At 35.1% G+C, this 72089-nt stretch overlaps 1 protein-coding gene across 1 annotated transcript; it reads right to left on the bottom strand.

Moving 5' to 3' along the window:
• Positions 1 to 40036: 40036 nt before the first annotated feature.
• CYLC2 (cylicin 2) lies at positions 40037 to 51604 on the bottom strand. The gene is made up of 4 exons (XM_059656213.1): positions 51588 to 51604; positions 44357 to 44397; positions 42768 to 42889; positions 40037 to 41161 (listed from the first exon to the last, which is right to left on the bottom strand). The coding sequence occupies exons 1-4, from the start codon at positions 51602 to 51604 to the stop codon at positions 40037 to 40039; spliced, it is 1305 nt and encodes a 434-aa protein (XP_059512196.1).
• Positions 51605 to 72089: the final 20485 nt, after the last annotated feature.

Below are 72089 nucleotides of genomic sequence, written 5' to 3'. Positions count from 1 at the left end.
CGCTTTGCCACCTGCTGCTGATGCTTTTCATGTTCCACACACACACTCCCTGGTGATCAGTGCACGTCATAGCCACCGGTTCTTCGATTGTTCTGCCGTTCAGTCTGTTTGCATATTAGGGTTTTATATATAGAGATATATAGATATTTCATATATATATGTATATATATGAGTTTCATAACAAAATAATAAATCAAATACATAAAATTAATACACACACACACACACAGATATGTTCTACTTTTCCTGTGTAATTTTTAAGCTGGTTAGTTTTTTACATATATATTTTAATTATAGTTGACATACAATATTATATTAGTTTCAGGTGTACAATAATATGATTAAACATGCATATAATTTACAAAGTGATCACCCCAATAAGTCTAGTACCTATCTGGCACTATAAATAGTCACTAGACATGACTGACTATATTCCCAATGCTGTACTTTCTATTTCCATGACCATATGACTAGTAGTTTGTACTTCTTAATCTCTTTCACATTTTTTGCCCATCCCCAACCTCCCTAAGCTCATAAATTGTTTCCATTATTAAAGTTTAAACTATTTATATTTCCATTTTCATATTTGATACACTCTATATAAAGCCATTTTTACTGTTTAATTAACCTTGAGTATATTTTAATGAAAGTTGAGGTGTGAGAGTCTAAGTTTTATTTGCAAGCTATTAACTACTTATCCCTACACTTTCTATGGAATAACCCTTTTTCCCTCCATTTAGTTTACAGTGCTTTCTTTATTAGGCTTAAAAATCTTTGTGTAAGTTTTAGTTCTGTGTCTGTATTATCTCTGTCTAGCACACTGTAAACACGTTTTAATGTTTCAGTTTTATAATTTTTAATAAATAGTAATCTTACTCTTACTATAATTTTATATTTTTAAAAAATCATTTTAATTGAATTTATTGGGGTGATATTGGTTAATAAAATTATACAGGTTTCAGGTATACAATTCTACAATACATCATCTGTGTATTTTATTGTGTGTTTACCACCCCAAGTCAATTTTCCTTCCACTCCCATTCATACTCCCTTTCCTTTCTTCTACTTTCTCCCATCCCCTTTCCCTCTGGGAATAACTATATTGTTGTCTGTGTCTATGAATCTTTCCTTATTTTACTTAGCATGATACTCTTACTATTCTTGACCAATAATTGTTTCCCTTTTGAATATTTTATAAATCTTTACTATATTTGTATATCCTATCATAATTAAGATATAGTTATAATGCAATTGTCTATGTTATGTAAAACCAAGAAAAATATCGCAACTAAACTCTAACATCCATCAGTTATAATAGACAGCCCAATTGTAGAGCTGTTAATGTGTGAGAAGTTGTGCTTCTTAAAATCAATAAAGTATAATATTTTCTATGTGGACTTCTGAATAAATTTATAAGTTTTAAAATATATTCTATTAAATATTGCTTAGATGTACATTAAGCTTATAATTTCATTTTAGAAAAAAGTAAGGTTTTAGGTTCCCTACCTTGAAAATATGTTGTTCTACTCTACTCTATATATCTAGTCTCTTCTAGCTCTTATTAAAATGTCTTAGGAATTCATCTAGCCCTAGCCAGTTTGGCTCAGTAGATAGAGTGTCAGCATGTGGACTGAAGGTTCCCGGCTTCAAAGGTCCCAGATTCGATTACTGCTAAGGGTATGTATCTCGGTTGCAGGCTCCTCCCGCCCTGGGCCCTGGTCAGGGCTCCTGCAGGAGGCAACCAATGGATGTGTTTCTTTCACGTCGATATTTCTCTCTGCCTTTTCCTTTCTCTTCCACTCTCTCTAAAAATCAATGGAAAAATATCCTCAGGTGATGATTATAAATAAATAAATAAATAAATAAATAAATAAATAAATAAATAAATAAATAAATAAATAAAAATAAATAAATAAATAAAAAATAAATAAAATGTAGCACATTTTAAATATTATTATTGTATTTTAACATAACTTTTACCCAGTACTTTCAAGGTTTAGTGTATTTTCATTATACTTTCCAATCTTTCTAAATTCTGGTATTTATGGATGCTGTTGATTTTCTAATTTTGTCTTATTATACTCCAATTATTTGGGTTGGTTTTGAAATTTTATTATGTTTCTCTTGATTCTTTTCATTTTTATAAACATATGCTCCTATTATCTAAGTATAATTATAATCTCATATATTTCTATGTTTATGATCTTCTATTTTGTAGCTTAGTCCATTTATTACCATATAAATTAATTTATTTTGATCACAGAGAATCATTAGTTATTCTGTTATTCTCTGGTGTTTATAAAATTAAGTGTGTGTACTTCTCAACATTTAGTAGTACTCAGAGTTATGAATTGGGAACGGAGGTATATTTTTCACTGATATGTTTGCATTCTCTTGTCCAATTCTGTAATGATAAAAGATGCACTTTTGTAAGATATGGCCTGTCATCTGCAAAAATTTATTACCAAAAAATTGTTAGAGACTTATAAGAATTCCAAAAACAAAAACAAACAAAAAAAGCCCTTGGGATTATCTTTTAGCCACTTTTACTAATTCACCCTAAACTTTGATTTTTTATAATCACTAAAGAAATAATGAGTACCTGTAAAAACTGGATAAAAAAAACAATAGCATGGCACTACCTGGTTTGGCTCAGTGGATAGAGCATTACCTGCAGACTGAAGGGTCCTAGGTTCCATTCCATAGTCAAGAGCACATGCCTGGTTTGCGGGCTTGATCTCCAGGGCGCTTGCAGGAGGTAGCCCATCAATGATTCTCTCTCATCATTGATGTTTCTCTCTCTCTCTCCCTCTCCCTTCCTCTCTGAAATCAACAAAATATGTTTTAAAAATGAAAATAAATAAAAAACAATGCATGGAATCATGAAGTTTTGGTACTAACTTTATAGACTCTAATCTTTTTCCTTGGTGACACTTTTACTAGGTAGAAAGAATTTCTATATAACCATGCTTATTGACACAACTAGAAATTTTTCATTGAAATGAAGTTTTAGGTAAGAAAAGGCTCAGCTAAGTGAGTGGACCACAATTATGAATGAACCCCATAACTTGATCTTTAAATATATATACACCCACACATCTGTCTAAAATGTTGGATCAAAATCATTATGAAAACATTTTAAAATTTCTACTAGGAGAGTTTTTTTTCCTTTAAAATTTGAAATTAAGAAACAATTCTAGACTCAGATCCAATAAGATATAAATAAGAAAAGGAATTGTAGTAAGATTCACCATTATGTTTTTAGTTTCTGTGATAATAGGGAATAAAGTTAGAAGTTGAAATACAAAAATTATTCTTCATACCATACTGAAAAATTCTTTTTTTAAATCAGAGAATCAAAACTTGGTGTTGTTTATGAAATTCTTTGCTTATTTGCACTTCTTTAATTCTAAAAAACTTCATTTAAATTTTTAATTAAGTAATAAATATCTTTTGAAAATTTGACATCCCACAGACCTTCCATTATATCTTGAATATTGTATTTTTAGTGCCATATTTCAGGTTTTTATTTAAATTTTAAAACATGTTTACCAGATGGAAAAAAGTTCTATTTAAATCTAGTTTATTTAAATCCAATTTTTCTAAAAGTACAGGATCCTGACTTCTTGATTCTTTTTTTCTGCCAGTAATCTACCACTTCTTAATGTTCCACAAGGCAGCATATGCATATAAATCAAATTTAGACAAGGGACACTTTGCAGAGTTAAGGGATTTGATTCCAAACTCTAATGCAATCCCTTATGAACTCTTGAACTACCATGAACTACTGATGCTCACCCTAGAGACAACCTCAGAGCTCGGAACCAACTGTAATAAATGACTCTGTCTGTAGTCCCTTTTCCCAACTCGACATTGATGCTCAATCTTCTTTGTCTCACTACTCTAGTGGCAAGACTAGAATTACCTCAACATACAAATATGTTAGCAAGAAGTAAAAATGTCAAGAGCAAAATTGAGAAAACTAGTACTTTTCCCAATTCTTGGATCTTTCTTGGCTTAATGTTATAGAACAGAACAAGTTCATTCACTCTGTGCTAGCTGAGCTGAAACACTAGACTAGACAACTAGAATTTCAGTGGAGAAATATTGGCTATTTTATTATGCATGGCACCATCCAGAGGAGAATGGGAAGCTAATGCTCAAAAGCCTGAACTCCCAGTGGTATGTAGGTTACCGATTATATAGGGCAAAATCATAAGACTCCATGTATCCAGTCTCATGGGAAGGTAGCCAGGGAGTCTTGCCACTTAGGGCTCAGGAACTGAAACATAACTTAGGCCAAGATGTTATCATTAGCCTGCCAGAGTCCAGACTGTGTGGCCATTAGTCAGGTCCAGCTACTGTCTTCTGCTGCCTTGGGGGTTGTTGATTATCTGGGAAGGGGGGCTATGTCTCTGAAGGATATTTAAGAGGGGATACACACACACACACACACACACACACACACACACACACATTTCTAGAGCCAGGATTTACAACAAAATTTAATCATGTCGTAAGGATCCTCCTTTTCACTAAGCCTCTCAGGCAAGATAAAAGCTTATGAGACCTATGAGACCATCTAATCAATTTGGAATAATGGGAGAAATGTCTCCAGAGAACAAAAGAGCAGAAAATGAAAAGATGACCAAGAGACAGTGGCCTGGATATTTTACAAGATTAGTCATATTTCTACTTATTTCACCAGAATTCATGAAGAAAAGATTCAATGAGCCATATGATCCACACACACAGAAATAATTTGTGTATTCCTTCGGATAAGTATACATAATAATGTATTTAAAAACTCCTTTTGTTGGACTCCAGTTAATGATATGCTATAGAGAAAAGGCCAACTATGAGATTCTCCATTTGTCTGCCTTCTGAAAGTAGTTGGTTCTTATTTGTACCCAAAGCATTTAACAGCCCATTCAAAGTAAATCTTGGATCCTTCCTGTACCAGGGGAAGGGACATGCAAAGAATTAGAGAGTTGCTGCCCACACATTTCCAGGCCATTACTCCCATCCTTAATCATGCTCCTGCTCCTCCACCTGGGACTACTGGAGTAAATTGTTTAACCTCTGAAAGTTTTTATGGGAGGACTTTGTAATATACAAAGGGACCCACACCTACAACAAAATCTTCAAAATAGGATATGGTAAAATGGTTTACTACTCAGTAATAAGTAGTACAAAAACATCTTTCTATTTTCCACATAGAGAAATTAAAAGATCTCAAAGTAAGTTCCATCTACTTCATATATGTAACATCATAGCCCTAACAGGTATACATAATGTCTTCTCTTTATTGTATGCTCTTCTGTTTAGTTACAACACAGAAATCAATTTCCAGTGTGTAGTTTAAGTTTCCTCTCCAGCAGTTGTGGTTGTGTCCAGGACAGATTTTCTGGCTTATTATTTTTCTGATTGGACTATCCTAGAAGAACAACTTAAGAAATCCAAACATATATTTAGAATTAAATATGACCATTATAGCTGCCTATAAATAGGACCAGATTTCTCATAAAATGCTAATTCCCAAGCAAAGGTATTCCCCTAGACAAAACAATATGAATTATAACCTGGATTCATATTTCTATTATCAACTAGGATTGATAGTAAGGGCTTTGTAACATTTGGGGTGGGAGTAGAAATAAAGAAATTGGAAGCTAGAGGATAAGATTTTCTTGTTTTGTAATTTGGACAGAATGCCTGCCGGTTGTGACTAGTTGTCTGCAGTTTATAACCTGTGAAATTAAAAGTAAATTGAGTTTGGGAGTTGGGGACCTGTACTGTTTAAAGTTTAAGAATACATGTGCACTTTTTTAAAAAATTTAAAACTATCCTACCTTTTAGAAGCAGTTATATTAGTAGAAATTGGACTTTGTCATCATGTCTCAACCAGACTAACACTAACCACAACTTCATTAGTTAAGAGAAATTCTTAGAATTTGGGGGTCTTCATTCCTCATGATAATATCTTACTAGCCTAAAGACAGGACATCACCCCAGATGTTTACTCGAGGACACTTGAAACTCTAAATCTAACTAGTACATGTTAATTATAGTGTTGTTTATTTAACATAAATGGTGTAACCCAGATGTTTTCAAATAGGCATTGATTCAATAACTCATGTCAATGTAGTTATCAAAATGAATGAACTTACTGTATATGTTACTGGAAATGGGACCTGGCCCTGAGCGTGTCTGTCTAGGACCAGCTAGTAGTGTGTGGGTTCTTGACTTTGTGTGGGAAAAATTTTACAACATGAGTCCAGAAAACTATGGGGGAACGTTTATTAATGCTGGAGACAGTAAAACAAGAAAGGGCTTAATATAGAGGAAGCAACAGGAGAGCCTACATTGGGCTGCATTAGCTCTCTGGGAAGTCAGAGAAAAGGGGGCCTTGGGAACAGGTTCAGGGACAAGCCTGAAAGGAGCTGCTGCTGCCCATTGCTCCCCAAGCTGCAAGTCTTGTGGGGTCCCATAGAGTTTAGGAGGTGTATGCCTGTGGGGAAACAGTGGGGGAAGAAAAGGGGAATGGCATGCACACACTGGCTCCTTTGTCTTGAGGCTCTCTCTCTTTCTAGAAGGCCAGAATCTTAGAGGATGTCTCAGGAGAGGGTTTTGGTGGAATATTAATCAGTTTTCCAGAGCACAGTGTTGTCAGTCTTTGCAGCTGGTCCTGGTGTTGCCTACCTGGTTTTGTTGCTTTTCTGGGTCTGGAGCTGAAATGCAACTGAGGCCTAAATATTATTTTTAGGGAGTGACCTTCTGTATCTGCTGTAAATTGCTCTGTCAGTTTGTTCAGCTGTCTCAGTTTCCTTATTCCAATTACGGGACGTCTCATATACTATGTTTTAAATATCAGAAAGAGAACACATCATATTGTACTAGTTACCATTTAGGAGAGAGATTAGAGAGGAGGACACGTGTGATTTTTTCTTTATAAATCTGGGAGTGCACATATACCAGAGGAACCTTACATCATCTTTGTTGTGATTCTATGGACTTCTCTCCTGAGAACTTTATCATGAACCACAGAATGCATCCATTAGCCTTTCCCATCGTTTTGCCCCCAAAGAAGAACAAACAAACAGTAAAAACGTATTTCCATTCATACCTTGCTTTTCCTTAGCTTTTGCATCTCATGGAATTTAATTATCCTTTATAATTATAGAATAAAATACCTTTGTTTGACTTTTCTTCCTGCACCTGAAATTTACTGAGAAATATTAATCAAATGTAGTTGAGAAACGTAATACAGGGTAAAATGGAATCTGGGTAGCATATATTTTCTCAACCACCACAACTGATATCATTAATGGAAAGCTTTGTTTGGAGTAACTTCTACCCCAATGCCCTGGGGCGGTGGGGCGGGGGGGGGGAGGGGGAGGGGGAGGGGCACGGGTTGGAGGCACTGATCTTTTCCCGTCTACATATGAGCTTTTTCCCATCAAACATGCAGCTAGCTCTGTAGTCTGAAATTTTTCATGGTAGCCTCTATTGAGAAATTCTAAAACAATATGATCAGTTTTGCCTGCAGATCACTTGACCACATTATAGTAGCCTTCCTTTGTCATAAGACTTTTCACATCTAAATGTAACCATTCGAGTAGTTTGACAGGCCTTCTGTGGTCACCAAAATTTATTATTAATCTCACTAAAAGCAGCTACACAAGCAGTTGTAGGTATAAGCACTACGTTATTAAGTTTGTTTCTTCTTCCTAGTTCCTAATGTGCTGCAGAAGTTAGGAATCTTCTTAAGCAAGAAAGAGTCACTGAGAGGGAGAAAAGAGATAGAAAATGCCAAATAAAGAGATGGACTGGCCTTCGTGGCTCTGGCCTATTTTACCCTACCAATTTACGAGAAAGAAGAGAAATTTGCTTTAGTACTCTTTATGAATTCTCCCATTCTGTTCTATTCTCTCCAAAAATACATGTTGTGCTTATGGACCCAGAACAGCTCTGCTCTTGTTAGAAAGCACAAGTCTTGTTATTTAATTTGTGTTTCTTTGTTAATATTTGTTAAGGACCAAAAGAAAGTGCCACAGGTTGCTTCAGGTCAGTGGTTCTCAACCTTAGCTGCACATTAGAATCACCTGGGAATCTTTTTAAAATCCTGATTTCTGGGCCTCATCCTCTGGAAATTCTGTTTCTTTGTTACTAATGTTGTGGCCCCACCCCATAACAAAGAAACAGAATTTCCGGAGGATGAGGCCCAGAAATCAGGATTTTAAAAAGATTCCCAGGTGATTCTGATGTGCAGCCAAGGCTGAGAACCACTGCTTTAGGTGATGGGGAAGAAGGGGGGAACTGACCCTCTGCTCACAAATAACTTAATTTTTAAGAACAACTCATGATATTAAGAGCATTTCTTGATTGTATTTCCACTGATTTTTTGGACATAATTTTATTTTTCAAGTAATTGTGACAACTCTCAAATCATCAGTAATTATAATGTTCATAATTTCCTATAATTTAGTTTCTAGTGAAGAGTTTAAAAATATTATTTCTAAATGTGAAAGAGGAAACTTAGTATAAGATTTCTGAAGATTTAAAACCCCTTTAAGATAATGCTTCTCCAAACATTAGTTTTATAATAAATTGAAAGCTTTCCTTAAATGACATCAAATTAGTAGAAATGACAAAATCAGAAGAATATTGAATAAGAACATATACCATTTTATGGTAATTTTAAATCACTGGCACTAAGAAGGGTTGTTTAAAAATTCCAGTGTGGCGATAATTTGACACCTGATTAATTTACCTTTGAAATGTAAGGTCCAGTTTTAACAGGAATGAGTGATGATGACTTAGCAGGAGAGATTATCAATCTTTTACTGTAATGAATTTTGCCTTATAATTTTAGGAACAGCTCTGGCTTATTTATTTTGTCTGAAGAGATAGATGCAGTTTGAAATTAATGAGTTGTCTGATATCTGACCTATTTGTGGGCACCAGGGGAGATGTATTTTTTTTGTCCCTTAAAAAAAAAGCTGATTTTAAAGGGCTGTATTTTAAAATTTGGCCTTGGCTGGGGTTAGTTGACACAGGCAAGAAACTAATTTTAGGCAAAAAAATTTTGTATGTACAATTGCTTAAGTAATGACAGGATGGAAATTTATACTTTAGAAGGTACTTTGTTTTTCTAAAATATATTTTATTGATTTTTTACAGAGAGGAAAGGAGGGAGACAGAGAGTTAGAAACATCGATGAGAGAGAAACATCGATCAGCTGCCTCCTGCACATCTCCCACTGGGGATGTGCCTGCAACCCAAATACATGCCCTTGACCGGAATCGAACCTGGGACCCTTCAGTCCGCGGGCCGACGCTCTATCCACCGAGCCAAACCGGTTTCGGCTAGAAGGTACTTTCTTACCCATTATATTTTATCTTCATTATAACCTTGTGAGATAAGTGTCATTACAACTATGCAAATTAATAGAGTAGAAAAATGAATCTCACAAAGGTTAAATGTCTTATCAAAGCATAGATAAATTGGTCTTAAATATATGGTTCAAACTCAGCTATTCTGACTTTAAATTCCATCTATCTTTCTATGAGCATATATATATGTGTATATATATATATATATATATATATATATATATATATATACACACAAACACATATGTATGTACATATATGTATATGAGTTTTATAGAATAAATCACACTAGTTGCTCCTGTTTACCTACTCAGCAGCAATAAAGACACATTTTTAGAAATATAAAATACAGTGCTATTCAGATATTATATATCAATTAGAATATTAATGACATCTTTAATAATCTGATGAGAAAACTTATAAAGTTTAAACAGTGCATAGAATAAAAATGAAAAAGACTCCATTCATACAGAAGTATCTCAAGTATATTGCATTTGTTTATTAATAAGAAATTCAATAATTTTCCCAAGCAATACCCATTAGTATGGATGGCTGAGATTCTAATAAAATAAGAAAGAAAACTGACCAAATATGTCCACCTTTAAAAATAGATTTGCTGGTATCCTGCAAAAAGTAATGATTATCTCTTATCTTATCTGCTTTAGAGGTAAAGCAGTGCCATGTTTAATCTTTTTATTCACATATATACTTGTATTTGTGGATTTTTAGATCCCTATATTCAGCAAGTAGGGCAAATATATGTCAGTGTATAATTTTCTTCCCTTCCTGACTTTGAAACAATTTTTCCCTCAGGCAAGTGCAAGAAAAGGTTCAAACTAATATGTTTGCAGCATTTCCTTAAATTATTATTAATATTGATAGCACACTTCTGATGTTTTATTTATTTGGCCATATTTTAATGACTAAGATACTGTGTAGTTCCTATGACTAAATATTCTATAATTCTGGCCCAGCTGGCATGGCTCAGTGGTTGAGCATCAACCTATGATTTTCTCTCATCATTGATGTTTCTCTCTCTCTCTCCCTTCCTCTCTAAATCAATAATATATATATATGTATATATATATATACACATATATATACACTATAGTATACATGTTATTATTATCCAAAACCTGTTTTAAAATAGACATTTTTCCAAAAAAGACATTCAAATGGCCAACAAGTATATGAAAAAATGTTCACCAGCACTAATCATCTTGAAATTGTAAATGAAAACCACAATGAGATATCACTTCACACCTGTTAGACTGGCTATTATAAAAAAGACAAGAGATAATAAATGTTGGTAAAAATGTGGAGATGGGGAAACCCTTACAACTTTGTTGGAAATGTAAATTAGTATAGCCAGTATGGAGGTTCCTCAAAATATTAAAACTATAACTATCATATGACCCAGCAATCTCTTTTCTGGGTATATATGTAAAGGAGATGAAAACAGGATCTCAAAGAGATATCTGCATCCCCATGTTTATTGAAACATTATTCATATAACCAAGATATGGAAACAACCAAAGTGTCTATTGACAGCCAGCCAGATAGTACAATGGAATATTATTGAATCATGAGAAAGAAGGAAATCCTGACATATTAGGGTGTTATGCTTAGTGAAATAAGTCAGACAAAGACTAATACTGTATCTCAGTTATATGTGGAATCTTAAAAGCCAAAATCATAGAAACAGAGAGTAGAATGGTGGATATCTGGTGTTGGAGATGGAAGAAATGGGGGAGATATTGGGCAAAGGATAGAAACTTCCAATTATAAGATGAATTAGTACTGTAGATCTAATGTACAACATGGTGGTTATCCTATATAATAAAACCCTAATATGCAAATCGACCAAACAGCAGACCGACCAGCAGAATGACTGGTCTCTATGACACACACTAACCCCTAGGGAGTAGATGCTCAATGCAGGAGCTGCCCCCTGGTGGTCAGTGCACTTCCATAGGGGGAGCGCTGCTCAGCCAGAAGCCAGGCTCACAGCTGGCAAGTGCAGTGGTGGTGGCGGGAGCCTCTCTCACCTCCACTGCAGGCGGGCAGTAAGGAGCGAGGGGTCCCGGACTCTGAGAGCCCTGGACTGCGAAAGGGATCCCCCAGGGGGATCGGGCCTAAGCCGGCAGATGGACATCCACTGAGGGGTCCCAGACTGTGAGAGGGCGCAGGTCAGGCTGAGTGACCCCCCGCCAGTAACTAATAGCTCTATCTATAATAATAAAAGTATAATATCCTAATTAGACTGGACAGCCAAACGACCTTCCAGACGACCTTCCGGATGAAGCTGGGGCTTCGAGGGCCAAGGCAAGCTACTGTGGCTGCGAGGGCCGAGCCCCTTGCACAAATTTTGTGCATCGGGCCTCTAGTATTACATAATTAAAATGTAAAAGAGAATAGATCTTAAACTTCACAACAAAAAATGAATGTTAATTATGTGACAGGACAGAGGTGTTAGCTCATGCATTGGGCATAATAATTTTGCAATATGTAAGTGTATCAAATCACCACTTTTGACATCTTAAACTTGCTTATTCTGTGTCAGTTATATCATTAAAAAGTTGGAAAAATATATGAAAATAAACAGAAATGTGGTTTAAGCTTAAAAAATTACGGAAATAGAATGTGGTAGCTTGATTTGTTAAAAATATAATATCACAGGATTTTTTTGTATTTAAGCAGAAGTAAGTTCAGTTTCTCTTGATATGCATCATATGAAACTTGTAAAACTAAAAAAATAAAAAATGGCCCATAAGAAGCAATAAGCCAGCTGAAGCTCTCAACCTGTAAAGACATTCTCTTTACTTTATATTTCTCATCTTGTGTATGGTATTAAGTAGGGATCTAATATTCTTTTGTCTGTGAATATCTAATTGTTTCAGCACAATTTGTTAAAAATTACACATTAAATTATCTTGGTACCATTGTCAAAAATCAAGCAAGCATAAATTCAAGGGTGTATTTTTTTTCTGGCTCTTTATTCTATTGGTCTGTAGGTTAAGCATTATGTCAATAACTCATTGATTACTATCTTGATTACTGTACTTTGTAGTAAATTTTGAAATTATGAAGTGTAAACCCTCTAATTTTGTTTCAATATGATTTTGCTTATTCTGGGTCCCTTGACTTTCATATAATTTTTAGTATCATCTTGTCAGATTCTTCAAAACAAGGTGGAGTTTTAATAAATTCTGCAGTAAATCTGGAGTTCAATTTAAGGAGTATTGGTATTCTTAAAATAAACCTTCCATTCTATGAATATAGGATGTCTTTCCATTTACCCCAATATTTCATTTTAGCAATGTTTTGTAATTTCAGTGTACAAGTCTTATATATTTTTTATGTTCAATTTATTTGTAAGCATTTAGGAATGTTCTTGTTTATTGTTTGTTTTTTTTAATTTCATTTTGAATTTAGCTGGGCACTCTCCTTTTCTGATCTTCCATTAGGCATCCAGCTTTTCTGCCTCTATTAGTATCAAACCCAGCTGCTAGCCTCCATTAATTGCCTCCATTAATTTCTACCTGATTGCTCTGTTGTTGCGGACCATGTCCTGGGGTGTAAAATGTTCCACAACTTGATCCAATGAAAGCCGGGCCACGTGGAAAAGTCAGTAGACTTGGTAGTTTTTGAGGCTTACCCAGACTCCCCCTGGGAAGAACCTCTCAGCTGTACAGCAGAAGCTGCCTGTTTGGGGACCTAGAAGACGGAGCTTGATTTTCCCCAGCTGCTTTATATGTATTTTCCCTATGGAGAGGCACTATTTCTGGAGGGAAGTGGGAACTGCCCAGTATGGAGAGGTAATAGGAAGATGGGATCTGCTGTGTTCACTGGCTGTTGAATTTATTAGAAATAATTGTTCTGCACAAGGAAGCTAGAGGATGTTTGAGGTGACATTTGACTGCTGAGCCCACAAGAGCAACTCAGAGCTCTGCAGGAAAGGGGGACTGTCCTCTTCACCAGCTGCCATACTGGATCATTATTAGGTATTCAAAGTTGGAGATAAGAGATTAATAGCACCATTACCCCACTACCACCAGCAGCTTGATACAGACCTTCTGGAGTAAGGAGCTGTGGAAAATGAGATCTGCTGGTGTTCACCAGCCTAATCCACCCAGAGTAGCTCCTCTATCTAGGGAGCTTAGGGAGATGAGATGACACCTGCCCTTTGGCTTCTGCAATGCAGAACTAGCTCTGTAGGATTTTGTTCAATTTTGTTAACTTGGTCAAATTATTCATAAGTTCTTGATAATTATTCAGATACTTTTGATAATTGTCAATGCATATTTGAACAGCTTAATAGATATCTTACCAGAGGGAGAGGTTTCTCCAGATTCCTCACACGGTCATTCTGGAAGTCTCACCTCTCCATAGGATTTTTAGTCAATCATTTGAAAAACAGCAAGTAAGTAGGAAATTAACACAGAGATATATAATAGTGAAAGGACTATTTTTGGAAGAAATATTTGTGAAATGTTAAGAGCCCTATTTTATACCTGATGTCAGTTTACCCTGAAAGAGAGAATGGCAAATTTCTAAAACTTTGGAGCAGAATATAGCATGAACTGGGGACATTGAAAGAGCCTAAAGATCAGAACATGGCTTTTAAAATGTAAGATCTCCAGCATGTCAACAGTTCCCATAGTGATGGATGTATCTAATTCCCATGGACTTAGAGATGTAAGTGGCAAATAATGCCTCAGGTTCTGGTACTATTCCAACTTTAATATGCATAACAATAACAAATGCCTACTGCTACTCTCTGTATAATAAAGTAAATATATCATAAGAAAAACTGATTCTAAGGACAAGAAAATAGCTAAAGTACATCTCATAAAAAATTAATGGATAAGCCAACAAAGGTGATGATAATAAACAATAACATCATGATGTTTACTACTTCCCTCAGGCAAAAGAGTTGACACAGGTATTTGTAACCTGATATTATTAAACATATAAACAGTTTGCATTTTGGCAAGAAATCATTTTATTTAGAATGGTTAGACCCCAGAAATTAATTTTGGCCTAGATTATTGTAAAAACTGGTGTAAGTAATAAGAAAAAAATGCAATAAAACTAATACAAGAATGTCCATTAAACTCTATAAGTATGAGTGTCTGTGCATGTTTCTGTATATGAGAATAATATTTACAAAAGTCTTTTTGTGAAGTGTAACACAACGGTAACTGAAGTAAGTGTGAAATTAAGTCAAATGCTTAAAACTGTAGTGGAATGAAATCCAATTAATGCCAAATATTAAAAAGCCAAGTAAAGTACACAAAATATTATAAAGATACAGGAGACTAGGTAAGCATAAAGTATCTGGGGGGTACCCTGATAAAATATTTTAACTTTGAAGGAAAATATGCTGCCCTCAGGTCTATTATAAGATCTATTGTAGCTAAATTATAGTGAATTGTTGAAGAATAGATTGAAAAAAGAGAGAGAAAAGTAAATGCAAGACCTTAAGAAATCTTAAAAGCCATATTTTTTAGCCTACAAAAATTAAAAGCCACCAAGCACTTTAATCATGAAGATTATAATTATATTTGTACTGAAAAGACTGCATTTCTGCCTACCACTTGGAGAATAGTGTAGATAAGAACTTGAGTATAAATAGGAAGATAAAGGCTAGTTTGCTAGTCCATGTGTGACTTGCATTAGTGGTTGGTGGCAATAAGTCTATAAAGAATAAGTAAATATGAGATATATTTGGGAGCAGATTTGGGAAATGAGTTTATAGAAGATATAAATGATGACATTTAGATTGCTGGCTTAAAAATAAAGGAACAAAATAGAAGCAGACTCATAAATACAGAGAATTAACTGATGGTTGCCAGATAGGAGATGGGGTGGGGTGGGGCTGAATGAAAAACGTAAAGGGATTAAGAAGTATAAGTTGGTAGTTAGAAAATAGTCACAGGATTTAAAGTTCAACATAGAGAATATAGTCAATAATATTGTAATAACTATAGTGCTCAGTGAGTACTAGACTAATCCAAAGGCTAACTTCATAAATTATATAAATGTCTAATCACTATGCTGTACACCTAAAACTATTTGTAAAGTAATGTTGAATGTCAACTATAACTGAAATATAAAAAAAGAAAGGAAAAATAGTTGGAGAGTAGTTGTATTTTCTAATAGAGGGTGCTGTTAAAAAAAAAAAAAAAGGACCAGATTGGAAAGAAATATAAAAAGTTTACCTTGGGACATTTTTAGTTTGGAGTACTTATAAGGCCGCATATTAAGACAGTTGAAGAACCAGTAGAAAATCAGATCTGAATTTAAAAGGAGAGCTCAAAAACCCAAGGTGGATATTTAAGAAATGGCAATTCAAATCACAGGAGTGGAGAAAGAGAATGTGGGAGTGAAAAAAGGACTAAAAACATTCCAATGTTTAAAGAAGGAGAAGCACATGGCAAAGGAAAAGTAAAGGAGCAACCAGCATGGTATAAATTGTAGTTACTATTGTTTTACAGTGTTTAAGGACGGGAGTGCTTTTAGAATGGTAGGTATTGGTACTGTCTGACCAGGTGAAAAGCTTTGAGTGGATTAGTGACTTAAAAGCTATTAATATATTAGAATAAGCTATTTCATTCAGTACCCAACTTATATTCCATTTAAATTTTTAGAAATACTCTATTAAAATATAAGTAAAAAATATAGGAACCCAACAGCATAAAAGTCAGTGCTATATTTCTCATGGCTTATTTTGCTTCTAAAATAACTTAGAATAAAATCGAAACCAAACCTTGTATCTCGTCACAATTGCAGACTCTGCTTTGTCAGGCTGAAATTATTATTAGATCAGAACCAAATGGAAAAGAAGAAGGAGTCAGAAACATAGTTGGACTTCTTTTATAATGGAGATACTGTATAACATTCCATGTATTTCTTTTTCCCAGTCATAGCATCTTAATAGGGAAAAAGATAATGAGGCAAAGCTGAAACTGAAAAATCTATAGAAGTTGGGCTTATTTCTGCAATTTACAGAAATTAATCATACATAGTATAAGCGAAACAAAACAAAGCAAGTAAGCATGTAATGCCTTGAAACTATGGACTTTAAAGATAATTCTTTTAAAGTTTTATAGCAGAACTATTCACAAGTGTGATCTTTATAATTCTTATTTATATGTATTTTGAGTAATGAGCAAAGCAATTACAGGAAAATACTTTAATTATTAGAAGAGTATTGTTGTTTTTTTCATGCTGCATGCAATAGAATTATATACATTTTAAAAAATCACATGGTAATAACACAGCAATTCCACTTCCAGGCATTTATCTGAAGAAATCCAAAACACTTAATTATTCAAAAATATAAATGCATCCCTATGTTCATTGCAGCATTATTTACATTAGCCAAGATATGAAAGCAACCTAATTGTCCATCAATAAAGGATTGGATAAAGACTGGGTGGAATCTACATATATTAAAGCCTAAGTATCTGTCTGTCCGACTGGTAGCTATGACAATCACTGACCACCAGGGGGCAGACACTCAATGCAGGAGCTGCCATGACACACACTGGCCATCTACACTAATAAAAGAGAAAACTGGTAATTGGCGTACGACGATACCCTTTTCATTGGCTAATCAGGGCTATATGCAAATTAACTGCCAACTAAGATTGGCAGTTAACTGCCAACTAAGATTGGCAGTTAACTGCCAACAAGATGGCGGTTAATTTGCATATGTAGGCATAGTGCAGGTAGGCGAAAGGGAAAGCAGGAAGAAGCCCCCTGCCACTGACAGTGATCGGAAACCCAGGGGGGAGCTAAGAGCTGGGGGGCAGGGCAAAGGCGGCCCAAGGGCCGCCTTTGCCCTGACCCCCAGCCATGATCGGAGAATGAGGCGCCTTTTCCACCCTGGCCAGTGATAGCAGGAAGTAGGGGTGGAGCCAGCGATGGGAGCTGGGCACGGTCGAAGCTGGCAGTCCCAGGAGCTAGGGGCCCCTTGCCTGGGCCTAAAGTGGAGCCCACGATCGTGGGGCCGCTGCAGCTGTGGGTCCCCGCTGCCCGGGCCGAACGCCTCAGCCAGAGGCATCCTGCAGGGGCAGGGGCGGAGCCCGCGTGATCGCGGCGCCCCCCGCTGCCACTGCAGGTCCCCGCTGCCCGGGCCAGACGCCTAGGCCAGAGGCATCAGGCCTGGGCTGGGGGCAGAACCAGTGATGGGGGGAAATGAGGGCATCAGGCCTGGGCAAGGGGCCGATCCTGCGATTGGAGGGTGATGGGGGTCAACGCCTGAGGGCTCCCAGTATGTGAGAGGGGGCAGGCTGGGCTGAGGGACACTCCCCCCCCCCCACACACACACCCAGTGCACGAATTTCGTGCACCGGGCCCCTAGTAAGTTATATAAATGTCTAAGTACTGTGCTGCACACCTGAAACTGATATAGTATTAAATGTCAAGTATAACTGAAAAAAAATTAAAAGTCACATAATAGTCAGCTAAATCTATATATATATAACCCTAATAGGCAAGTAGACTGAACGGTGGGACAACTGAACAACTGGTCACTGTGATGTGCGCTGAATACCAGGGGACATATGGAACATGGTGGGTGATGGCAGCAGGTTGCAGAACGTGAAACATGGTGGGCATCGACTATGGTGGGATGGTGGAACTAGGCGGGGCGCTGGTCACTGTCATCAGGGTGAGCCTTTCTGGTGATTACTGAAAATTCTTTATTCCCACATGCTGCGGTCCCGCCCTGCGCTCGCCCCAGCTGCCTGTGCCAGCCCCGCTTACACCTGTTGCTGGTCCCAATTGCTTAGTGCCATCAGGGGTCTGAGCAGTGACTGCTGGCTCCAATCACCCTTAGGGCTTTTCCACCTCCCCCTGCTCCTGAGGGGCGATCGGGATAGCAGCCACCACTCACACCTGCTGCTGGCACCGGCCCCAATTGCTCTGTGCCATCAGTGGGTGTGAGCAAGCAGGGCAGGTACCATCAGCGCTTGGGAAAGGTGGCAGGAGCAGGGCTGCAGACAGACTGGGGGCCAGGGGCCACAGCAGGAGGGGCTGGGCGGAGCTGCGGAGGAAGGCCGAGACCTGCCCCAGTGCCCACCGCAACCTCGTAGCCCACAGTTCCTTTCAGAATGCACAAATTTGTGCACTGTGACCCTAGCAAATATATAAAATAGTAAGTTTCAATTAAAAGTTTTGTTGTGTAACAAATGCACAAAAATCATAGATTGCTTTTGCACCAGATAGATAATAAGGAGAATGATGTGGAATAAAATATCTCATTCACAGCAATGAGGAAATGTAAAAAACACTTAGGACCAGTTTATTCCAGTATCTTGCTTCTTCTCATCCAAGACCTATATGAGGGGTTAGAATCACAGCAGGCCTTTGGACTATATTGTTTTACAACCGAGGACCCCCAATAATGGGTAAAAGAATTCACAACATGACCCAGGCTAGCTCAACTAAGCAGAACATTGGGATTACAAGCCAAAGCTTTTCATATAAACCCTTTGCTCTATACATCACTTACTATTGCTGAGTAACAAATTATACCAAATCTTAATGGGTTCAGAATAATAGTAATTTATCATTTCACAATTTCTGTGCAAGAATTTTGTGTCAGCTTAATTGAGCAGTTTTAGCATTGGCATCAGATGCTGACAGCCTCATTAAAGGTATACATTGCTTGAACTTCAGCAAATGGCTGATGGAATGCAATGATGGTTTTAGCCTAATAGACAAAGTTCTAGCTTTTATCTCCTTATATGGATTAATTTGGAGAGGAACCTAGGCACAGTTGGGGTATAAATGGCAGTTTGCATCTCAGATGTTTCTCTGTGGAGTGGTGCTAATTTGTTTAGGACATCAGAAATTGCTTCAATCTAATGCCAGTTCTCTTATGAATATCACTTTGAAAGTGTTAAGCTAATATGAAATAAAGTTATAGCACCAACTCCATACTCCCAAATATTAAAAAATACATATCAAGCCAAATCCTAGCCTTCAACATATTTCCCAGGAAAATTTAAGTTCTAGAACATAAATTCATCGGTACTGAGAATCCTATAGGGGATTTAATGGCATCTGAGTGATGGGTTGTGAATGGATGGGGGAGAGGGAGTCTAGTACTAGTATGTATCATCATCAAAACAATAGTCTATTTCAGAATCCATGACCTTTGGACTTAAATTAAATTGACTTAAACATTTTATATTTACTATGGTACTGTATTCAAAATATCCAGAAGGAGAAATTTTACCTGTGCAAATGATCTCCTGAAAAATGAAAAAAATTCTGATGTAATCACACCAATTAATTTTCCTTTTCCTTTTCAATCCCACGTTTGTGCCAAATGAGAGCTGTCCTGAGAATGTGTTGAATTCTTAATCCTGAAGCACATGAAAAATTTAGACCCATTCACTGATGTCTTCCTTAAAAATAGCTATAAGTGACTAAACCTTCATTTTCCTTTTATATTGGCCTATTTTGGTCATCAATATCTCATGATTCATTTCATATGTATACAGTTTGTTTCTTAATATTTACTCATTTCTCTTTAAGGAAATCTCTCTCCACTTTTGGCTTAATTAACTTCTCTCTTCCTTTATTTTGTTTTCATTCTGACAGTAAGACACAATCCATTCTAGTTCTCTGTTGATTTATTTGCAAACTTGATTTCCAGAGGCAATGTTCCAATCTCAGGCCTTTTTAAAATTGCTTTCTTATCCTTTGGGTTTGCAATTTCATGAGTATTTTAAATAACTTGACAAGAGATTGGCATATTTTCACAATAAGAGTCACCATTTCTTTTTATTTGTACTTTAATAAAATACACCATTTCATGGAAGAATCCATGTTTGGGTCTAAGACATAATTTTTTAAAACTGGATTTAACTTGAGACAACATAGGATCTCCAATTGTTGGGTCTGAGGACAACTACCTTCATGTAAGGTGATTATTTCCTGTCCCCTTCCTGACTTCTAATACCAAGTAGGATTTGGGGTAGCCTGTCTAGTGCTACCTTTCCAAGGACAAGGGGCACTAACAGGTTAAAGCTAGAAGTCACATATAGGTGCTTTGTGCACTCATTCAAATCAGCAGCTTTAAAAAAGGTAAAACACATTTTCTTGTCCAACAGTGCAGAAGGAAGACTACATTTAGCTTTAGCATCTTCTATAATATGAGATAAAGCTACATATATATGATTAAATGTCACTATTGCATACTGACATTGCAAAGGCCACTGCTGTTTAAATCTCTGGTGCAGTCCTCAGGCCACCTGAACAAGGTACAGCAGAGCAGACCTCAACTGATACTTTAGGCTCCTTATACCCCTCTCAAAAATGAGGCAGAACCTATCCTTATTGAATTTATAGTCTAAAAGAGGAAGCTTGGCCCTGGGAGGGGCTTCAGTTGGTTGGAGAGTGGTCCCGTACACCAAAAGGTTGTGAGTTCGATCCCTAGTTGGAGCGCATATGAGAGGCAATCAAATGATGTTTCCCTAATACATGCAAGTTTCTCTCTCTCTCTCTCTCTCTCTCTCTCTCTCTCTCTCTCTCTCTCTCTCTCTCTCTCTCTCTCTCTCTCCCGCCCCTTTACTCTCTCTCTAAACATATCCTCAGGTGAGGATTTAACTAATTAATTAATTAATTAAAAGAGGAAACTTGGTTGGGTACTCTTCAAGGCAGGCTGGCTACTGAGAGGTCGGGTGATTAATTAGCAATCATTTCATTATGAGAACATAAAGTTGCATAAAAGGAGAATATGATTATGTTAATGAAGTCAGAGCAGGGAGAATGAAGAGCAGAATGATGGAGTGTGTTTTTAGGGTAGATCAGGAAAATATATTATCACAGTTTAAGCAGAGAAATAGAGCACTGTGATAGGGATCATATTTCCTGACACAGAACAGGTGTTTAATACATTTTAGATGTTTTTTTAGTATACAGTAATATGAAAATCTATGTTTTTATCTTTAGTCAAATATACAAATAAAATTTATACACATTCTATGCAGTTTCTTACATTTTTTGTGACCCAGCTCTCTATCCTAGATAGAAACACTGACTTATTTAGCGACAAGATGAATAAAATTAATTTCTGAACAAACTGGAAAAACAAAGAATTTCAGCAGTGATAATAATCTTGCATTATGTTAACTGCTGAGGTCTCTAAACAGAAAATTCACAAGTGCAACACAAGTCAGGCCTGTTTGCCATGTGTGCCTCTACCTCTTTTTTTCCTGGTTTGTGTGCCGTCTGTCAAATAAACACCACTTTCAAGCCGTACGTCGTGGAGCCCTCAGAAACTGTTCCAGAAAGTGGTACTTGCAAAGTCTAATCTAGACATTTTCACCCCTTTTTTAGACAATATAATGTGAAAAATAATATAGTAAAATAATCAATTAGAAAATGTTATATTGATGAATCTAGAACAAATAATCGGGTCTACCTATCACTTGAAAAGATACAACTCACAGGCTGAATATAGGTATACTATAAAATAGGTATAGTATAAACTGTTTCAAAAATCTACAACCGTGTTGCTACTGGGCCATAAGATATATACTACACTGTCCCAAGCCATTGAGAGGGAGTAAAAAGGCAGGAACCCCAACATATTGTGGGGAAAATAATGCATTACAAAGCTTTTACACTTCTCCCTATCTATTTCCCCATGTTGACTGAAAAAAAAAAAAAAGAAAGAGAGAAAAAGATCCAAGTTAGCAAAAGTCAGATGTTATCAGAGGAATGCTTGAATTCACCTATAAAAGGAAACTAAGAATCAACACAGACACCTTAAGAGGTAAAGAGCATAAGCCTTGGAGATGGGAGCATGGTTCAGATTTTGGCTTGCTCCACTTGGAGCCTGCTTGATAGTGTGCAAATCAGCTCTCTGTGCCTTAGATTCCTTATCTGTATGCTAGTAGCATGTGTTTCAGAGTAGCTTTGTGTTGTGTATAACAGTGCCTCATATATTTAATGCTATCTAAGTGCTTGCTACTATTTTTAGTGGTAGCTTACCATTATCGCATTCTCTCCAGTAAAGGTCTTATAAGAAGTTTACCTATTTGGGTTGAGGTCTTATTCTTGGCAAATTAATGCAGTTGTTGGACTATACCATGCTCAAGGTGCTAACACTGACTATGCAATTGTGCATTTCTTTGATAGATCTCCCTTAACTTTGTCAGTTTTCACACATACTGCCAAGCTGTATGTTGTTGTGACTTTTACTGAACATTTGGATATATTTCATTGAAGAGTACTATATGTAATTGATATATAACAAAAGAGTTCACTCATGTTCTTAAATTGCCTTCCAGTAATTCTCACTAAACATCAACAGTCACAGTGTGTAAATTACTTATCCTTTGTGTGTGTGTGTGTGTTTTCCCCTCCAAGGCCCCATCTATCCTTTCTTTAGATCTTCTGGAAAATGCTAAATTTCTCACTTAATTATTAAAATTAATTTTATTCTTTCTGTGTCAATGTTTGTATTTCCAGGCCATGGCCTATGTGATATAGTTAGTAGCTCAATATGCTTTTCTGAGTTAATCAAAGATTTTAGAGTAAGAAAGTAATTAAATACTGAGCATCTATTTTGTTTCAGGCATATTTTAGGTTTAAACAAATAAAAAGTAATAATAAATAAAAATATATTTGTAAACTAACAAATGTTTTAAGAATACTACTCATCTGAAAAGTAGGGTCCAGAATCTGGACACACGTCCTATATGCCATGCTATGTTGAAATGGTCTTCTTATTATATATAGAACTGTTTTCTCAGATTACACTTATATGTGCTTTATAATTATTCAGATATGTAAAAATCTTACCTTTAGGACTGTTTTAATTCAATTTAAACTAATGATATTTATTGAAATCATTCAAGAGCAAAAAACTATAATCAGTGGCTATGAGATGTGAAGTGCCTTATACCCTTCTTTGTTGCTCTTGTTTAATTTTAAATGTTAAACTGTGTGAGTAACTGGGACAAAAATAACTTCTATTACCTTAGAATAATTGCTATACAATGGTTCATTGTTGGAGGATTTTTTGGAGGCATGGTCTGCACATAATATGAGGGGCACAGTTAAAAATGAAAATGCAGGGCTCAGTCTGGGGATAGGCAATCAGTTTCCTTTTCCCAGGAACCCACCACCCTGACCCATGCAGACCCCAAGAGATCACAACTTTCATGCTGGATTGCTCTCAGTATCTGGATAGAGAGTGGATGAGAGGCCCCCGACAAGTCCTTTGGAAGGCACCATGGAGCTGCCAGCAGGAGTGAGGAATTGCTGCCACCTTGCCCAGCCCCAGATGCTGCAAGGCCTTCACTTATAGCTGACCCTACCCACAACAATCCTACATTATCTGATAGGACTTATGTACAAAACACAAATTCAAAGGTAAGATTTTCAAAATGGTAACTGCTGAACATTAAACCCTAAGTGCAGGGTCCTTTTTTAGTGCTGGGCCCTATGAAACTTCACTGGTCAATGAAGCCAAACCTGAGTAGAGGAACTGATGGAGAGTGTAAACACTATTCCTTTGGAAGGATTATACTGCTGCCCATGTTTACTCTGATTCCTGCTTATGAAGATAAGGAGACGTTGATATTTCTCTGGTAGAAACCTACCTGGAGTCTTAGGCTTAGATTATAGAAGATAGACTGGAAACCTGCTATGAAGCTAGTTGCCTAAATAGGAATATTGGGGGTATAAAAATGTTTGACAGATATGAAAGAAAGTGATATTCTAAGGTAAGTCAACAGTATGATAAAAACACGAAGAAACAGGAGTATTAAACATATTTTGGAAAGATATTGACATATTTTTGGATTAAAGAAAAAGGTATAATGATAATGGGAGAATGAAAAATAAGTTTAAGACCAGATTATGTATAAGTATTTTCACATTCAATTGAAAGAATATTTGAAACTCAAAAGTGATTGAGTAAACTTAGGAAAATAATATGGCCTGATATTGATTGAATGATATAGATCTTAATTTTAAGGTCAAGAATCTTGTTTCATGATGATGATTTTTAGCTACCTCAAAAGGACTACCTGTTAACAAATTTCATGCACTAAACTTCAAACTGTGACAGAGAAATGTGTTGTAGTGGAGAAAACTAGGAACAAGAGACCTGAATACTACTATTTTGGGGATATTTAGAGCATCTAAGTAGAAATAAGCCTTTGGAATCCATATAAGAACCAACCCAGATTACAAAAATTGGTAAGGAAGGGATTGGGGTGGGGAACAGTGTCAACAATCAAACAAAAGAAAAAGAAAAAGGTCAGTGTTGAAATTAGGAAATGAAAGCAAACACCTAATTGCAAACTTGGAGGGAATTCTGAAATTCCTGACAAAGGAATTATGAGGTAAAGGAGGTAAGGATCCCTCCATATCCCAATCCTAAGGTTCAAGAGCTGAAGGCAAAATCAACATAGAAGAGTAAGAAAAAACAGATGGTTTTATCTAAGACTATTTTAATGCTTTGACAAAACAGAGCCACAGACAGCTATGTGTAGGAAGTGTCTTTCTTGAGTTAAGTCAGAACACACGGGGAAATAGACACACATAGTATGGAGAGTAGATTTTTTAAAAAACTGATATTTTCACTATCATGTTTTAGGTGTTTATTCAAAATTAGAGGTGGCAAGCAACTTTCATGACAGGAAGATCATCAACTGAATGGGAGACTGTACTCCTCCAGTGTGGTAGCATGTTCAGTACATCTTCATGGCAGTCCTGGAATATAATCAAACCAGAGTCAAGTAAGATGCTAAAGCTTCTCTTGAGATGCAGAAATTTTTACCAAAATAATAAGTACATACTGCTCTACTGAATCTGTGAGTTCCAAACCCCACCGTCTTTAGGATTCTGAGTGATTAAAACCTAAAAATAAACTAGTCGTATATACCTCTTTTCATGGGCAGAATTTGGTTCCCAAACATTTGTATGTTGAAATCCTGACCCCCAGTACCTCATAATTTGGAGATAGGGACATCAAAGAGGTGATTATGATTAAGTGAGGTCTTTAAAGCAAACCTCAATATAATATGACTGATTTCCCTCTAAAAAGAGGAGCTTAGGACACAGGCACACAGAGAACAGACCACGTGAAGAGGGTGAAGAAGAAAGATGCCTCAGAAGAAATCAACTATGCAGACACCTTGGTCTCAGAACTGTGATTAAGAACTGTGATCACAGCTTCCAGAACTGTGAGAAAATAAATTTCTATTTTTTAGGCTACCCAGTCTGTGGTACTTTATCATGGAAGCCTTAGAGAACTAATATACCCCTCCTGCATGAATTCTATGAAAGACTCAACTATACCTAGAAAAAATTAAAAAGGGGTTAAATTGATATAAAGTTGTTAGGTTTAGAAGGATATATGTTTTGAATATAGTTACCTACATTTAAATATGTATAAATCGGAGAGATGCCATGAAAGAGGTTTCTGAAGAGGTAAGTTAAACATACTGGATATAATTAATAGCCATACTTTTTAGAGGCAACAATTAAAAGCTCTAATATCATTGAAAATTAAAGATCTCTTTATTAAATAAATGTGTTCTAGATTATGCCAAACCTTTAGCATTCTATAGATGACCTTTATGTCTAAATAACAAAACTTTAAATGTAATGAAATGAATTTTGGGATTTTACAACTCTCTATTATTTGAAATTTTAGGAGGATTCAGTATTATTACAATATTTTTAAAAGTTTATTATTAAGCTTGTTTTACAAATGGTGCTCCCCTTAAGTCCCCTTTCAAACTTTTTTTTGTCCTCTTTACTGTTACCATTTTTCCAATCAACTCTTCATTTATTCTCCATAAATAACGTTAAAATAAGCCTACTGGTACAGGTTGGGGTTGGAGATGATAACAATAGATGTGGCATGAAAAAACTTACATACTAAATATCACTGTCCTAAAATTAAATGTCCATTATACATAAATGGGAATTACCTTATTGCTTTCTTATGCCCTTTGTTTCTGTCTCACCCTTACCTTGTAGGATAATTTTCTCCAGTACCAAATGCCAGTTTTCCTTCCCTTCCAAGAAAAAAAAAATTCCTGATTATCTCTTATGTAGAGATATTTATGTTTCTTAATGTAAACTACTTCTACCTGGAATATGCTTAGGCAGCCTCATCTTTCATGCTCAGCTATACCATTATTCTAATATATTTTCTCTTCCTAAAAGGAAGTTATTTTTTCTGCTAAATCAACTGAAGCAGTTGACACACAGTTTGTCCTTTTTTGTCACTTAAATTAATAATGATTAATGAAAAACTAATATAACAATATGAAGTTACCAGGGAACTGGCCGAGATAATAAAAGCATTTAATACCCCAAGTCTTAAAACTAAAATATAATGTCCGTAGAAGTAGTAAATAGCAGAAAGTATAACAGTGATGGGATATTGCCTTGCACATACACTTATAATTCCATTAAATTTCTAAAGAATAAATGAATGACATGAGTAAAAAGAAAAATTAATTCATATGTCAAAAATGCGGTGGTTTATTGTCATATAAAATTAAAAACAAGACACAAAATTCAATTAAAAATAAACTGTATCAAACAATTACTGTGCTAAAATAGTTTGGTCAAGTAATTGTACATCCATATACAGAAATACTGTGAAGTTATTAACATTGGCACAAAAAAAAAAGCAATGTTTTAAACTCTTAATACACTTTGCCCACTTGCAGTTAACAATACGGCTCCTGATGGGTGGGAGACTTTTCAGTCATAGTCTTGATCACTCTCTTTTGCTTCACTCCCATTGGGTGATATAGGGACTCGCTCCCATTAGGAGATGTTCTTGGCTGGACGTAATCCTTGGCTAATTAAAGGACAGGAAAAGAAGAATTATGCCGGGGTCCAACCCCAGCAGGTCCAGGGGTCCCCAAAGGTGTGGACGGAGTCGGCGAAGAAGGAATGACATGGAGACAGCATTCAGTTGATCAGCAGCCTAGCCAGGATCTCTAGCCAAGTTCTGTTCAGGATCTCCAGCGAAGTTCTGGTTAGGATCTCCAGCCAGGTTCTGTGTCCATGTTCTCTTGCTAGGTTCTCCAGCCAGGTTCGGTCGCCAGGTTCTGTAGCGGGGTTCTTCAGCCAGGTTCTCCAGGTTCTGTGTAGGTTCTGTGTCTAGGTTCTGTGTCCCGTTGTCTTTCTAGGTTCCTCAGCCAGGTTCTGTAGCCATGTTCCCTCACTAGGTTCTCCAGCCAGGTTCAGTCACCAGGTTCTAGTCAGGTTCTCTTGCCATGTTCTTCCAGGTTCTGTAGCTAGGTTCTGTCTCTAGGTTCTGTGGCCAGTTTCTGTCCAGGATCTTTTGCCATGTTCTCTCCAGCGAAGTTCTTCTGTCTCTAGGTTCTGTGTAGGTTCTGTCTTCTGTTGTCTTGTTACATCTGTATTTATACCAGTTGATTCCAATCCTATCAATCTCTATTCCAAAGGTTAGGGCGTTTCTTATCTCCATTCCAGGGAGTAAAGATTATGTAGCTTAAGCATGATTGTTCGTAGTTAAAGTGATTAATTACCCGCCTGGCACTTAGTTAAGGGGTTTTATTCCCTCCCTAACTTCAGGGGAAAATCCCTACCTGGGGAAACAACCTTTCTCAGAGAGGTGACCTTGGTTAAAACACATAGTGCCAAGAAGGTGAGCAAACATTTTAAGAACAGTATGCCATATATGCCAGGTCCTTTGAAACAGCAAGGATGGACCGGCTCCCGGCAGAATTATCTTTCATTGATTTCTACCTGCACCTCATAACTCTAGTATTGCCATGATGGTAGTTTTATATATTTTTTCCTTCCCCAGAAGGAGCAGCAAGAGGCAATGGTCTTCCTATGGCAATGTGATAAAGAGAAAAGCTGTTCCATAGCTTATTCTCTGAACATGGTGGTGAACTTCTGTTACCAGAGGTTTTTGCTTTCCTTCACTCAGTCTTTGACTACTTCCTTTACTCAGCTTTTGAAACTTTTGTCAACTTTTATTTGGCATTCATTCATTCATTTATATCTCCAGATCTGAGCGTAGACTGGAAATTAGCTGTTGATATTAGTCTCTATCTTTCCATTTTTTTTGTGTCTAGTTTTGCATATATTTGAAATCCAACAGATATTGGTATTTGATGAGGCAAACAAAAAATGAAATTGGAAGATTTGAATAAGCACAATTTATAGCTAGATCTTCTAAAAGCCAAAGGTAGTCAAAGACAAAATGCTCTACTCTGGAAGGTAGTGGTCTATATCACTTGACATACTCATGTAGACACTCCAAGGATCATTCAAGATAAATAGTTTAGAGATGATCTGTGTAAAAATTGCTTCAAGGATTCTATTTATCATTAGAGTCTTAATCTTGGTATCAGTAACATCACACCTCTACTTTTTTCTCTACAAAAAGCACATTTCCAATGTCATTTGTGTGTTTTTATTTAAGCTACCTTTATCACAAGACTGAACTTCTGGGTTCAATGTTCTGTTACTCTTTACCCTCTCTACATACTATAAAACTTTCTTTTCTTTTATTATTGCCAATTGTAAGAATTGCAAGTATAATTTCTATAGCAACTACGTATTTATTTTTATGCAAAATATGAAATGTAAAAAACTTTATCATGTATCATGTCTTTGTGAAACATAAAAATAAACTGATGAACAGAATAGATCCAGAAAAATGGAAGCATGGAACAGACTGATGAATCTCAGAGGGAAGGGAAGAGGGTGGGAAGAGATTGAGCAAACAACTTATATAGATATATGCATAACCCATGAACACAGGCAATAGTGAGGTGAAGGCCCCAGGGTTGGGTTGTTGCAGGGTGGAGGGAGTCAATAGGAGGAAAATGAGGACATCTTCAATACATTCAACAATAACGGTACATTTAAAAAAAAACGTTAAGGGGTACATATGCAATATTATTGGAAATCTATTAGAGCTGATTAATAATATCATGAATAGATAAATACATGAAACTTTACCTGTTTTTGCAGGCATCATTCATTTTTCTAATGCTGTTTAGAATCAGTGCTGTTTGGGTATGAGATACTCTTCCATTCTGCTTTGAGTTCAGTGTTTTATATTCTTCATTGTGTTCCCCCTTCATGATTACAAATCGATTGATTTAGGATTCAAATACATATTTTCAGTTTCATATTTTTGTTCACTACAGCACATTTCTGCAAATGCAGCTCATGTAAACTACTAAGCAGAGTGCAGTGTTTGCTGAGGAGACACACCAAAGGCAATAGGCAGTGGGAACCGTAGCAGTTGAGTTTCTGTTACGACTTACAGAAGCAAGCAGTTATTACCTTTCTTAAGAAATCCCGTAGCAGGAGCTTTACATACATGATTTTCACATAACTATATATTTTTGAAGATAAAGAAAGGAGACTGTGAAGAAACAAAGGCTGAGGTGTTAAAGAACAATTTCCTCAAATCCCAGAACAATTAAGTTACAACATCATGTTCTAAATGCTATTGTCACATGAGATTCAAATTCATACTCAGATCCTGGTTTTACCGCTAGTTGTGCAAATTTATTCATGATGTGTAACTTCTTTAAGCTTCAATTAAACAGAAATAACATATTACGATTGTTCTGATGATTAAATGACAATGAAAAAAAAAGTGTTTAGCAAATGGCTAGTGCACTGTAAATATTAGTTGATTTTGCTGCTCCTGTTATTTTAGTTTAAAACGACTTTGTAGATTAAGCATCTGAGTAATGACTTGAAATACATAATATTGAAATATTTTTAGATTTTGCCATTGCTATAAAGTAATGTGGTACATGACTTCTCACTTAGTGGATGATTTATAACTTTTCTGTCTCTTTTCATTGATTGCTATTTTTTTTTAACAGACTTGATACCTCATAGAACCAAGGTTGAATAGATAAATATCAAGTAATTATACTTATTTTAAATATATCTATAATATTTTTAATTTGGAAAGTGTGTTTTATTATCATTGATGTGTCTGGTATGAAATCAGAAACACAGATACAAAAATAGGTTTCTTAAGTTTTTAGTACAATTAACAAGTAAATAAATGAAATTTTTAATTATCTTTATTTTTATATTTATTTGCATTTTAAGAATGTGAAGTAGCGTATACAATGTAATGACATAAAAATTTTTAATGAAATCACATTAACTGCAATATTGAAAATATGTTTATGAAATATTTTATTATTTCCCAGGAAGTATATATGCTTTTTAGCAATTTAATATTATTTTATAGCATAATATGAGAAATAGTTATATTAAAATATGGTATAACAAATAGAATATAAGTATTTTTCTCTCTCTATGTGATGTAAGTCCTACTGAAAAGCACAAATAAAGCTTAATTAGTACTTGGGTGGATAAAGGGTACTCAGCCTGTTTTTTTAAGAAGTAAAAAAAGGATAATTTATGGCAATTATCACGTAATCTAGATTTATTAATATCCCTATGACTTCTAGTTCCTCTATTATATACAAGAAGATGCTTCTGGGAAAAATGATGTGATTATCTCCTCTCAGTTATATAACCTAATTATAATCATAATGGAAAATCTATTAATTTTTTTCATGCAAATAAGTGCACTATTTTAAGTTTATTTTTATAGTGCCATTAATAAAAGAATGTTCATAAGTCTACAAAACTGGACTGGTATTCATTTAAGGACATTTTAACTTATTGCAAAAGTGAACGCATAGCTCACAGAGTGGACTGAGGCTATTTTGATAAGATTTGTGTGCCTAGTAGACCAGAATCATATAGGAACTAGTGATCGATTCTCATATGCTATCCTACCATTAAACATTATTAAAATTAGCAAAATTAAAATTTAGTACATACTATAGACCTTGAATAATAAAATCTTGAAAACTCTTTCTTGCCAAGTTTCCCTTATACTTCTGGTAGGACCTTTATAAATGCCCTTTATCTGAGAATCTTGTCTTCTTTGTTTTCCCATGTCATGTTCTCAATGACTTCTATGCTATTTGGACTCTTCTTTTCATATAACATTCTCTAAATGATAGAACAGTGTAGAGGCATAATTAATGTTTGTGACTTGCAATAAGCTCATAGCCCATGTTAAAGGCAGAAAAATTTGCATTTCCAAAATATTTCTCATTTCTATTCTATTCCAAACTTGATGAACTTGGGGTATTGATGATTACTTTACCTAAACACTGCCAAGGTGTGTGGACGGAGTCAGCGAAGAATGATTTACATGGAGACAGCGTTCAGATGATCAGCATAGCTCTCTTTAGTCTCCATGGATCTTCCTGTGCCCGGCTGAGGCCACAGAGAAAGATCCAGAGGCAAGCTGAGCCTTTATTTTATAGTCAGAGGTAAACAAAGTAGTGGTTACCATAGTTACACTGTTCCTGTGAGTTTCTCTTGTTTTGGCAGCACTTCCTGCACCTCCCTCAGCCCATTAGCTTCTTGTGAGTTTCACTTGTTTTGGCAGCACTTCTTTCACCTCCCTCAGCCCATTAGCTTCCCAGATAAGATCTAGGGAGCATCATAAGGTCAAGCCTAATTATGCTAAGAGAACTGTGCCCTCTAAGTTGGGACTTATTTGTGACTTTGCCAACAGGTCAGTGGGAGGCTTCACCCTATAGTCACACCCCACAAAACACTGTCTCTACTTTCAAATTTTAGCTACCATAGCAGTTTCTGCACAATCTAACCATCATCTCAATTTAGTAAAAACAAATTATTGCCTGTAGAATTCTGGAATTCAAAGCACATTTCATTCCAGTATTTATTCTGTGTAATGACTTTTATATATAGGTTACATATAGGATGAAAGTCATTGGATTTACAAAATGTTCTAATAACCATACATTTAAAAAAATCAAGGATATCCATGAGTGGTGAATATTTTATAGATATTGGCAAAAATTAACATAAAATGCTGAAGAAACAATTAAGACATTTGGTTGCATACACACACAGACACACACACACATACACACACACAAATATTATGGTCACCTTGATCCTCTAGAAAAATCACTGCATTTCGTGAACTGGTAATTTAAATTATGTAAACTTCAAAATATATACATTCTAATTATTGAAAGTAATTTAATTGCATGTCTAATAATACAGATTTGTCAATGCTGTTGTTAAAATCTTCCTATTTATTTATATTTTTCTTTTCCTTATGTATCAATTAGTAGAAAAGTATGTTAAATTATGTTGTCTTCCAAGGGCTAATGTTTATGGAATTAAAGATTTGGTAATATCTCAAGGTTCATATAATTTAGAAGATCAGTGTATATATTGAGCATAATGTGACTTTTGTATTCTCTTACATAAGACAGTGTTCTTACAAAGTATTCAAATTAATCAGTTATATCATCTTTTATGACACTCACGTGAACATTTTTCTTTAAAATATATGATATTGACAATATCACACAAACACAAGGAGATAGACACACATACACTTACATATAGAAGAGGGGAAAAAAAGACATTTTGCAAATATCCATACCTTTACTGATGATGAGTCATATTGTGGTGTATTCATAGCATGTTATAATATCAGAAATTACTAAATCATAATCCACTGTACCATTTTAAGTTTCCACATAAGGAGTCCAGGGGTCTCACATTTTCTTTCAGAACCTATTCATTTCTAAATACAAGATTTGATTCGATTTTATGATATTTCTTCTGTGATTTTAGTCACATTTGAATATCTTTAACAATCACTGCAAGTGATTTAATCATATTCTCTGGTCAACAAGTCTCCAAAATTAGCAATTCTTTAACATCTGCATTTTATTTTTATAATTCTAAGTTTTACTCAATGGAAAATTAACTAGTAAAACTGGAAAAATATCTTCCACATACAAATTTTGTGATGAAAAGTCTAAACTGAGAATTGAAACATATGGCAGGGTTATTGAATAGAAGGTTGTTCTGAATATACTAGTAGATCTCTACCTTAGAATTAATCCCCTATCCTTTTCACCTCCCCTTTGGCCTTGATATTAAGGAAATGTTAGAGGCTTCATCTAGAGCAGTGGTTCTCAACCTTCCTAATGCCGCGACCCTTTAATACAGTTCCTTATGTTGTGGTGACCCCCAACCATAAAAGTATTTTCGTTGCTACTTCATAACTGTAATTTTGCTACTGTTATGAATTGTAATGTAAATATCTGATATGCAGGATGCATTTTCATTGTTACAAATTGAACATAATTAAGGGATAGTGATTAATCACAAAAACAATATGTAATTATATATGTGTTTTCCTATGGTCTTAGGTGACCCCTGTGAAAGTGTTGTGCGACCCACAGGTTGAGAACCGCTGATCTAGAGTTTTAGACAACCAATCAGATCTGCTGCTTAGTGTTATGCATGAAGAAAAGGTTTGCAAATAACTATAAGAGAATTATACATACTTTTAGAAAAATATATTAATTCTCATTTTTGGAAGATTTTAAATTCTTTTATTATAACATTTTATTTTAATGGCCAAAAGCCTATATGGCATATGAGTTATAATATTATTTTCTTTAATCATTTCCAGATATTTATAAATCAAATTCATAACCCAATTTGATTAATAAAATAGAGCTTTGGGGAAAAAAAGCCAACATCCTTTGCCATAGTTCAGGTCCAAACTGATGAGTAAAGTCATTTTTTAGGGGCTCCTAGTAGCCTTACAGAAGAATTGAGAACCTTAGATCAGAAATCAGAACTACATGTGAAGACTCAGGAAACTTCACCAGTACTTTTAACCTGGATTTTAAAGAAGATAAAATTCTTAATTGTTCTTAAGTGGTGGGAAATAACAAAAAATTTACTTACTTATGCTGGTTTGTAAATAGGAAGATTATAAAGCTGGATAATATAACTTCCAAGGTGAACTACTTGAGATGGAGAATCCTTGTCAAATAAAATTGGGCCGTATCCGTATGTGATAAATAGCAATTTCAGAATTAGTCTTATGGATAGTACTCTGTGAGCTTTATTTCCTTTCAAATGTTAAAAAAAATAACTCTTGTTTCTGAGCTGAAAAGGAAACAATTTGAGAATATTTTAAGTCTGTAAAGTTCAGGAGGATACCCATTTTCATATTGTTTACCTGTCTTACTCTGTGAGCACTCCAGCTTCAAATTTACTAGTATATCTAATTCTATGCCACATTATAGAGAGAAAGAAAACTACTTATCTCAGTCCAAGTAAGTCATTATTTTCACTAAGTCCTCCAAACTGTATTTATTCATTTATCTGACATAAGATTAATGTGTATGTACTACATTTTTGAAATAGTTCTGTAAACTTAAGATATAACAGTAAATAAGTCACATAATTATCCCCCAGGCAGAGCTTTTATTCTTTTGGGGGAGACAGGCAAAATGCAATGATGACTTAGATTAGACAGATAGGTAGTTGGGGATAAATTAGGTTAGATATTATATAGATAAATAGATTCAGACAGGCAGGCAGACTGTGGTTGTATAGGTTGCATAGAAGAATAAAACATGTTAGAGAATAGAAGTGGCTGGGTAATAGGGAAATAAACAGAGAGAGAATAGGCAGTGAAATATGTCTGGATCAAAATAGACCACATACCTCAGTGTAAAATGCACAGTCATAAAACTCCTAGAAGAAAACATAGTAGCAAGTCTAAGTGACCTTGCTTTGAGTGATGACTTTTTAGATACAACACCTAAGGCAAATCCATGCAAGAAAGAACTGATAAACAAGACAAAGACAGTCTCTTCAATAAATGGTGTGGGGAAAATTGGACAGATACATGCAAAAAAATGAAACTAGACCACCAACTTACACCGAACACAAAAATAAACTCAAAATGGATAAAGGACTTAAACATAAGATGGGAAACCATAAAAATATTAGAAGAATCCACAGGCAGCAAAATCTCAGATGTATGCCGAAGCAATTTCTTCAATAATATAGCTCCTAGGGCAGTGGAAACTAAAGAGAAAATAAAGAAATGGGACTACATCAAAATAAAAAGCTTTTGCACAGCAAAAGAAACCATCAACAAAACAACAAAAAAGCCCACTGCATGGGAGAACATATTTGCCAATGTTATCACTGATAAAGGCTTAATCTCCAGCATTTACAGGGAACTCATACAACTTAACAGGAAGATAAACAACCCAATCAAACAATGGGCAACAGACCTAAGTAGATACTTTTCGAAAGAAGACAGAAGGAAGGCCAAGAGGCATATGAAAACATGCTCCAAGTCACTATATTCCAAGAGATGCAAATCAAAACGACAATGCGGTACCATCTCACACTTGTCAGAATGGCTATCATCAACATATCAACAAATGGCAAGTGCTGACAAGGATGTGGATAAAAAGGAACCCTCGTGCACTGCTGGTGGGAATGCAGACTGGTGCAGCCACTGTGGAGAACAGTATGGAGTTTCCTCAAAAAAACTAAAAATGGAACTCCCATTTGACCCAATGATCTCACTTCTAGGAATATATCCCAAGAAATTTGGAACACCAATCAGAAAGGATATATGTACCCCCATGTTCATAGCAGCACAATTTATCATAATTAAGATTTGGAAACAGCCTAAGTGCCCATCAGTAGATGAGTGGATTAAAAAGACTGTGGTACATCTACACAATGGAATACTATGCTGCAGTAAAAAAGAAGGAATTCTTACCATTTACAACAGCATGGATGGAACAGGAGAGCATTATGCTAAGTGAAATAAGCCAGTCAGAGAAAGATAAATATCACATGGTATCACTCATTTATGGAATATAATGAACAACATAAACTGATGAACAAAAACAGAGAAAGAGAAACATCGAACAGACCATCAAACCTCAGTGGGAAGATAGAGGAGGGTGGGGGTAAGGGGGAGAGATCAACCAAAGGACTTGTATGCATGCATATAAGCCTAACCAATGGACACAGACACCAGGGGGGTGAGGGCATGAGTAGGGGGCGGGGGGCAATGGGGGATAAGGACACAAATGTAATACCTTAATCAGTAAAGAAAAAAAATTTAAAAAATAACAGCTCTACCCTAAATAGTTAACAGTATTGTAAAAATTATGTATGGTGCAAGATGGGTACTTGAATTATTGGAGGGAACACTTTTCAAACTCTGCATCCTGGGAGCGGCGTAGCTAGGACAGTCTGCATGTCTATCTGCTGTGCTAGACACTTGAAACTAATATAAAATAATGTTAAATGCAAACTAATCAAAACAGAAAACTGATCTTTAAATTCATTTTTAAAATTACAGTTGACATACAATATAACATTAGTTTCAGTTGTACAATATAGCAATTAGATATTGATATGCCTGATGACGTGATCACACATAAGTCTAGTACCTACCAGACACCATACATAGTCAGTATCACTGACTATATTCCCTATGCTGAACGTTACAATCCCATGACTTATTTTATAACCAGTAATTTGTACTTGTTTCCTTCCTTTTCAACTGCACTGTCTTTCCAAGATAAACCATCTGGCCCTAAAACTAAAAAAGAAAAAAAAAAGAAAAGAAAAAAAGACTTCAGTAAAGTTTGATATGTGAAAGACTATCTATAGCAGTGGTTCTCAACCTTGGCTATACATTAGAATCACCTGGGAATCTTTTTAAAATCCTGATTTCTGGGCCTCATCCTCCAGAAATTCTGTTTCTTTGTTATTGGGTGGGGCCACAACATTAGTAACAAAGAAACAGAATTTCGGGAGGATGAGGTCCAGAAATCCGGATTTTAAAAAGATTCGCAGGTGATTCTAATGTGCAGCCAAGGTTAAGAACCACTGATCTAGAGAATAAAGACAAGCCACAGACTGGGAGAAAATATTTACAAAAATATTTCTGATAAAGGACTATATCCATAGAACTCTTAAAACTCAACAATAAGTAAACAAATAATCTGATTAAAAAACAAGCCAAAGACATTAACAGACAACTCACCAAAGAAGATACACTGATGGGAAATAAGCATATGAAAAGATGTTCCACATTTTATGTCATCAGGGAAATGCAATTCAAAACAACAATGAGATACTACTACACACCTATTAGAATGGTCAATATCCAAAATACTGACACCACCAAATTCTAGGGAGGGTGTAGCGAAACAAGAACCCTCAGCCATTGCTAGTGGTAATACAAAATGGTATAACCACTGTAAAAGACAGTTTGGAGATTTCTTTTGTATGGTGTGTATGTTTGTATGCGTGTGTATATTTGTATATGGATGTATATATGTGTGTATATATTTGTATGTATTTTTTACATACAAAAAGCTGTACATATTTAACATACACAATTGATGACTCGATGAGTTTGGAAATAAATATATACCTGTGAAACATTCCCTCTAATCTATGCCATAAATATACCTGTATCCTCCATTTAGGCTGCTTTTGGTGTTTCCAAGTAAGATAATGGCCGATTGCACTTCCATTTTGGAAGTGGTAGAAATGGAATGAAGTATAACAATTCAGATATTTTGGAGGTAGTCAAGTAAGACTCACTAAAAGATAAGCAGAGTGAAGAAAAAATAATAATTATGAATGGCCCACCAATTTTGGATTGAGTCACAAGTTTGATGTTAGTTTCATTTACTGAGCTGGTGAAAACTTGGGGGAAACCAGGCTTTGATGGAGGGGTATTGTCTCTTTGTGACAGGTTAATTTTGAGATGGCTTGGGAGACAGTCGGAGAGTTGCTTTAATTTCACATTTGGACATACGAATTTGGAGCTGAGTAGAGAAGTCAGTGCTGGCTTTGAAACAGGATTCGACAGCATAGGAATGGTGTATAAAGAGAAAGGAATGGATGGAATAACTTAGAGAAATATATACAGAGAAAAGAGAAGAGGGGCTACAATCAAAAGACAATGCTATTGGAATTGGGTACATGGAAGTTCTGGGTGACTAGTGCATTTCAGTAGAATGGTAAAGGGAGAAACTCAATTGTTTTTTCACTGAGTTACACTTTAATCTGAAATATGACTTTTGAATATCATGTTAGAGAATAATTTTAAGGGCTTTTTTTTTTTTTAGAGAGAGAGATAAAGGAGATTTCAAATGATTCCCTAAATCCTCAGGGAGGTGCTCACATTTCCATAGAAGGTTGAAAATCTGAATATAGAATTGTATTATAAGCAGATGGAGAATTAATAGTTTCCTGGAAAAGGTAAAGAACAGTGGGGCAGGATTTGACTCTGTTTTTACAGCTCTGACTGCTGACTCTGTCAGTCAGCAAGGTAGGGCCTTGTGGAAAACCATGAGATACAATAGTCATTTATTCTTGGTAGTTGGTGCAGCGGGACAGGGACTGAGGCTTAAAGAGCAGGCAAACCATTATACCTCACGAAAGCTAGCTTTGGAGAGTATGTGGGATAGGAGTCCCTTTCTATCTAAGGGGTTGCATTTGTTGTTGCTTTTTATTTTTCTTCACGTTAATAGGACTTATAGTCACAAGAGAGTTTAATACTGTTATGAAGATATAAAGTTAACATCTAAATCATATGTAGATATTTCCCCCATTAGACTCTATTCTGCTTAATTTGGTTTTCTATACACATTTAGCAATTTTTCAATAATTTATTTAATATACCTCCTTAAATCTATTCACATTGTTAATTTGTACAATAATGAAGTCATTTCTTCTTTAAATGGAGATCATTTGGCCACCATTTTCCATTTAAAAAGAAAAACACCTCATGATAAGTAATTTTTGAAGTTATCATATAACATTGGCCAGTTTTCTCCCTCATGAAAAATAATTCTACTTTTCTTAACCTTCCCATGGGCACTCTAAAATCTTCATTTATTGGTGTTTTCACAAAATTTTTCTAATACTGAGAAAGCCTAGCCTTGATAAAATTCTAGTTCAAAACCTAGCCAGCAGATTACAGAATTTATAAAAATGGTTTCAATTTATACCTATAAATTAGATCTTTTATTTAATTTCAGTTTGCTTAAAATAAAATAAAATAAACTTACCAAATGTGTTTACTTGGCTTGGAAATGGAACATTCAACATTCATGAACCTGGTTGTGACTATTTATACTTCAGAGACTGTGATATAGTTTCACAAGAAAGAAATTTTTTTCTTTTTCTTTTTTTTTTTGAGGAATGCTACCTTTAATTTATATTTATATTTATTTGAAAGTAGACACTCTGAAATTTGACTTTCTCTTATGTTCCCTATGATTCTTAATTGAAACTGTGGATATGACTTCAAACTGTTTGAATCTTTGGGTTCAATATCTTCATTCTTGAATTTATCAGAGCCTTCATCGATTTTTTTCTTTTGCATATTCATACAGTATCATTAACTTCTACATCTTCACTTGTATGTTATTTGAATCTTTCTAGGTATCTTTCATTTAAGCCTTCAGATCCCCAAATTCAGCATAAGCATAAGCATCCTTCAATGAATCATCTATTAAGTTTTTCTTAACATCTTTCTTACACTTTATGAAGATTTTCTGAGTCTTTCTTTGTATTGTTCTTCACCCCATTTTAAAGGTATTTGATTAAATATTCAAACTGCTCCCTCTTCATAAATTCAGTTTCAGATTACTAAACTGTTTCAGTAAATATGCTTTTGAATGATTATCCAGGGCCTACTTGCCCTTCTTTCCCTCCTTTTTTGCATCAGCAGATTCTGTCTCAGTCTCTCCCTTGGCGTCTTTCTCGCCTTCTTTGCCTTCTTTCTTTCTTTCTTTCTTGCCTTCTTTCTTGCTTTCTTTCTCTTTATCTTTCTTGCCTTCTTTCTTGCCTTCTTTCTTGCCGCCTTTTTTGTCTTTTGATTCATCCTCTTTGTCATTGGATCTCTTTGCATCTGCTGTTTCATCTCCAGTTTCTTCAGTTGGCTCCTTGTGCTTCTTTGAACCCCTATCTTTTTTGGAACCTCTCTTCAGCAATTCTTTTTCCTCTCCTGATTCTTCAACTACTAACTCCTTGTCTTTCCGTGTACCTTTCTTTTCTTTTTTTGAACCTTTCTTCATTTCTCCTTTTTCCTCTTCTGATTCTGCATCTGACACCTTGCCCTTCTTTGCACCTTTCCCTTTTTTTAAACCTTTCTTCAGTTCTCCTTTTACCTCTTCTGACTCTGCATCTGACCCCTTGTCCTTCTTTGAACCTTTCTTTTCTTTTTTTGAACCTTTCTTCACTTCTCCCTTTTCCTCTTCTGATTCTGCATCTGACACCTTGCCCTTCCTTGCACCTTTCCCTTTTTTTAAACCTTTCTTCAGTTCTCCTTTTACCTCTTCTGACTCTGCATCTGACCCCTTGTCCTTCTTTGAATCTTTCTTTTCTTGTTTTGAACCTTTCTTCACTTCTCCTTTTTCCTCTTCTGACTCTGCATCTGACCCCCTGCCCTTCTTTGAGCCTTTCTTATCTTTTTTTGAATCTTTCTTTGTGTCTCCCTTTTCAGCTTCTGATTCTGTAGTTGACTTCTTGATCTTTATTGACCTTCTCTCTTTTTTGATACCTGGTGTTTTTGTTTCGAAAGGCTTGTCTTTTTTTGAATCTTTCCTAGTTATTTTGGGCTCATGTGAAACTGCGGATTCAGTTTCTGACGCTGATGCATCCTTCTTGTCTTTAGCTGCCGCTACCTCTGGGCCACGAGTTGGAGGCCGTCGCCTGGCAGCTAAATAGACAGATGGTCTTTCCGAAATTAGCATTAAAGAACGGTGCATCCATAATGGTCGTTGAGAACCTCCCTTTAATTTGTCTTCATCAGGTTTCTGCAGTATTGGTTAGAATAATGATAAATAGCTTATATTAGTTTCACAGCCTTTATAACCAGATACCAAATACATTTAACTTCAATCATGAAAAAACTTTAGATGTAAGTGAGTATCAGATAAATTGTAGATTTTATAGTTTGTTCTCCGTTTATAATTTCATTCTTTTTTGAATGGGTAGTCATGTCTCATTTTGGATCTAATTTCAATGTAGAGTATCTTTATAACTCCTGCAAGGTTGCAAGTTAAAAGTAGTACAGACCTTCACTCACTAATGACATACTAGATCCTCTCTTTACAAGCAGGAGAGGGCTTGTTTGTTCTTTGACTCTGTGTTTATGAGATATTTTAAATATCTTGCCTAGCCTCCATTTTGAGGTTAACTCAGAAACTAAATATTTTTTAATATCTAATAGTTTTGTTTTCAGACAGATCATGATCTCTGTTGTTACCTTCAAGGTCTCTAGAATTTACAGTGCTAACTGTGCTTAACAGTAAAAGCCTGACATGCCTCCTACATGGCAAGATAAAAATTGAGTATCATTAGATAGGAAACTGCAACAATGAAAGCTGTACCATGAAGTGCACATTCATTTGTTCAGAATGGTGCATTTTGTTTTCAGCTTGTAACCAAATATTTGCAAAAGCTTAATTGCAAAAGAAATGGAAGGAATGCTAACAAACACTGGAAAAATAAATTGAATAAAGGAAGAAAAGAAAACAAACACAGAAGAAACCTGGATCACTGTAGCTTGGATACATTTCCTAAAATAAACAAGAATTGATGATATATTTATCTTGTAAAAATTTTCTGTCAACATTTTTATATTCCATGATGACTCCAGAAACCTTATGAAATATTTATGTTCCAAAATTCAGAATTCTGAGTTCTATATTACAGGAAATGAGGAAACATTGAAACGTCATCATAGTATAATGATTCTGAGGGAATCTTTCCAGCGGGGTAGTATTTTCTGAATGTTCATACTAATTGTAGCAGGATATACAGATATCTGTCATTTTGGATACCTGTTTTCTGTAATGTAGCTTTACTGAACAAATGGTTAATATGGAATAAGGGGGAACTTTTTTACAGTGAAATGCTAATAAATATATCCACTGTCTCCAGATAGAATTTGAATTACATTTAACTATATTGTGTAATGACATCTAAAAGACACATGTGAGTTTAATTGAATTGAAATGTAAAATTTAGTTCCTTAGTTACCCTACCCCAGTGGTTGGCAAACTCATTAGTCAACAGAGCCAAATATCAACAGTACAATGATTGAAATTTCTTTTGAGAGCCAAATTTTTTAAACTTAAACTATATAGGTAGGTACATTGTTATTAACTTAATTAGGGTACTCCTAAGGCTTAGGAAGAGCCACACTCAAGGGGCCAAAGAGCCACATGTGGCTTGTGAGCCGCAGTTTGCCGACCACGGCCCTAGCCTATTTGAAATATTAAATAGCCACAAAGGAAGATAAATTATAAAATATTTCCATCATCACATAAATCTCATTAGCCAGTGATGATCTGTAAGACATATTACTCTACATGCTTTCACAAGGTTATTATTACGGATACTTTTTAAAATACTCACTAAAGCTGCCTTGTCTTGTAGTTGGGAAGGTCTTGATCTTACTTTTTTTCCTGGCCGCTGTGGTTTGGGAAATGCCAGGGAAAAGTGTTGCTGATTCCATGATTTTTTGCTTAATTCACTGACTAAAATAAGAAAGCATTAAACATACACTTTAGAATAAATAGCATTTCATTAAAACTAATATGACATTAAGATATTACATTTCATGTGAATGAAGAAACAAATAATTAAAATAATGTCTTCATTTATTTGATATTGTTTGAAATCCTCTACTATTAATATGAGAAAATAAAATTTATTTTTCTATTTTTCCCAACTTTACAGAAAACTATGTAAAATAACGATTGTGAAACTACAGTAAGATAAATGGAAAGAAACCATTTTACTACTTTCTTTTAGTCTTCTAGTACAGTCTAGATTTTGTCTTTATATTCTTTTAGTTAGAGCACAATTCTACGGAGAACAGAAAATATGGTAACTACTGCTGTATCCTTCAAAGTAATTAGTGCAGTACCTGTTATAAAATGTTCAGGAAATACATGATTGTATCTAAATGCTAATGCTTTAGGTCAGCAATTTTCAACTGGTGTGCCAAAGCAGGCACAATAGTGTGCTGCAAGAATTTTTAAAACATGTAATACCTGACTATATAGTCAGGGCACTGACCTCTTTTTCCTTAAATTGCCAAATAAAAATATGATAACAGCCGTCATTTGGTGTGAATGAATAAAAATTAAACCTCTTTTTGGTCAGATCAGCAAACAATATATTATATAAGCAATGAGATGAAAATGGTTGAAAATCACTGCTTTAGATTGCCTAAGTAATCGTTTTCCAAGCTACAAAAGTAATTTTTATTATACCCCAAAACTGCATTGTTATAGGGGGCATATTAATGAAGAAATTGACAAATAAAGACTACCTGCAGTATTGTGACTGGGAGGATAAAGTCACCTGCAAACTATAATAGAAATAGTTAAAGGTTACCAATGAGATAAGTGAGAGAGATAGCCTCACTGTATTTGAATATGTGCAGCAATATTATGTGTAAGTGAAAATAGACTTGTCCTGTGAATCTCCTAAAGACAGAAGCAGGATCAGTGAGAAAATATGTAGAATGAAAGGAATAATTAAGATCAATATATGAGCAAAAAGCACTTGATGTAAGAAGTCTTCCAACACAAGGTTGACTGGCTTCGTCAATTAATGAATTTTTTGTCAATTTTAACCCTAATAAAATCTATCAAAAATGTAGTAGAAGACTTTTCTGACATGAGTGAAAACTTGTTTATTCAGTTTTCTACACTGCCTTTTAAGTGTGAGATTATCTGATTAAATGATATCTAATATGTAAATCTATCCACCTTCATATTGCTATACATATTTGCTTAATCTACTTTGGATTTAGGACAAAATATCTTTAGAAGGTATACATGGAGCCCTTGAAAAAGGTGCTTGGGGATAAAAAGTTAATTTTTAATAATATTCCATGACAGCTATTGCTTTATCACTTTGAATGGAGGATAATTCCTTATGCCTAAATTAATCATACTTGTTTTTAAAAATATATATATTGAACTTTTTCTTACCTGGGATGTAATTATCATATGACCCATAGTTTAGTTTTTGGCTATTAAAATAAGAGGGAAAGATTTCAGTTAATTTATAGAAAAATCACTCTATTTCATGGTCATTATTATGCTTAAGCACTTTTCTCCACCAACTAGAGAAATACTTTGCATTCTCAGATCTCTATTATTAGGTAAGATTATTTGATCCCAGAAAAACAGAGATGAGAATATTTGTTTTTTTGGACAAACTTCAACAGAGCTAAAACAACAGGAATAAAGCATAAGGGGGAAAAACCTATCAACTTTTCATATATAAAATACAGACATTTTTAAAATTCTGAAACCATCATTGAATTCGTTTTCTCACCTCATACTCTAAAATTCCTTGCAATTGAATTTTAACTTAGACAGAACTTTGAAAACACTATGCTTAAGTAAAATCAGCTCCTCATAATATCTTCAGAACTGAACTAAATCAAGATCATTCAGTGTCTATGTGTCTGTGAATGTGTGTGTGTGCATGTGTGTGAGTCAGTGTGCACCACAATATTGACCTGGATTTTGATTTTTCGTCTGTTCTCTAAAAAAATCTGAGAAAATTATGTTGCAAAGTATTTTACATTTATAAGTTTCCATTTATTATAGTACTATATGAGCATATGTCTAAGAAAAGGATATTGGTAGTCTAATTTTAATATATTTGTAATGGAGGCAAATATTTTTATTTATCAGATAAATATTATTCTGCATCTTCCCATCATACTATAGGAATAGAGTCATTATTGATTATGAGTGGGTATGGTCTTACACACACACCCATGCACACGCATGCTTACTTTGTTTTTAAGTTTCTTGATAGTAACTACATTAAAGCTCTAGCTCCCAGCATAAAACCTGTCACATTTCAAAACTCATTCTTTAAAAATGTTGAATAAAGTAATTGAATACAATTTTGGATGTGTTGACCAATTATCTGGTCTGGTGGGGGGAGTTGTTTGCTTTTTTAGTTTTGTTTCTTTTTTATCTGAGGACATGCATTAAAACTACTTGCCCCTCTATATCTGAATCTCTAGGTTTGGATCTAACCAATGTATACTTATACAATGCTGAAGAAATTTTGAAGTCCAAACATGGTTATGAACTTCTCTTCTCTGAAAGAGGAAATATTTCAGGTTTATGAAATAATATTATTAAATTTGATATTTTAAAATATACATAGGCATTGTCCATTAATTCCCTGTATAATATATAGGACATATTCTTTGATCACCAAGAACTTGAATTAAAAATCAATAACAACAAATATATAGAAAATATACAGAAATTGGATGCAGTAAAGAAGGCTGAAGAGAAGAAAAAAATTTTTTTAAATATATTTTATTGATTTTTTTTTTTTACAGAGAGGAAGGGAGAGGGATAGTTAGAAACAACGATGATGGGAGAAACATTGATCAGCTGCCTCCTGCACATCCCCCACTGGGGATGTGCCCGCAACCCAGGTACATGCCCTTGACCGGAATCGAACCTGGGACCCTTCAGTCCGCAGTCCGACGCTCTATCCACTGAGCCAAACCGGTTTCGGCGAGAAGAAAATTTGATTCATCTGAAATATGGTGTTGGAGGAGAGCTTTTACAGATCCCTTGGACTGCCAAAAAGACAATCAAGTGAGTCCTAGAGCAAATGATGCTTAAAACCATTGCAAAGTTTACTGTCTGACATGTAAGGTTGATTATATATATATATATATATATATATATATATATATATATATATATAATATACATATGTATATATTATATACATATATAATATATATATTACATATATATTTATATATATATAATATATATATAAATATCAACCATTGCAGTCATTCTAACAAACAAGAATTTATTTGATTATCTCAAGACATGTAGAATAAATTTTGAAATAAAAAGTAACATTTCCATTCATAATCAAAAACTCTAAGAAAACTAGGAATAGTAGGCATCTTCCTTAAATGGATAAAATGTGTTCAGATAATACTATTAAAATAAAATTGAATGGTGGAATATTGACTGTTTTTCCTCTATAGATCAGAAACAAGGCAAGGATGCTTACTGCTATTCAACATTGTAATCCAGACCCTATTGTGTTTCATAAGGTAATAAAAGCATCAGAATTGGAGATGAAGTAGTAAAATTATTTTTATTTAAAAAAGTCATGATTGAGTAAATAGACTATACAATCACATCTACAAATATTATTTTTAGAGCTCTTATGGCAATGTAATCTATACTAATAATAGAGGAATATGCATATTGGTCAGGACACCCTCATGCAATGACTGAACAGCAGGCTGTGTGGGGTGACATGCCAGCAGGGGGGGGCAGTGAGGGGTGACCAGGCTGGGAGCGGGGGAAGTTAGGGGTGATTAGGCAGCAGGCAGAGGCAGTTAGGGGTGATCAGGCCGGCAGGCAGAGGTGGTTAGGAGCAAGCAGTCCCATATTGTGAGAGGGATGTCTGACTGCCAGTTTAGGCCCGATCCCATTGGTCCTAAACCGGCAGTCAGACATCCCCCAAGGGGTCCCGGATTGGAGAGGGTGCAGGCTGGGATGAGGGAACTCCCCCCCCCTGCCTTGCACGAATTTTGTGCATTGCGCCTCCAGTAAAATTATATGATACTAGGGGCCCGATGCATCAAATTCGTGCAAGAATAGGCCTTCTTTCCCCGGCTGCCAGTACCAGCTTCCCTCTGGCACCCGGGACCCAGCCTTCCCTCGCAGCCCCAGCTTTGTCCAGTCTAATTAGCATATTACACTTTTCTTATTATAAACAAGGACTAATTATATAAACTGCATCTCTATAACTAGAGAAATGGCAAGATATAAATATAAGAAAACAATACAATTTGCAATAACTTCAAGATATTTAGAGATAAGTTTATTGAAATATATGTAAGACCTATATAGGAAAACTAATTTTTTTTCCTCAGGGACAAATATATTCTGATTAGAAGATCCCCTTTATACCCACTAGAGCAGGTAAAATAAAAGATTAATTATACCAACTGTCAGAAACTCTGTAAGCATCTGACATATTCATCATTGGTGGTAGGTATAAAAATGGTACAACTTTTCAATACCATTTGATATTTTTAAAAGTTCAACTTACACGTTCTGTGTATGATTTAGTATTTCCATTAGTTGTTTACCCATGAGGTCTATAAAAAGAATTGGACAAAATATGGGTAGCAGCTTTATTCATAATTTCCTAAAACTAGATTAACCCTAATATTCATCAATTGGAGAATGCATAAACTATGATATGTTCATGTAATGAAATACTTCCTAGCAATCTAAGGGAATGGGTTACTGATATATGTAAACATGGCAACATGGATGAATTCAAAAGTAACATTATACTGAGAGAAAATATCAGAAACATAAAAGTATATACTATATGATTTAATTTCTACGATTTTAAGAATAAGAAATACTGTTTCTGGTAACATAACAGCTATCTGTGGGAGAAGGGCAGAGTGGATTGATGGGAAACTGGCACAATTTAACCTAATGGTGTGGTGGAAAATTTATATTTCTTAAGATAGGGTTAGTGACAATTCAATAACTTTAGATCGCTTTCATTTTTAATGAGAAGACCTTATAGGATGCCCAAATAACAATTATTCAAATACCTTAGTATAAATTTACAGAGGCAATATGCAATTAAATCAATTCAATCTTTTTAACTAAAGAGCATTTTCCTACTTTTTCCTTTAAGTCTGGTTCTTCTGGTGGCAGCATCTCTCCCTTGCTTCTCTGGGACATTCAAGAAAATTTCTAGAACCAGAATGCATTTAGATTCATTTTTTGAAGTTTGTTATTAAAAATAACTCTTAGTGTATCTTTTTATTTTGAAATCATTTTTATATAAATATATATTTATTTGCACCCTTTAAAAATAAGGCCCTCATGACTTTGAAGATGGTCTAATTTAATTTCTTGCTCCAAAAAAGAAGAAAAAAATGCAGCAATTATGTCAATATAACTAGTTCTTGAATTAAGGTCTCTGGACATATATAAGGAAACAAATAGCTAATGTTTCATCTTAAACAAAATGGAATGGCATGCAGAAGCCACAAGTCTGCCTTCATTTCAGGTCCACACATTCAATCATTTCAAGATGTCTCAGTATCTGTGAGCTTTTGTAAGTAATGAACGTATTCATTGTCAGCTTTCTCAAATGTACTGTGTTCATGACTTAGGATGGGAATCTAGATTTTGGTTTTCCTAAGTAAATAGTTGAGATCCCAAAGTAGGAGACATGAGGAACTTTATCACTTACTAATGAAAACAGTTTTTTTAAGGTGTAAACATTTAATTAACCACCTTTGTTTTTGTTTTTAGTCCGAAAAATGTCAATCTAAGTACAACATACACCTATATTTTCTCTTGCCTTTGAGGATATCTCTGTATAGTTTCAAAAAGTGTGTAATAAATTCAAATGACAAGGGCTTTCATTAATGTGATATTTTCTGCAGTTTCATTTGAAATGCTCACAATATATATCTGAATATCCCAAGATATCTTGCTAGCAGGATTTGGACTTTTAGATTCTGCAACAAATATGTGGCAACTGAGGCTGTAAAGGTCTGGGCAGGAAGTTTTCCACGGACTGACTGGGGCCTAAGGTACTCTTCTTGTGTTTGCTAGAGGGGTCTCTACATAAAGGCCAAGGTCAGTTGCCCCATTACTATTGTGTTGCTGAGAGATGACTGTGTGATTTGGTGGAATTTCCTTTCATTTCCTAGCATTTTCTAGTGCATTGTTTCTTAACCTGGATTTAGTTTGAATGCCCTTCTCCAGGGGATGTTTTACAAGGTGAGATATCTTTGGTTATAATTATGTGTAGGTTTGTGTTCATGCTCCCTTGCATGCTGATCCTGGCATCTAGTTGGTAGAGACCAGGGATGCTGCTAAATATCTTAAAATATACAGGGCAACTCCCACTCCCAGTTCTCAACACCAATAAAGAATTATCCTGCCAATGTCAATAGCTCCAAGGTTTACAAACCTTCTATATCAAGGTGAGTCCCTAGGTCAAGATAGTAAGGCAAGTCATTATTAGTGCAGTTCAATGGAGAAAAAGATAAAATGTATAGTGGATATGAGATCTGGAAGCTAAGATTGGAAATTTAAAAAGTTTTTCTCCACATCTGATCCCAAATATTTATGAAAACCTTTCCCATGTCCTTCATAAGTCTTAGACCTACAATTTAATATTAGGAATGGAAGGATTGAGTTGACTGACATACCTGAGTTAGAAGCAAAGGCCATAAGGGGTGAAGCCATTGAGTGAGGTTGTTAGATTTGGACAAATAAAGATATTAAAGTGGAATAGAGGAGAGGGGGAGCTGAGCTCAAAGAAGAGAATTTTCTTTATCAACTGCAGCTACAGGGCAATAACACATGTGAAGTCTAAACTTAAGGTCCTGTCATTGTTAGAATTTAGAGGAAAGAAAAAGTCAAAAATTATTTTCTGCATTTCATCCTTTCTGTTAAATGAATTGGAAGTTACTAATTGAACCCAATGAAATATGAATTTTTTATTAAGGGTTTTGTGTGCACTTCATTTGCTAACAATCAGGCCATTTGATTATGAGTTTAACCACTTTTCTTCTACAATAGTGCAAAAGTTTTGAGATGCGCTAGAAAAATAAAATAAAGAAATCACCATAAAACCAAAAATAATGTTTACCCATGCGGTGAAGTTCTTTTAAATCCATACAATGAACATGATAATAGTAATGTCATCAATATATTATTATGCTTAAACACTTTAAACTAATTACAATAGTTCTGTCATGTTATATACCCTAACATAGATTACTGTGTAATAGTCAACAACTCTAAAGTGATTATGACAAATACACTCAAACCTTTTACTGAAGTGTGTTCTTTATGTTGTAATGAAGTAGGCACCAGTGCCAAGGGGAAGCCTGTTTTGTTTATTAGTATTTATTTTTTTAAGATTTGTGTTTTATCTTTCCATTAACAGTACTGTCCAAAGAAAATGTTTCCTTATATTTTAGAGTGCATGCCATTGCCTTTGTTTAATGTCTTCACAGTAAAAAATAAAAAAGACATAATTGAAAGGTTTTCTTCCCCTATCTCATTTTATTTATTTATTTATTTATTATTGTTTAAAACATTTAATCATCTTTATTTATTTATTTTTTTGTTTGTTTTTGTTAATCCTCACCCGGGGATATTTTTCCATTGATTTTTTAGAGAAATAGAAGAGAGAAGGAGAGACAGAGAGAATCATCGATGTGAGAGAAACACATCAATTGGTTGCCTCCTGCAGGAGCCCTGACCAGAGCCCCAGGCCAGGAAGGAGCCTACAACCAAAGTACATGCCCTTGACTGGAATCGAACCCAAGACCCTTTGTTCTGCAGGCTGATGCTCTATCCACTGAGCCAAACCGGCTAGGGCGCCGCTATCTCATTTTAATACAAAATAAATTAGGCATCAGGAAATAACTGCAATCAAACTTCCCATTCTGGATTATCTTCTTGTATTGCAAACTATTTTAGTATACTCAGTATTTCTCAGTGGAGATACAATTTGCATTTAGATGGTATTCTTTGGGCTGCCCCACTTATTAGCAAAGGTTTGGTACCCATGACCCAGGCCAGTGATCAGCAAACTCATTAGTCAACAAAGCCAAATATCAACAGTACTTCTTCAAAATAGACTCGCCCAGGCCGAAAACTGACTTCTGCGCATGGGCCACGAAGTTTCAAACACACTGTATGTGCGTGCCCACACGTGTTATTTTGTGGAAGAGCCACACTCAAGGGGCCAAAGAGCCGCATGTGGCTTGCGAGCCGCAGTTTGTCGACCACTGACCAAGGCTTTCTACAGGTCAGCAGCACTTTCCAGTCACTGTGATATATTTTAATTCCCATAAATTTTCAAATGACCCCTAAGGAGTCTTATGTTCCAAAATACAATGACAAAAAATGAAGTAAGAATCACATTGAAAAAGATTTATCTAAAGCCATGTCTCTACTTTACTGAAGTGAATGAACTAGTTAAGTCTTAGATCAAAGCAACCTATAATGTTGCTTGAGAATGTGTCTTGTTTATCAATGGCATGACAATAATGTAACAAACATCTCTTTACACTAAAAGAGAATAAATGTAAAGCTAACTAGAGCATTTTAATTATTTCAAAACATAAAATTTGAAAAGAGGACTTACAATCTTGGTACAGACATTATCCCCACCTATCATTTGCCAGGACCTAAGCATTGTAAGTTCAAATTAGTGATGTTGAGAGGTGACATCATAAAGAGGCCAAGAACACTAGTAGTTAAAGGGGAAAAACAAAAGCATCCACTTTTATGTTTTAATAGTCTCTAATATTCAGTCTAAGATTGGTATTTACTCTCACTCGTTATTACTGACTAAATAACTACTGATAGTTTAAAAATAACCCATTGATTTAACATCTTAAAAAAATACTTGTTTCAATTTTTCATGTAGTTTTAACTAACTGATATAACAAAAGAATGAATCTCAGTATTTATCTGTTAAAATCAGTTGCAATCTTATCTTCCCTGAAATCCATGTGACTCTTGTTAAATCCTTTGCATAACTTTATATGGCTTTTTCCCATCTTAATGTAATGGGTTGCTCAAGATACAAGATTTTTTAAAAGGCTGGATGCCTATTAAAATTACCTACTTACAGAACTGAGTTAGATAATTTTACTCCACCCACCATTCCACCCCACCAATAGATGGAAATAATTACTATACCGAGTAGTATTTGACACATTGCCATTATCTAAGCTCTCTTTGGGGGAATTTCAAGTGATTTTTTTTTTCGTAAGGAATACACTAAGTCAAAATATCCAAAGTTACAGGAAATGTTGGAATTAAATTGCGTTTTTAATAAACATTGACCTTTTAAAATATTAGTGTTAGAACTTAAGAAAGTGTTTCAATTCACAAGATATCATATGGTCATTAATTCCACTAATCAGCATGAAAAATATATGACTGAGTCAAAAAGTGAGGTAGAGATTTCAATAGAAACACCATCAATTTCTCATAGTTTTTGGATGTTACTAAATTTCTAAAGAATGTGTTTGGGCTCTCTGCAGATTGATTCTTTGAATTGCCAGTTGTTGAATCTTTACACTATTGGTTACTGTTAATCCAGGTTGGTAAACATCTCTCTTTTATTTTAATTTTTTTAAAAAATAAGATGAAGATGACATTTTATCAAATATATTTAAAATATCTACAATGTATTAGTCTGCTCAGGCTGCCATAATAAAATATCACAGACTGATGGCTTAAACAACAGGCTGATTTTCTCATAGTTCATGATAAAAGTGCCAAAAGTTTTTTAATTCTATTGAGAGCTATTTCCCCAACTTGTAGATGATTGCCTTCTACCCATGCTTTCATATGGCCCTTTTCCACTTGGTTGATAAGAATACAAGGAACATTAAGGGAATTAACACTATAATTTTTTAATTTTGTTAATTATTGTTTGGCATAAAGAGATATTAAATTCAAGTCTTTTCTTTAAACATAGAAATCTGCAGATAGAATTACAAAGGCACCCTTATTCCAAGATTTGACAACTCTGTCCTCTCTTTTGGTTTAAACTCAAGATCTCTCTATTTATATATAGATAATAGATAGCCAGATGACTGATTGATTGATAGATAGATAGATAGATAGATAGATAGATAGATAGATAGATAGATATACAGGGTGTCTACCAAAAATTTATACACATTTTGAATAATTATAAAGGCAGGGTTTATTAAAATATATTTCATTTTCAAAATGTAACAGAATCAGCTGTTAGAATGTGTATACATTTTGGGGGACACTGGTATATATAAGGCAATCATATGAGTATACTTTTAAATTTTAAATTAACTCAGAGAATAGACTGATGGTTGCCAGAGGGGAGGGTAGTTAGGGACTGGGTAAATAGTGAAGGGATTAAGAAATACAAATTGGTAGTTTACAGAATAGTCACGGAGATGTAAAGTGCAGCATATGGAATATAGTTAACAATATTGTAATAATTGTATGGTGCCAGATGGGGACTGGAAATATCAGGGGAAACACTTTGTAAAGTATATGATTATCTAGCCATTTTGCTATACATCTGAAACTAATACAAAATAATATTGAATATAAACTGTAATTGAAAAATAAAATTAAAAAAATAAATTAACTCACCATCCTCTTCCCTCTGGCCATCATCATACCATTGTCTATGTCCATAGACTATGCATATATGTTCTTTGGCTAATCCCTTCACCTTCTTTCATCCAGTCCCTTTCACTCCTCCCCTCTCATATCTGTCAGATTGTTCCACGTATCCATGCCTCTAGTTTCATTTTGTTCATCAGGGTTATTTTTTCATGAGAGTCCACATATAAGTAAGCCCCTATGGTATATGTCTTCCTCGGACTAGCTTATTTTACTTAGCATAATACTGTCCAGGTCCATCCATGATGTGCAAAAGGTAAGATTTCCTTCTTTTTTTCTTACAGCCACATAGTATACCATTGTGTAGTAAATGTTCCACAGTTTATACTATACACACACATTCATCTACTGATGGGCACTTGGGCCGTTTCCAGATGTTGGCTACTGTAAATAACACTGCTATGAACATAGGGGCGCATATATTCTTTCAAATTGGTGCTTTAGTTTCTTGGGATATATTCCCAGAAGTGGGGCTGCTGGGTCAAATGATAATTCCATGGGAGAGGTGGGTGTGGGGTGGAAGGGGTCAATGGGAATAAAACAAAGGGGGCATCTGTAATACTTTCAACAGGAAATACAAAGCTTTTAAAAATGGCAGTTCCATATTTATATTTTGAGGAAACTTGCACAGTATCTTTCACAATAACTATACCAGTCTGCATTTGCACCAATAGTGCACTAAGGACCCTTTTCTCCACATCCTGGCCAGCACTTCTTGTTTATTGATTTATTAATGGTAGCCATTCTGGCAGGTGTGATGTGCTATTACATAGTGGTTTTGATTTGCATTTTTCTGATTATTAGTGATGATGAGCATTTTTTCATATGTCTCTTGGCCATCTGTATGTCCTCTTGAAAAAGGGCCTATTCAGGTCTGTTGCCCATTCTTTTAATTGGATTGTTTGTCTTCCAAGTATTCAGCTGTGTAAATTCTTTATATATTTTGGAGATTAACCCTTTATCAGATGCATCATTAGTGAATATGTTCTCCCATACAGTGAGTTCCCTTTTCATTTTGTTGATTTATTTTTGCTGTGCAGAATCTTTTTTTTTAGTTTGTTATAGTCCCATTTGTTTATTTTTCTTTATTTTTGTTGGCCTAGGAAACATATTGGCAAAAATATAGTTATGAGATATATCTGAGACTTTACTGTCCATTTTCTTCTAGGATTTGTATGGTTTTGTGGCTTACATTTAAAATTTTTATCCATTTTGAGCTTATTCTTATGTATGGTGGTCTAGTTTCTTTTCTTTCCTTCTCTTTTCTTTTTTTCTTTTCTTTTTTTTCTTTTCTTTTCTTTTCTTTCCTTTTCTTTTCTTTCCTTTTCTTCTCTTTTCTTTTCTTTTCTTTTGCGTGTACCTGTCCAATTTTTCCAACATTATTTATTGAAGAGACTGTCTTTACCCCGTTATAGGTTCTTGCTTCCTTTGTCAAATTTTAATTGATCATATAGGCATGGATTGTTTGCTGGGCTCTCTGTCTGTTCCATTGATTTATATGTCTTTCCTAATGCCAGTACCAGGGTATTTTGATTACAATGGCCTTGTATACAGTATAGGTTTATAGTAGGTGCTGTGATACCTTCAACTTTGTTCTTTCTCAAGATTGCTGAGGCTATTTGTGGTCTTTTTTGGTTCCATATAAATTTTGGGGATAATTTTCCAGATCTTTGAAATATACCATTGGTATTTTAATAGGAATTGCATTGAATCTATAGATTGTTTTGGGTAGTGTGGATATTTTCATGATGTTAATTCTTCTAATCCGTGAACACACTATATGCTTCTTTAATTTTTTTCTTCAGTGTCCTATATTACACATTTTTAAAACCATCACTATTCAAGATATCAAAATTCTTTATATAGCCTTTAACTCAATTTTTTATTGTTGGTAAATTTTACTAATTAAATTATAGAATTTATTCAAATAAATTTATATCCCTAATATTTCAATTAGAAGTTTTTAAATTCAGAATAAATATGGAAAAAGTATTCATCAACAGAATTGAGACTTTCAATTCATAAACAAGATATATAATCCTAAATGTTTATCAGTGTAACGTGGAACATTTTTATAATTTTTATGGTTTATTGTTTTGTTTTGTTTTGTTTTTGTTACCAGGCCATTCTCTAAGGAGGCCTTGGATTGGTGAGCACCCATGACCCTTGGAGCAGAGACATTACCACATTGTGTGTGTGTGTGTGTGTGTGTGTGTGTGTGTGTGTGTGTTTATTTACTTATTTTTTATAAACAGACGATCTTTTCGAAGATATTATAGCTCACAACCTCATAAGAAATAGTGTCTCCCTTTAAGGCAGAAGCCAGGTTTGTGTGCTTTTCAGGAAAATAAAAAAGGTTCATAGGTAGGGAAGATTTGCTAGAAATCTTCTTTAAAAGATTGGGGTTTCCTCACTTCTGGCTTCCTCACATGTGACTCAAACCAGCTTTGTGTGAAGCATCTATCTGGCCACTTTCCATCATACTTATAGGACGTGTGAGGTAAGACCAACTGATGCAAACATGGAACTCATGCTGCGTGCTGATTCAGGATAAGATGTTCTTTGTCTCTTGACTAGAGGTCGTAAACACACTATACAATATACAGGTGATCTATTATATTATTTTATACCTGAAACATATATAATTTTATTAACCAACATCCCCCAAATAAATTCAATAAATTTTTTTAATCCTTAAATGAGGATATTTTTTCCATTAATTTTTAGAGAGAGTAGAAGGGTAGGGGAGAGAGAAACCTTGATGTGAGAGAGACATATTGATCAGTTGCCTCCTGCACGTGCCCTGACCCGGGCCACGGATGAATACTGCAACCAAAGTATATGTCCTTGATGGGAGTCTAAGCCTTCAGTGTGTGGGCCAGTGCTCTATACACTGAGCCAAACCGGTTAGGGCCAATAATTTTTTTTTAAAATTCTTTGTCGCTAACCCAGGGGTATTCCATCTTCTGCCAGATTCCATGGATCTATGGCAAGCTCATTAAAGTCTCCAAACCTTCCCAGTTCTTAATCAGAATTTCTAGGTTAATATCACTTTCACAGAATGATTTTGTACCTATTTACTAACAAGTATTTTTTTCATAAATCTTGTTACTTATACATCCAAAAAGAGTTGATTGTTGATATTAATGACTATCAATCTGTTGTCTTATTTTTCTTACTTTCAACTGGATTTTACTGTATTTGTATTAGGTGTGCTCTTGTGTGTTTACTTATCTTATAATATTCCTGGTCATTATGTTTATTATCCTATTTTGTCTTTTCATCTCATACCTTCATATTTTCAACTGAGTTGGTTCCGTTTGTAAACAGAAATCTATCTCAAATCTATCTCATTAGATTTAATACATCCATTTCTCCCTGTGCTTCATTAAAACTTAGTAAATATTCACTCATATTTTAATACCATATTTAATTCTATAATAGATAATTTTCAGTGATGTGCTCTAGTTCTGTCCTTTCATCTTAGTATTCTGTGGTAACTTCCTCTAGGTTATTTATGCTGAACATTAAGTTGCCTTTGAATAAGTTATATATAATCAAAATCCTTTATGTGAAGTGTTAATTCCCCTTGTCCCTACTCTGCATTTCTGAAGTAACTATTTTCTTTTTTTGATTTCTGTAAGTAAAGCTTGCTGTGCATAATTATACTTTACTTAGCAGAGCTTCATCTGATGTAGATTTACTTAAAAGATCTTTCGATTGTCTCACTACTTCCATTTATATATAGAAAAACTGTGAGAAGAACAGAAAGACACAGGTTGGAACTTTTCCAATGGCAATGTTTGCACAATAGAGACAGGGGTTTTCCAATTTTTTATTTATGTTCATTTGTGTGTTTGTTTGTTTTCAAACTTTGGGATTTAGAATCGGGGAGGGGTTGGCCATAGTATGAAATCTTTTTCTGTATTCTATAAAGTATTCTGTTTGATGAGGTGAAGCTTGTGGATGCCATGAAAGAAAGATTAGGTCAACATTTTCTCAATTCCCTTTCATCTGTCTCTTTGTAAGAGTTCTTAATAAATTCTAGCATTTAGGCTTTCTGTTATTTACTGGTGAGTAATTAGGCTTTATAGATATGTTTTGTTTATTAATTTTTTAATTTAGTATTTCTTCAGAGAGATTCTACAAATAAGCTGGAAGAGACAATATAGGCTGCTGATAAAATTGTATTGAAATTAGAATTTCTCCTAGCATTTAATTGGGATTTGGCTAGACTTTTATTCAAAGAGCTGAGACCTTCATAAATTATTTAGTTCTGTCCCTTTGCCTTCACACAACTGAGTGTCTAAAACTAATAGGATAATATTCAATCTTATTTTTTCACCATTCAGTACTAAGATAAGCAAGGATCAATAGGCAGGTTCACTTAATTACAACCATTAACTATTTGTGATTTGATGGTGTTATCTTGAGTGACTACTGACTCCTTGCATATTTTTTCGCCATAGTGTTGGCTGACAAATTACTGTGATTGATTTCTAGAGTGATGCAAATATTGTACATGTCCCCACCCTCCTCTCCTCCCCCCCCCCCACACCCCCACACCACCACTAAGACAACAACAAAAGAATAATAGTTCTAATAGAATTCACAGACATATATTATCAGGTCTTTGCCCATCTGTGACGTATGTGTCATTTTATAGAAAATCCATTCATCAATTAATTCATTTAACAGACTAAACAATATGCTACCTTCTACTATATGACAGGTTGTAAAATGATTGAGTGGCTGTTATGTGCTAGGCAATCAGGCTACTTCAGAGAAGAAAACAAACACAAGCCCTGCTGTGGTGAATGGTGGGATTGCGGGTAACTGAATCCTTCTGGAGGACATGTGCATCAGAGCTACTTTACCTGGGGGACAAGGAACTTGGGTACATGTACCCCAATGCTCATTAGACATCAGTGGGTATTGTTCCATGAAGGTGTTAAATCTTCATTGTCACTGGCTTCTGAGCACACAGGTTTAGCTGGCACAGAAATCCTTCAGGAAAACAGATGCACATGCTAGTAGTTGGAAATTGAACTAACTGTGCCCTCACAATGGTATGTCCTGAGGGAAATGGGTGGGAAGTGATAGCATATTCTATAATGTACTTCTGCACAGTCCAAAGCAGTATATGCTTATGTTCATGCCATCCCATCACTGTGAATTTTCAGAGTGTTGTCTTGTCATAATTATTTTAAACAAATGACAACAGCAGAATTCGTGAGATAATACAGTCTCTGTGCCATATTTGATCTTGAGGACAGTTGCCACCTGCATATTTGTATCCCTGGCCAACATCGTATCTTAAAATCCTAAGTTACAAAGTGATAGTATTGGGAGGTGGGGCTTTGGGAGGTAATTAAGTCATGAGGGTAAGCCCTCCAGAATGAGATTAGCACCCTCATAAAGGAACCCCATGGAGTTCCCTTCTACTCACTCTTACCCTCACTTTCTGTGTCTCTATAAGGATACAATAAGAAGGCAGCCATTTTAAGCCAGTCAGAGAAAGACAATGATCTCACTTATATGTGGAGGAACAAAATAAACTGATGAACAAATAGATCCAGAGACATGGAAACATGCAACAGACTGACAAATTTCAGAGGGTGGTGGGTGGGAAGAGATTAACCAAAAAATGTATATGCATATATGCATAACCCATGGGCAGATAATAGTGTGGTGAAGGACCGGCGGGCGGGGGAGGGGGGGCGCAGGGGGTGGCAATGAAGGGGAAAGAACATCTGTAATACTTTCAACAATAAAGATACCTTTAAAAATTCTAGACTTGGACTAAGGGATTGGTAATGGGGATGGATTGGATTAGAACCCTTTCTAAAAGAAGGCGGCAGGGAGAAACCTAGCTGGATGCAAAATCACCACTGAATGGCAAATGGGAAACGCCTTCTTTGTTCTTTTCTTACTTGGTTTTGGGCTGCTATGGAAGAGCATTTATTCTGATAAAAGTGACCTCAGGAGAGTCATAGGAGTAACATCAATGAGTTTTGCTAGGTGTTTAGGCAAGGTGAAAAAGAAATTCTATCACCACTAAATTACCCAGGGACTGATTGTCCAGATCAGTGGTTCTCAACCTTCCTAATGCCTCGGCCCTTTAATACAATTCCTCATGTTGTGGTGACCCCCAATTTCATTGTTACAAATTGAACATAATTAAGGCATAGTGGTTAATCACAAAAACAATATGTAATTATATATGTGTTTTCCGATGGTCATAGGCGACCAGTGTGAACGGATTGTTCGACCCCCAAAGGGGTCGCGACCCACAGGTTGAGAACCGCTGGTCCAAGTGATAAACATTTCCAGGTTCCCCCCCCCTTGTTTTCCATTTCTTGCCCACAATTGGTCATTTCCCTGCTCATTAGTCTTCTTACCAGAGAAATGGAAATTATTTGAAACTCTGTCTTCAAAAGCTGCATCCTGTTTACAGCTTAATTGAGATTTTGTTTGTTGTTATCTCTTTGGATTATAGCAATCATTTTCTAGCATCAAAGAATATTTTGAAAACCATTGAATCCAACGTTACCAAAAATGTGAAATGATTTGCTCCAACTCACCTAGTTGGAACAGAGGAAAAGAAGTGAATCAAACCCCATATTTTTTTCAAAATTAATATGACATTCCTTCCACTGAGTTCACGCTCTCGCTTCACTACATTGTGATAACATTGAAAATTAGCTTAAAAAAACAGGTGCATTGGGAATTCTGTAGATTTATTTGCTCACTGCTTAAGATCACATCACCTTCTTACAGAAGTTGGTCCATGTATATTTATTTTATAATGCCCGCCTCATGCCTCCGATCAGACTGCATGCCTGCAGGTTATTTTCCTTTTAAGCTGGCTATAGAGTGGCAAACAAACTTACAAACTTCTCTCTCTTCTTTGGTTCCATCAGAACAAGCATACATAATTTTGTTGTTGTTGTTAATCCACAACCCCTTAAGGATATGTTTCCATTGATTTTTAGAGAGAGTGGAAGGGAGTCAGGGGAGAGAGAAACATCAATTGGTTGCCTCCCGCATGCGCCCCAACCAGGGCTGGATTGAGCCTACAACCGAGGTACATACCCTTGATCAGAATAGAACCCAGGACCCTTCAATCTTTTTTTTTTTAATTTAATTTTATTTTATTTTATTATTATTTTTTATTGCTTAAAGTATTACAAAGGGTATTACATATGTATCCATTTTATCCCCCCGCCCTAGACAGTCCCCTAGCCTCCCCTATCACCCAGTGTCTTATGTCCATTGGTTATGCTTATATGCATGCATACAAGCAGGACCCTTCAATCTGAGGGCTGGCACTCTATCCACTGAGCCAAACTGGCTAGGGCCATATTGTCCACTTTTAAAATTATTTTAATAGTTTATTAATTGGAAAATAAAAAAATGAGGGAAAAACAGCTTACTTAAAGATATATCCCTTCTTGAGATGGTAAAGTTGCGCTTTCAAAACTGAAGATTTCATAGAACTTTTACTCTCTTCTTTATTTCTACATTTGGAAGTCTCATATGCCTCATTATTCCAGGATTCAGTTGGAAAAATAATAGGTGACCTTTGCTTCTGGCATGACTGCCACATGGTTGGCATGACTGCCACATGGAATGGCATACACTTATTTGGGAAACTAAATATTTAAATTTTAAAAGTGTCAGGAAAGGACAAGAAGATAATAGTAGCAGAAGCATTTTTTTTTCTTTGAAGAACATTGCTAAATGGTGTGTGTGTGTGTGTGTGTGTGTGTGTGTGTGTGTGTGTGTGTGTGTTTAGTGCCCAGTTTCTATTTTTCCATTGAAATTAAATCAGTCACTCTGAGGAAATAGGGTAACCTATGCAGCATTGTAATAGATTAACATTCAGTAAATTGCCTAATTGCATTAACATATTTTGCAAAGAATAGAAACCTGTTGCCATCTCATTAGGAATGAGGGACACCTAGAACTAGGGTAAAAATTCATATGTCAGCCCGGCTGGCTTGGCTCAGTGGTTGAGCATCGACCTGTGAACCAGGAGGTCCTGGGCTACAGTTGGGGGCTCTATCCCCAGTGTGGGAGCATGCAGAAGGGGCCAATCAAGGATTCTCTCTCTTCATTGATGTTTCCATCTCTCACTCTCTCCCTCCCTTCCTCTCTGAAATCAGTAAAAATATATACATATGTCAAAAGTAATTCACATTCATTCAACAAATATTAGAGATAGCACTGGTCCATTCATTATTCTAATCACAGTAATGTGATATCTCATTATACTTTCCCATTAACCCTTTTCACTCCCCTCTTCACAAAACTTATACCCCTCTCAATATTCTACAAATATTATGTCTATATTGAGAAGACTATCCTATATTTTCAAAACCCTTGACTCCACACTCTATGGCTTCCAGGGATGGCCTGTTGCTGCCTGCAAAAACCATAGCTATTTTTAAAGTTGGCTACAGCTTTATTAACCAACTTTAAATTTTATTAACATTTTCTTCCTTAGAATCACTCTTTTCCATGGGTCTAGGTACATTCAAAGTAGAGAAGTGAATCAACATTAGTCAGAGGCCAACCAAAGGCCAAACTCCTAACATATGCCTTCTTATTTAATCCTAACTGAAAAAAATAAGTAAATATAATAACTTTCTTTTTTTTTTACTGATAGGAGAGGCTCATAAAGGCTTGCCTAATATTATAGCACAAGCAGTTATAAAATCTGTTATTTGAACTATGCTAAACTGATTCCAGATTAAGGTCTTCCACATTGAGGCTCTTCACTATATTTCATTACCTCTTTGTATATATGCATATGTGTATCAACAACATTACATTTTTAGCTATCTGCAAGGAGGAACCAAACTAATTTAAACCTGTATCTCAAAATGACAGTATATTTCCATATATTGGACAAAATAAATGTTTTTAAAATCAAATTAAATGGAATATTTTATCAATCTCATTATAAAAGAAGTGACTTGTACAAAAAGCTACTCTGAAAATCCTGTTATTGTTATAAGGCAGCAGCAATTTTGAATCCTTTGGAGAAGTGAATGTGATTAATTTAACCACATAATAGGCATCTTCAAATGAAGAATGGCAAGAATCCACTAAAGAGTTAAGCCTTAACTGCGTGCAGGAGTAGTTGACTGAGAAATGCTGCGCTGCCCGGAAATACTTCTTAGGAGAACAAAGCCTGATGCTTGTTTAAAAGTACTGTTGTAATGGCTGGTAGACTCACTTTAGTGAATCAGCCTGCAAAGTTTTGCAGTCAGAAACATAAAAATGCCTGACTCTCGTGAAAGACACTAGAGTGGTTGCTAATAAGGGTAAACAGGATACTTTCAAATCAAATTCTGTGTTAGCTGTGTAAAGAGGAGCTAAATCTTTTAACATTTCCACATGTTATTGTTGCAGGATACTATTTCATTTAAATCATTGATTTTTAAGGCCCAAGGTACATCAGTTCAATTGGATTTAAATTGATTTATTATGCCTGGTGGCCTTCTAATATGTGAAGGTTAGTGGATTTCATCCCATGAGAAGAATCTTACATTGCTAGGGAAAGAGCTTATGTGTAAGATAGTTTTTTTTAACCCATAACAGAAATGGATCATGGATTTCATCTAGCATTGACCAATCCGTTATTCTCTGCTCTGAGGCTATAGACTAACACTGTTACCCATATCAGCCTTCAGTAGACCTATGCCATAAGCCTCCAAAGGATTAGGTCAATAAACACTGTTGGATTAGTAAAATCTCATTCACTTAACCCCCAGAGTGCCGGGAAGCGGAGCGCAATCGCACTCCTCTTCTCCATAAGTGCCGGGAGCTCTATAGCACTCCTCCTGCAGTGTCACTATTAGCTGCTAGTAGTTCACTCTTTATTGACAGATGGCACCTAAGTGCAGATTACTTATGATGCCAAATGTTTGTAGTTCTAAAATTGACCACTGGCATTTATTTGTCTAATTTTTTACAGGTACTACAATTTTATGAAGTTTACTCAGATTTTGTAGCCCTAAAGCTTCAAAATGGCATCCAGTTCTAAGTCTGCTTTTATTAGTGATGATGATATTGCTAAATATGTCAATTCTTGCTGTGAAGATGATGATTTTGTAGAAGATAATGGAAAAGGGTGTCCCTCTATTTTAACATTATATGTTTTGTCCAAATTTTTTTCTACTAGTATTTATAATACAATCATCAAACAATATATGTCAAAGATGAAGACAAATGTAGTAAAGGTTTCCTTAAGTTTTTGAATATGTAACTTCATTTACTTGCTATTCATAATTTTTTTCCTAAATTGCTGTAAAATCAGCAAAACTGCCTTGGCAATTTTAGCATAGTTCCTAGGATATTGGTTGGCACTCAAAGGGTTAAAAAACATCTCTAAGAATATGCATACTTGAGGTTTGGTGATATAATCACTTTACAAGCAAGACCACACCTTACTACAAGGATTTCATACAGAGATATTACATAATCAGATTATTAGTTTCTATGTTCTCAATCAGAAGTCTGAAAACGGGTTCTGTAAAGGGCCAAATAATAATGTTTTAGGCTCTGTGGGCCATACAGTATCTATAGCAACTCTACAGCTCTGCCATTCTATCATAAAAGCAGCTAAAGGCAATACACAGACCATTTATGTGCTGTATTTCCATTAAAATTTGCTAAGGGGGATGGGTGAAAAAGGAAAAGGAAGCCCTAACGGGTTTGGCTCAGTGGATAGAGTGTCGGCCTGCGCACTGAAGGGTCCCAGGTTCGATTCCGGCCAAGGGCATGTACCATGGTTGCAGGCACATCCCCAGTGGGAGGTGTGCAGTAGGCAGCTGATCGATGTTTCTCTCTCATCGATGTTTCTAACTTTCTGTCCCTCTCCCTTCCTCTCTGTAAAAAACCAATAAAATATATTTTAAAAAATGGAAGGGACTTATAAATACAAATTGATAGTTATGCAATAGTCACAGGTATGTAAAGTACAGCATAGGGAATATAGTCAATTATATTGTAATAACTCTATATGGTATGAGATGGGTACTAGAGTTACCTGGGTGATCATTTAATGAATTATATAAATGTCTAGTCATGGGATTGTACACCTGAAACTAATATAATATTGTATGTCAATTGTAATTTTAAAATTTAGAGAATTGATTTACAGAAACAGAGGACAGGATATGATCTTCAGGTCCATATGGGCTGCAGGCCTTAATTTACTGACTCCTGTTCTAAACACTGCATATGGTTTATCTCATTTAATTCTCACAATATTTATTGGGGAATATATAATAATAACAATAATTAAATGTGTATTAATATAAGTATCATTTATTATTATTAATAAAATTAGTATATTGAGAATAATAATACTTAAGTAGATTGTCATTCACCTAAAAAGTTAAGCTATGATTTGAAACCATACTTTGTTGACCTGTTTACCGTCATACTTATTCTTGTATGTATTCTTCCTTTGGTCAAGTGTTTCTATTAGTTAAGACTAATTTCAGCTTTAATGATAAAAAATACAACAAAATATTAACAGCTTAATCCATATAAAAGTTGATACTTAATTTAAAGTCAGACAAGTGGCCCAGGGTTGATATGAAAACCAATAATGTCTAGAGATCTAATTTATTTTATGTTGTTATTCTGTGGTTCGCATCAAGAATATTACAATTTATGATTCAAGGAACCTGCTCTAGCTCCAGTTTAACATATCCACACTCTGCACAACAGGAAAGAGAAAATAAAAGGGTGATAGAGGAGAGCAACACTATTTGTTTAAACGAAATTACCTACCTGTTACATACAATGCTTCCATTTTTTTCACATGATCATATTCATGAAAGCTTGGAAATAGTCTCTATTCTAGATGACTACACACTCAGGTAAAATCACAGATTTTATCTAGAAGAAAGGAGGCTTGAGTTTAAGGATAAAACTCCCATATTTTTCTTGGAAAATTGAATAATAATGTTGACCTGAATCTAGGTCATGGATTTGTTTTAGGTCACCATTACCAAAACCATAGAATGAGGACCTAAACAAAAATATGAAGTAAGAAACCTCATTTTAAGAACAATAATTACATGATGGGGATATGGGAAAGTAAAAGAGAGAGATGCTGCAAATCAGATTACATCACAGGAGCACAATACCAGGGTATTGAACCCGAATCAATTTAACTCTTCATTTTTGGAAAGGAAATAACAAAGCTGGGCCTCTTTAGGTATGACTCATTTCTTACCAGCTTGAATTCTAGAAATGGCAGAACTGGTCAAGGAGGCACTTAATCAACCAAGGTTAAAGTTTGCTGTAAAAGGAAAACAAAGAGAAATGAGGCAGGATTGACAAATGTCTGACTCCTGACTGCTGCTTGCATTTCTCTTGAACTGATTATGCAACTCATACAATGTCTTTTTGATGAATGCCTTGATTTATTTTCCACTTGGTCAAAAACATATTAACTTAACAGGAATAGTAAATAATATGATGATATCTATTTAGCAGCAAGTAAAGATGCATCATCTTTGTGTGGAAAAGCATATAATCCTATTATTTAATTGCATTTATAAAAGTGACATTTATGTATTATAGCAAAAGCATACCCAGAGTTGGCACAGTGAGCCCTGGAAGCTGCCCAGATGCTGGATGCCTACAGGGAGGCCAGTGGGAGGAGTTCGTGACAGCAAAAGCAGCCCAAGATTCAGGCTGCACGGAATAGCCAGAAAAAGCCGGGTTTCCAAATGGCTCAGAGAGTAGATTCTGTGTGCCTCAAAGTAGGAGATTGGGTCAGTGGACAGAAACATGGAGGGGATGTCCAAACAAGAGGAAATGTCCCCATGTCTAAACTAGTGAATTACCTACGACCCTTTGAGACAAAACCCTGTCAGTCCTGCCATGGAAAACACAGGTTCTTTCTGAAAGGAAAAGAAGAAAAAAATATATATAAGGAGCTACTTTCAGCCCTAGTAAAAACACAAAAACCAAGGAGCAGAAAGGCTCATTCCAAATAACCAAGTCAGCAACAGACCCTGACCTAGTCCAAGGCCCAGATGAACGTAAAACAGATATAGTGAATGGGTTCCAAAGCTCCGGGGAACCTGCAACTTTGGGGCCTGATCCTGGAAATACTCCTTTAGCTTCCAGAATGGTGAAGTTCAAGTAGCCTCATATAGTTTTCAAACTGTGAAAATGAATTATGGAGGAAATTAGATCCTGCATACATAGTGAGAGAGAAAATGTATTCCATTGGTAAGGAAAGGCTGACCAACACCCCATGATCCCTCTCATTTTGCTGGAGGCCATGAAGACCTGAACTGTTTCCCACTTCTCTACATAGCCCTAATGAAGTTCTGTACGGGACTGTAGGTTCCCTTTCCTTCTACCTTCATGTGTTCTGGAACAGTAGGGAACCAAATGCATCCAGCTTTGTTGCATGTAACGTTGCATGGAGGCACTGAGCAGGCTGGGATGCTGCTGCAGCTCCACTCCGTGCACCTAGGTTAACAGAAGCACATCAAAGATAAAATATTGCTCTGAGCAACTGTGAAAATGTCAAGGCCACCTGTGAGATGTGATACAGATGGTATCAGAACAATGGATTCTAGGACTAGTGTGTTCCTTTAATTTTTTAAATTCCATTTCATACTCAAAGCAACAGTACACAGGGCAGAAGAATGCCCTTCCTTTCCATCAGATTCTCATTTACAGCCCAGCCAAGACCTCTTATAAATGTGAAGCAGGAGGTTTGGGGGCTGCAAGCAAGTTCAGGTGCACTCACGGAATAGCTAGCTGCCTATCTCATCACTAACCTACAACCAACTTGTGTTATGTAAAGTGGGGACACTAGTAAAGCAAGCTGCTAAGAGAAGGTAATATGAAAGGTTTGATTCTCTGTAGTAGAGAAAATAAGTCTACCAGGGAATCTTGCCAGGCATATGTATGAAAAGTGTAATCAGTGTTTCTCTTAAGCAATCATGCAATTATACTAATATTCTATCCTAAAAGAGAATATTGTAATGTAAGGACAGATTTAGGCCCTTTTCTATACTTTCTTGATCTCTCTACTCCTCGAATGCAATCACTCAACCAAGTATTATGACTATTTTGGGTCAGGCAGAGGGTGAGGTATCTGAAAGCAATGGGCAAGCAAAACATAGTCCTTTTCCTTTAGGTATTCAAACTATCATGAATATATATAATTGAGAAAACTCAATTCTCTACAAAAGAATACATGATACTATTTTAAAAAAATCTTACAATTTTTCAATCATACCTTAATAAAACTGAAAAATTTAAAAAAGGATGTTCTACCAGAAAAAAAATGAAGGATTTTGCTGAAACCCTTCAATTTGCCCTATACAATAGTTCTTGTTAATAATCTTCTTTACTACACAAAGTAACTGGCTTTAAAGAGTTTCACTAACTTTTATTCTGAAAAATCTTTGCACCAATCTTGATTTTATACCAAGAGTGATATAGCCTTAAATACCAGAACTAGCTATAGAGCAAGGCCCATGCTAGAAAATTTAGGAATTAGTGAGATTTGTTTTTTTCCTAAGGGAAATAGTAGGGGATTAAAAAGTTCTAACCATAGACTTTGCAAAAATCGGATTAACATTTTAAAAAGAACCCCTGGACGTTTTAAGAAGCTTTGAGGAGAATTGATTATAAATTGGTAAGAATGGATTCAAGGAGATAGGTTAGGGGTTCTACTTTTAGAAACAGTTGTGTGACTTAAAAGTGAAATTCATGGGCCTTGTAGTAAGAATGTAATAAAATGGCCCCAGGTCTCTGAATGAGCAAATGTATGAGTATTAGTATGCTTTAATAAATTAGAAAAGCTGGAAAACAAAGCTCTATTTTATTTTTATTGTAGCATATATGTATTTTTGAGGAGGAGTAGATTCTCTCTTTTAAGCATGGTACTTATATATAGTAACGGTTAATGAGGAATTACTGTGTTAATAATTTCTAAAGGATTCTAAGATTTCAAATTGTTGTCTTCTTAACCCAGAAGTTTATTGTCTTCTTTCAAGCAAAGTCTAGTTCACTGTATGTAATGGCTGTCTGTTTGTTCTTTAGTAGCAATAGCAGTCATATGACATTTGTTGGGATACATCAATGACTTTGATATTAAAATTATGCTCTTGAATTTTCCTTTTCTTCATTTTTCTGATCCATAGAACAAAATAATTTAAGCAAGGAAATTCAAATTATGATGAATACAGTTACTTTCATGGACTTACCTCTTTTTAACTAAGACTTTAACACCTGTTCTCTTTTCTTTACATGTTTAAGATGTATATAATTAACTGAGCAATCATGTCATAAAAGAAAGGATATGAATGATTTCAGTACATCCTGATATTCTTTATATAGCACATCTGTTATGAAAAGAATTTCTTCCAAGCACATGTTTCAGGTAATCATTTTTTTTCTTTTATCAACTCTTTTAAAAATAAGTAGAAAACAGAAACAAATTTAAGAATTTTATGACCATTGAAAACACAGTAAGTTATGGACAAGATTAGGGTCACTCTGACAGTCAATATTATGGTGGTTACCAGAGGGAAGGGAACTGGGGATAGTAAAGAGTAAAGGGGGTCAAATATATGGTGATGGAAGATGATTTGACTTTGGGTAATGGGTAAGCAATAGAATATGAAGATCATGTACCACAGAAATGTACACTTGAAACCTATATAATCTTTTAAACCGGTGTCACCCCAATAAATTTAATAAAAATTAAAAAAATTAAATATTAGGTAACTCACTGCTTATATTATTCACAGCACATACAATATAAGACAAGATATTTTATTTTCAGGTGTATCTATCTGTCATAACTCAACAGAGCCACTACACACATAATGAAATCTCCAACTTGACATGCTCTTCTCCCCTCTAGCACTTATAGCATGCCATTCGTTCTGCTTGAAAAATGTTTGTAGATTTGGAAATTGTCTATATAAAGCACATCTTTACAATTGTGTTACACTTACCGTATATTTCTCAGAGTATAGCATATATACCTTTTGGCTGTAATTAATTATCCATTTCCAGCAATAGAACTTAAGTGTTAAGCTACAGATATTATCTTTATTGTGTAATTTTGTGTCCTAAATATATAATTAATAGTATATGCTCAAAAATTTGGTGAACCAATTTAATTAATAATGGTACCATTGTTATTAATCTTGAACAAAAGTAAAAGTGAGTAAAAATACAGGGAATCCACTGATTTATTAATATTGGAAGTTGAGTCTAGTAAAGCATATACCGTTATAGAAAAGCTTTTATGTCTGTGGGTAAAAAGGTATTCTTTCAAATGTAAATTCCAACGTCACAAAGAAAATATAAATACATATGGGATCTTGTAAATTTAGACTTTTTAAAACAAAGTATAGATGTATGTGTTTATCAAAAATAAAATCTGTAGCTACATGATGGGATCTTTTTAAGGAAATTGAAATTGATGAGCTTGGAAAGCACTGACATTGGAGCAGAGGAACACTCTGTTTAATAATAAAAGAAAAAATAATGAATTGGATTGTAAAAGCCATTGCCTCTCTGTAAACTTCGAGCAAAATAATTCTTGAATAGTTAAAACCAAAATCTTTAACCTTGCTCTGAAGTGTGGTCAATGGTAGGCAGAAATTTAGCACCAACTTTCAAAAGGAAAAAAAGGCAAGAATAATAAGTTGCCAAATGCTGTTTTCTTATATCCCTTAAAGCACAGCCCCTTCCAATTAACTTCTGTGTACATTATATGTATTCTTTCTCTTCCATTTCTTTGGCAACTCCCAAAGGCCTACAGATCTCCTCAAATCATATAATTTATGGATTTATTTTTCCAAGAACCTAAATGTCCTCAAGTGAGCGACTTTATTTTATTCTTCTATATATTTCCATAATTCTTGAAAGAATTATATAGAAAATAACAACTGAGTTCAAAGAGTGCTATAATTTCTTTGCTATTTTATAGTGAAATGATTATTGTAAGTATATATTATATATAAATATATTTATATGTCTTGATCCAAATACATGTTTTACATGCATAGCCTACTGAACTTTGCTATAGTATTTAACACTGTTATAGATTGCTTGATTATTTTCTTTCTATTTTAATTTGGGGTTTTTTGGTTGTAATCTCTCCAGTAGAAATTACAGTGATGATTCTATTTTTCACTAACAGGGTATACTAAATACTTAGAACCAAAATACAAATAGAAATAGAAACAAGTAATATATGGAATGTTTTTAAAATATGTCACACAAAGCTAAGGAATCCACAAAACCCAAAAATGTAATAAAAATATAACTTTGAGGAAATAAGTGAACTTCAAAGCCTAATTATAATCTTAGACTTTCTACCAAATTCCAGAGACTAGCCTTCTGTTTTTACAGTTTTGAGAGGTATGAAAGATAGGATATAAACATAAGGACTCACCAAAGGTGATAATTTAACAGTTTACTTCTGCATAAAACTCCTAAAATCTTTTCTCTCATTTTAAGAGGGAAAGGAAAACAAATTCAGTATCTGAAAGGAATAGTAAGAAATTCCCTGATGCATTTTGATTGTCTCTGCAGTAGAAATAAAGTCAGAAGTGATCATTGATAACCACAAGTCAAATCTTCCAAGGTTTTTCAGTTATTCACCAAAATTCAAACTACATGTATATTCTGGGCAAAAAACAAATAAATTTCAAATTTAATTTAATGTGATTTTGCTTGAATGTGTGAGGAGGCCCAAGTAAATGAGAACAAAAATGTCATAAGGAATTTGAGTTTATACTTCATGATTGAAACAAAATAAGAAAAGAAGCACTGTGAACAATACCCAGCAGAAACAGGCAGAAACAAATTTCACATATTAAGTTTCTTTATTAAGGGCTCCGTAAACATCTTCTAATAGAATATTTCCTTTTGGAATGTGAGGTTGGGTTTAGTGTAGCCCGCATATGGCATAGGGGAGTCAAAGGTACATAATATAGCTCTAGCAGGCACTTTCCACTGTGGTATGACATACTCAGTAGGGTCAGAGCATTTGAAATATTATGTCTGACACAGTCTATGCAATATGGTTGGCCCTAGGCAAGGTCCTTCTTCCATCCTGACTCAACTTATCCATCTGTAAAAGGAAGGAAAAGGATGTAGTAAAGTCTTTCCAAGTCTTCTTTTCTATTCTTTATGATTTTTTGAAAGTCAATATTGTGCTTATGTATTTCAGTCTGTTCACACACGTGAGTGGTTGGTGCTGGCTCAGCAGAGACAAGCAGCAGGAGGACATGAATTACAGAAAAACCAAATCAATAACCCAAAACTAGATGCTTCAAAGAGGATGTGTGTCCTTTATGAGAAAATGTTTTCAAAGATAGAAAGAAAAGACATCAAAAGAACAAATGAGAGCATCTGGGGAGCAAGAAGAAGAAAGATAGTT

Source organism: Myotis daubentonii, chromosome 11, assembly GCF_963259705.1.
Source record: "Myotis daubentonii chromosome 11, mMyoDau2.1, whole genome shotgun sequence".
In the NCBI taxonomy this organism is placed as follows: domain Eukaryota; kingdom Metazoa; phylum Chordata; class Mammalia; order Chiroptera; family Vespertilionidae; genus Myotis; species Myotis daubentonii.
Note: the sequence above shows the minus strand (reverse complement) of the source record. Positions and strands in the feature narration are given on the sequence as shown.

Bases quoted from the DNA above. Each gene is read 5' to 3' on its own strand.
- CYLC2 (XM_059656213.1), bottom strand. The intron at 42,890-44,356 runs GTAAGAAAAAGT...TTCTTATTTTAG, and splicing joins ATATGATAATTACATCCCAG to TCAGTGAATTAAGCAAAAAA. The intron at 41,162-42,767 runs GTGAGTATTTTA...CCAATACTGCAG, and splicing joins TACAAGACAAGGCAGCTTTA to AAACCTGATGAAGACAAATT.